This window comes from Haliotis asinina, chromosome 11, assembly GCF_037392515.1.
Source record: "Haliotis asinina isolate JCU_RB_2024 chromosome 11, JCU_Hal_asi_v2, whole genome shotgun sequence".
Classification (NCBI taxonomy): domain Eukaryota; kingdom Metazoa; phylum Mollusca; class Gastropoda; order Lepetellida; family Haliotidae; genus Haliotis; species Haliotis asinina.
In genome coordinates this window covers 5,479,944-5,544,222 of record NC_090290.1, presented here as the reverse complement: position 1 = coordinate 5,544,222, position 64,279 = coordinate 5,479,944, and the positions used below count along the sequence as shown (strand labels likewise).

At 39.4% G+C, this 64,279-nt stretch overlaps 3 protein-coding genes across 3 annotated transcripts; 2 read left to right on the top strand and 1 right to left on the bottom strand.

The window, feature by feature from the left end:
• Window positions 1-8,245: 8,245 nt before the first annotated feature.
• LOC137256639 (fibrinogen alpha chain-like) lies at window positions 8,246-11,856 on the top strand. Its single transcript, XM_067794543.1, has 3 exons — window positions 8,246-8,566; window positions 9,043-9,142; window positions 11,020-11,856. The coding sequence occupies exons 1-3, from the start codon at window positions 8,246-8,248 to the stop codon at window positions 11,673-11,675; spliced, it is 1,077 nt and encodes a 358-aa protein (XP_067650644.1). The 3' UTR covers window positions 11,676-11,856.
• Window positions 11,857-17,163: 5,307 nt separating this feature from the next.
• On the bottom strand, window positions 17,164-40,194 carry LOC137255704 (tubulin gamma-1 chain-like). The gene is made up of 13 exons (XM_067793194.1): window positions 39,917-40,194; window positions 32,643-32,693; window positions 32,262-32,323; window positions 30,698-30,865; window positions 28,930-28,998; window positions 27,999-28,078; window positions 27,104-27,230; window positions 25,004-25,090; window positions 24,301-24,450; window positions 23,445-23,603; window positions 22,691-22,852; window positions 21,957-22,148; window positions 17,164-18,360 (listed from the first exon to the last, which is right to left on the bottom strand). Exons 1-13 carry the CDS (start codon window positions 39,963-39,965, stop codon window positions 18,337-18,339), a joined length of 1,380 nt encoding a protein of 459 aa, XP_067649295.1. The 5' UTR covers window positions 39,966-40,194; the 3' UTR covers window positions 17,164-18,336.
• Window positions 40,195-42,827: 2,633 nt separating this feature from the next.
• On the top strand, window positions 42,828-63,903 carry LOC137256638 (reticulophagy regulator 3-like). The gene is made up of 8 exons (XM_067794542.1): window positions 42,828-43,085; window positions 43,277-43,383; window positions 48,059-48,089; window positions 50,240-50,366; window positions 55,813-55,897; window positions 57,139-57,267; window positions 58,708-58,911; window positions 59,656-63,903. The coding sequence occupies exons 1-8, from the start codon at window positions 42,913-42,915 to the stop codon at window positions 60,216-60,218; spliced, it is 1,419 nt and encodes a 472-aa protein (XP_067650643.1). The 5' UTR covers window positions 42,828-42,912; the 3' UTR covers window positions 60,219-63,903.
• Window positions 63,904-64,279: the final 376 nt, after the last annotated feature.

Here is a 64,279-nt window from a genome sequence, read left to right as displayed (position 1 = left end):
GCAAAAACGAAGGACAACATTACACTCACTATTTGCGTTATTAGAGTGATCGATACCACCTTGCTTACTTACAGCTTAATTGCACGTGCATTTTGCTTTGCATGTTTCCTTGGAGACGTCTTAGCGAACAGTTCTTGGAACGATTTTAAAACAAGGGGAAAAGTTCAAAGTTTTGGTACTGAAGCTGTTTATAATCACATAAAGATGACGATTTGGGAAGATATAGTATTGTTTTTTGCCCAGCTACATGGGTCCAAGATTCTCAAAATCACCTGTGCGTTTCTTTTTCTTTCTTTCTTTTTTGAAGAGTGTACCGGTATGATAGTGTTTGCTTCCAAAACTTGTGAACTGCATGCCTTGGGTTTCTTCTGCTAGCAACACGATGTTGTCATTTTATCATCTCTTGTATATTATGGGCCTGATTATATATGCTAATTTACTGTAGTATAAAATGGATCAAGATTTTCAACCTGTCTACTCACTCACTCATATAATCACGGATGATGTTGAAAATACGAAACGACATACGCACTCGAAATATCCGTTGAAATAACATATATTATGTGAAGAGAAGTAATGAGTGTTACACGGAAGGGCTGACGGGATATGAAAAGAGTTAGTGAGTGAGTTTTAGTTTTACGCCGCTTTTTAGCAATATTTTAGCAATATCACGGCGGGGAACACCAGAAAATGGGCTTCACACATTGTACCCATGTGGGGAATCGAACCCGGGTCTCCGCCGTGACGAGCGAACGCTTTAACCACTAGGCTACCCCACCGCCCCGGATATGAAAAGAAGAAGAAATAGTTTTATGTCGTATGCGAGCTACTAAAGTCTGCGTACAGTTGAAGCACTGACGGGATATGACTAGGAGAAGAAAACTGTGTTGTTACCTGTTCTTCCAGATTAGATATCAGACTCTGAAGGGGAAACAATGTCAAATATCAAGCCTCTTTGTTCCAGACATGAATTCTGGAAGGTTCTGAAGATCAAACCTTATGGTGCAGCCGGATGATGTTGTTTAGATGTTCTTGAGATGACTGGGATAGCAGGGCGTCCAGTAGATGGGCCACAACCTCGATCTCCCCTTCCGTTATGGAAATATCATTTTGCGAAATATCGCGTGGATACAACACTACACCATGCGCACGATTTAAAATTCCGTGCGATGTGATATCATGTTAAATCCGTTCTCTTCATATCGTACGCACGAAATACAATTACATTTCAAATTATGTCCCTCTTACTTCGTGTGCACTCCAAAATATATCGAGTACACACTGTATCACATCATGCACTCACTGAAGTATGTTACGTGCAAGGAATAATTTACTTCAGCAAGACACCGTCATGCCCCTCCAGTCCCTACAGTGGTGATCTACCTCCAATTGTAGCCGATCCTTTTTTATACATTGTTGCGAGTGTGTATTTTCTGTATATTTTGTTATTAATTAAGTAATAATTATTATTGGGACACAACGTTTAGTGTTTTGAATAATAATTATGATGGATCACAATCTGTATAATAGTTGGTCCGCATTTTTAGGATTTTGGCAACAGGTTTTCCGTAAATTATCTGCCCTTGGTTTTCTACTTGCTGACTTCCGGGATTATTCGAGGGCATTCTACGGTGTTTGCGATGCTTTCGGGAAATGACTGAAATTGTATTTCAGATCAGTATTGTGAAATTGACTTAGGACTTTGTAAACCTTGCTCTCTCTGCTTATTAATGATACAATATATGAATGTTTTAGACTTGTCTTTGTTCTGTTTTGCTGGTTCACAGGGGATTTCTTACATCGTTTGTCACGGCAAATTCTTAACCGTAACAAAATGTATTTGTCATGTATTGTGTTGTTATAATCTGAAATCCGATTTCAGAGATATATGCTAGTTATATTTCTTGATATTGTGATATACTGCTTGGTTTTACTGTCCTTCGTCGACATTTTAAAATTTGCGCATTTCCCGTGTATTAACAATTATTCTGAGTTACGATATGACTGAAATATTGCAGCTGTGACTACAAATATTAACTCACTCACTCAATCACTCATGTCCTCTTAGTGCTTCTGTAGTATTATGTATGGGTTTGTGACAAACTATACAATTGAAAACAAATATTTTGAGGCGATGTATAATATTCTAAAGTGATTAATCTTGCTGTGAGAGAAATCGAGATGCGGGAAATAACGGTTATAACAAAAACGGGTTACGTAAATCAATATTTAATGTAAATATTCCGATAATCCAATGCTTCAACAGTTTTTACTTGTGATGTATTTGGTATGATTCACATCATCATCCAACAATTTATTGATCAAAGCGTGTTTAGAGTGAGGTATATTCTTTACCGCCTCAGAACTGGCTATCACTTGTATAGTCTGTCAAACCTCCTTGAGTATTTATACGTCCAGATTTTCAACAAAGCACAAACAACGTTATTTAATGTCAACATGTATTTACGCCAAAGAAGAGAATCAGGCCAACCACAGTTTATTTTCACAACTTGTTTGGAACATATATCAATGTTTTCACAACTTTATGTGTGTATACAAACAAGAGTGTTGGATCGAGGACAATAGATGCCTTAGTCCTTTTCGTGGTAACAAGTGTCGCATTTTCAATAGTGTGACATTTCTCGTCTTTCTGTTGTACGTTTTCTCGGTGTTATTGTCTCTTGTGAATTAGTTTTAGAAATAAACAAAGCATTGTCATACCTTGATGCAAAAACAGACCAAAAAAAACATTGTAACCTCCAAAACACGTAATCGATATTCCGTGGACTAGCAATAAGGAATTAATCCCACATTAAAATCCGGAGTGCCGGTCATCACAACCGAACGTGACCTCATAATAAAGCGCTGTCAGATTTACACTTCCAGATCTGACGATTTCTTAATGGACGGCTAGTGTTCCATGTAGTTAGGGCAAACGGTAAGAATCTTGCTAAATTATCACACATTAACGTTAACACTACCTGAATATGACAGCTTTGATCAATGACAAGCTTATTCAAAGAACACGTTATCTTTAGTAAACTTACAAACACATCAACCACAGCTCTGTAGCTTTAATGGCGTGGAGAGTACATTTCATGTATCTATATTACATACTTTTTGTGTTCGAGAAGAAGTGGCGATGCGCGTGATAGAGTCTGAAAGGTGCCTGATGTCTGGTTTCACGTGGCAGGGCAAAACTTGTGATGTATAATCGATTTTTTCACACGTCACGGGTCTGCAGAACTGGGCGTGTGGATTCGTGTATAATAAATAGTCACTTTAGACATAGCGCTGTAGCATAGGTTCATCCTACAGACATCACGGGGATGTGGCAGGTAAGTTTTCACATTAAGTGAGTGCCTTCGGCATCAGAGTTTTGTGTTCAGAATGCAAATTAAGACGATATTGTGTGTTCAGAATACAAATTAAGACGATATTGTGTGTTCAGAATGCAAATTTAGACTATATTGTGTGTTCACAGTGCAAATTAAGACGATATTGCAAATTAAGATAATATCCTGTGTTCTGAGTGCAAATTAAGATGATATTGTGTTCAAAGTGCAAAATAAGACGATATTGTGTGTTCAGAGTGCATTTTAAGACGATATTGTGTGTTCACAGTGCAAATGAAGACGATATTATGTGTTCGGAATGCCAATTAAGACTATATCGTGTGCTCACAGTGCAAATTAAGACGATATTGCAAATTAAGATAATATCCTGTGTTCTGAGTGCAAATTAAGATGATATTGTGTTCAAAGTGCAAATTAAGACGATATTGTGTGTTCAGAGTGCAAATTAATATGACATTTTCGGCATTCTGAGTGAACATTAGTGTCATGTGCATGTACTGGATTCCGGGTGAAATGTCAGAAAATATGAGATTGTATTCGGGGTGTTCAGATCGAAAAATAACATGGTGTTCGGTGTTTAGAATTGATTAATAACATAAGGATATACCAAGATTCAACCTGAACGGTCTGACGAAATGAACTTACAATCTATCAGTGAGGCTTTCGTGATAATATGTGTGTCAGAGAATGTTAACAATTCTTTCCACATTACCTGTAAATAATGCTCATTTTGAATACGTGTTCACACCTCGGTTGAATTACAATAACTGGCTGATCAGTTAATGAGAACAATTTGATTGTGACGGAATTCACACAACTCGTTCCTGGTAAAAGAGAGATTCAGTTCACTTCGTGGAATCAGTACGTATATATTTTGGTGAAACGTTCTCCGTGTCATCATGCCAATGTTTCATTCCACTAATCATTTTAAAGGATACCAACAAACTCAGAAACTACATCGGGGGCGTTCAAATCCTAGATAATCTATTACTTACTTGGTCGATGGCTGCTGAAAATGCTATTATTTCACATAAATATTACCTGTGTACCGTCGAGCAATGCATAATGCATGTATGTAGGTTAGACCTTTTGCATGTCCCGTTTCACACTATAACGAGGATGACGGGGTTGCCTTGTTATTACGACACACGAAAGACCTGTTTTCGATTCCCTACATGGGCACAATGTGTGAAGGTTTTCCTGGTGTCCCTCGTCGGGATATTGCTGGAATATTGCTAAAAGCGGCGTCAAACTACACCGGTCGCTGACTTGGTTGAAACATGTCTTAGTATCGCAGCTGCATTGATAGATCGATGCTCATGCCGTTGAGCACTGGATTGTCATACAGACAGACGCCATATAGCAATATTGCTGAGTGTGACGTGAAACTAAACTCAACCACCCATTCAGTCATTCCTGAGTACGGCCTAAAACTACTCTCACTCGCTCACCTACTCTCAATAGTCCATGTTGTTGAACACTATTTTGCCTTTCACGGCCAAGTGGATACCTTTCGGCAGAAAGTCGCAATCCAATCAAACAAAGAATTTCCAGAGTGAGAAATAAATGGCGCCTTGTTTTGATGTGAAATACGCACCAGTAAAAGTAAACATTGTAGCTTTTGAATATTAGCCAGGAATATTAGACCAGTCCTTGAAGTATAAACTTGTTAAAGTCGGCATCGATTATGCTGCTGCCGCCATTACTACACTACTCGAGAGAAGATAAAGAGCACCGGAGTCTTCACTATTGGTAACGTCAATCTGTCAAGATGTGACAGAACAAGTCAGTAATATATTTAAAAAATCCGGTGGTTGAAGCTTTTTAGTGGTACGTACAACCTATCAATGGACAAAGTTATTTTCGTTTATTTTTTAAACAGATTTCCATTTCGTACTGAATTTTATAACAAGGTATTTACAGAAACAGCATATATCAAAGCAAAATCATTTACGAAACCGGTCACAGTAGTTTATCGACTTACAGCAAAACCCCGACTTTTGACATTACGGAATGATTACAAAGTTTGAAAAAAAACCCGCATCACTCACGGGTCTCGTATGGTAACATGTGTGTAAGCGACAAGTAAATGTTTCCTGTGTGTTAGAGCGTAGAAGGTAGAGACTGTATCACGAGTAATTTCTAACAATGCTTTTAGCTAATCATTTACTGCATTGTGTTTGTGTATTTTATTTCCCAAAACAACATGTACATCATACGATGATCATTATACAGTTCGATACATGGTACAGGTATTGATGAACATTGAAATGTTGAGTTATAATTTACGTAGTACATCCGATATCGTTACCTAACAGGATATACGGGATATACACGACAGATCATAATAACACGATGTCAGATATATTTTCATATACTCCTAACAAAAAGTACGAGAACTTCATATGTTCATATGTATGGTTCATATGTATGGTGCGTTCATATGTATGTACTTGAAACGTTTGTCAACGTTTACACTTCCTATCCAAATTGAAAGTTGGTTTTAAGAGTATATATACATATTTTGGAGGTCTTTCTTCCTGACCTAACCTACATTATACAACGTCAAAGTAGTCTCAGAGAATATATTACAAAATGGAGTTCAACCTAAGTCTGGAATGGTCTGCAAATCCTACATTAAAGCATTTTTCTGGGTTGCATTTGAATATGACTCTATATGTTTTAGTGAAATATCAGTACCTTTACTTCAAGCACTAAATAAAGCCTCAAAATCAGAGCTGAATAATACTACATAGTGTTTAATTCTGTGAAGATATTTAATGATCAATAACATTTGAGAAGGGTGTATGGATGGAAGACCAGAATTCTTCTGACTTTGCTTTTGCAAATGCTATATATTTTGCAGCTTTATGGTAGTTTGGCATTTGTCCTTGGAAAATGTTCCAACCATGGTGATATTGAGTTTTTGTTTTGTCTTGTTGAGGGCTCTGTATCTCACGTGGTGTCTGTTATTAAAACGTACCTCACGGGTGTCTGGACCTAACGAAACACCATAGGCAAGAAAATTATCCTCAACACCCCATACCTGTTCTTGGTTAGGCTCCGGCCTAAAATTGGTCCTAAGCAGCCGTGCTTGTTCTCGGTAAAGATCCAGAATAAAATTGGTCCTCAGCAACCTCAACGTGTCCTCGGTAAAGATCCCGGATGCAATTCACAACAACAACAACCCATGCTTGTCCTCCAGAAAGATACAAGAGAGAAGTGGTTCTCAGCAACGAGTTTGTTGTCAATGAAGCTCTGTGATAAATACAACCCATACGTGTCCTTGGGAAAGATCCATGATCCATGCATGGCCTCCGTGAATCCCCTTCATAGAAGTGTTCCTCATGAGCCTATGGGTATCCTCAGTAACGATATTGGCTAAACCCATACTTGTCCTTAGGAAATATCCAGGATAGATTCAGTCTCATTGATCATTATCATCATAACCGGAAGCTGGCTGAGGTAATGGAGGCGAAGAACGGTCTGATGTGCCACGAGTTGCGCTTAAAATGTTCAATAAAACATACTTCACGTCAGTAATTATTAAATATAGGGTTGGAAATCTGAGAGCACAACCTAGTGGAGAAATGGGCGTGTGCCTTTGATAGTGGCGATATATTATTTTGACATGAAAAATACCTTTTGAACCGAAGCGAGTAAAGTGCGTTGCCAAACTTTTCTCGCTTCGCTCGCATATATGAAGACTGGTCATATTCTCTACCCTACGCAATCCCATTTGCGCAACAGTTTGCCTGTGGTTTATGATTCTCTGGATTAACTGGTCCAGACTCGATTATTTACAGACCCTCGCCATATAGATGGAATATTGCTGAGTGCTGTGAGTTTAGTTTTACGTCGCATGCAGTGATATTCCAGCTATATGGCGGCGGTCTGTAAATAATCACGTCTGGACCAGGCAATCCAGTGATCAACAACATGAGCAGCGATCTCCGCAGTTGGGATCCGATGACATCTGTCAACCAAGTCAGCGAACCTGACCACCCGATCCCGTTAGTCGCCTCTTACGACAAGCATAGTCGCTCTTTTTTGTGGCAAGCATGGGTTGCTGAAGGCCTATTCTATCCCAGACCTTCACGGGTCGCTTTTACTTTTACATCACTGTTGCTACAGTTACAAAAAGCGTCGCAATATAAAAAACATGAACTTGGAGTGAGTGAGGGTGATTTTACGCGACTTTTAACAACATCACAGCTGGGGAGAGCGGAGATGGGACTCAAACGGTATACATGGGGGACAGGGATAGGTGAGAAAACTTTTCCGTTTGACTACCTAACCGCCCTCTATATCTCATATCCCAATGCCTCGAACTCGGTTGAGACGAATTCTCGGTTGTGTCGAACTCATTTCTCGGTCCCTGTCAGTTTCCTTCTATTCATCATTATTTCTATGCTGACGGATGTGTCGAACGCTCGAATAAGTCTAATCTCCCTCTTGGTCCCCACGAGTTCGACACAGCAGTGTTCGACCGTTTACCTCTATTTATTAAAGAACGGGTACATTTTTGGCTGTTGTGAACTTTGTTCAACTAATTGTAGTGAGTTAGGGGTTTGGCTGGCTTGGGGATCATGCCAAATAGGGATGTACCACACTTGGTTCACCGACATGTATCAGTCGCTCTCAAATAGTGATAAAACCCAATGTTTGTAGAAAAGGTGGGCGTGTCCTGCACCACCAGTTTGTGTCACAAACACACGTAGAGGCAAGCCATCTGTTCACTTGTAGCAAAATCAAAAGGATATGCCCTAGATATGATGTGAGTGCCAAATGAGGAAATTTTGAAAATTAAACGGTATAAATGTTGAGACCCTTTTCCAGCAACTAGAAAGATTATTTCATTTTAAATTGATGTAAAAATTCACTCCAGGATGGTGTGTGTACTGACGACAAAGATTCTTCTCCTTGCCTTCGTCCATGTTGCAAACGCTGCAGACGTCTCCATGAAGCAATTCATCACATACCCAGGATGCACCAGTGGCATGGTCAAAGGAAGTGCCTCCATTGCTACTGTATCGACAAGTTCCGGTTTAGAATGCTCAGCTTTGTGTGCGCACAGAGATGACTGTAAATCTGTGAACATCTGTGAAGGGCCAGGATACAATACGTGTGAGCTCTTGGATGCCAGGAACAGCGGGTGTGTCGGGCTGGTGAAGAAAGCAGGCTGTAGATATATGGAGAAACATGTTCAGGTACAGTGGTTGAGTGGGTGATTCAGTGGGTGGGTGAGAGGGTGGGTAAATGGTTGACCGAGTGAGTGAGTGAGTGAGTGAATGAGTGAGTGAGTGAGTGAGTGAGTGAGTGAGTTGCACATTGCACATTGCACCCATGTACGGATTCGATGCCAGGTCTTTGGCGGAGCAAGCTCACACTTTAACCACTGGGCTATCCCGGAAGAACCAAAACTATCGCCAGGACAAGAAGAGAAAAATTTAGAACTCATCACAAAAATGAGATTTAGCAATAAGACACACACACAAATGCACTAACCTGTAAACCATTAATACACTGAGTGGATAAAACACAGAACACTTATACTCTTTAAATAGTAGTTTTGTTTGTTTGTTTGTTGGTTGGTTGGTTGGTTGGTTGGTTTGCACACACGTGACTTCCAAATAATCCAGCGGACAATAACAAAGAATTAAACTAGACTTGTTCTATTTTACAGGACCACAACCCATGTTATAACGGGGGATCCTGGATCCACGCCCAGCCCTGTGTGTGTGTGCCTGGGTGGGCAGACTACTATTGCCAGAGAATAGTCCGAGGTGACGGGTATACGCTAACTATGCTTATAGCGAACACGCTTATAACGAACTGGTGGATGTATCGATCTGATGGATATACCGAACTGACGTACATAAGGAACTGGCGGATATAAGGAACTGATGGATATAACGAATAGATGGATATGACGAACAGATGGATGTAACTAACTGACGGATGTAACGAACTGACGGATATGACAAACTGACGGATATGTCAAACTGACGGATATGGCAAACTGACGGATATAACGAACTGACGGATATAACTGATGGATATGACGAACGAACTGATGGATATGACGAAGTGACAGATATAACGAACTGAAGTTTTTGAAGTTTTAATATCTGTATATTATAGTTTAGATGCGTGTAACGAACAACGGCCATAGCAATATACAGTTAGTGATGTTCTTGAGAGGCATACATAAGTTATTCAGGTACAAGACAAAATATTATGACTGTCAACTCCCTCCTTATACAAAACGTTTTCGGTCTTTTCCCTGCCCTTCGTCAGTTGAATAGAAGCTGACATCAATAATATGTGTCATACTACAATTAGTCGGACAGTTTCTTAGATCTGTAGTTTACTTTATAAAAGATGAAAAGCACCAATTCCGATAATCTTTGTATGATATGTAAGTGCGGTTATTTTGCAGTAACGGCTTGTATAATCTCCAATTACCGATGCAAGCATGACGATTCTCTTTGATATGTGTTGCGTTATGGATAAAGATTTCGCCCTGATGTTACAGCAAGACGTCATATTGGCGTTAACACAGCAAATAAACATTGAAAATGCCCGAAGCTGATAGATACGTATCCTATCTATTCTTGTAAAAGCTCCCGCCATACTTCCATTTTTGGACCCCCGTCTTACTCTCATCTCTGTGTATAGCTCCGTCTCAGTACCATTTCTAGACCCCCGTCTTACTCTCATCTCTGTGTATAGCTCCATCTCAGTACCATTTCTAGACCCCCGTCTTACTGTCATCTCTGGATATATCTCCATCTCAGTACCATTTCTAGACCCCCGTCTTACTGTCATCTCTGGATATATCTCCGTCTCAGTACCATTTCTAGACCCCCGTCTTACTGTCATCTCTGGATATATCTCCGTCTCAGTACCATTTCTAGACTCCCGTCTTACTCTCATCTCTGGATATATCTCCGTCTCAGTACCATTTCTAGACCACCGTCTTACTGTCATCTCTGGATATATCTCCGTCTTAGTACCATTTCTAGACCCCTGTCCTACTCTTATCTCTGGGTATAGCTCCGTTTTAGTACCATTTCTATACCCCCGTCTTACGCTCATCTCTAGATATAGATCCGTCTCAGTACCATTTTTAGACCCTCGTCATACTGTTATCTCTGGGTATATCTCCGTCTCAGTACCATTTCTAGACTCCCGCCTTTGTGCCATCTCTGAGTATAACTCCATCTGTGTACCATTTCTAGCCCCCTGTCTTACTCTCATCTCTGGGTATAGCTCCTGTCTCAGTACCATTTCTAGACCCCCGCCTTTGTGCCATCTCTGAGTATAACTCCATCTGTGTACCATTTCTAGCCCCCTGTCTTACTCTCATCTCTGGGTATAGCTCCGTCTCAGTACCATTTCTAGACCTCCGTGTTACTGTCATCGCTGAGTCCTGTCCATTTCTAGACATACTACAATATTCCTGCGACGACAAACAAGAAAGCAGTACACAGATAACAGCGAGTTTTACAAACTGATTTTAGCGTAACGGTTTCCGCAATTCCAGGACTCTCACCTACTACACCTAACAATAGTCTGAACCACTTTTCCCTTTGGAATGGGGGCCCTTGTTGAACGACATAGTTTGCAACCACGTCTCTACTTTCGTGTTTGCTTTTAGATTGCAAGGAAGGAAAGATCTCCGGGCAAACGGGATTCACCCTGTCCACAATCCAGCCTATCAAATGTCCGCACGCATTTGAAGCTTTCTGCATCTTCGAATGGGGGCAAATGTACTTCCTGAGAAGAAACCACCCCTTTGAGGACGTCAGCGTGTGTGAGGGAAACATCCTTGACCCAAACATGGACTGGAACGGTTTCAGCTCGCAGTATGGGAACGTCCGATGCGACTATTATCTTGGCCTTCAACAGCTGTGGTACGTCTTACGCCAAGGTACTTACAACCTGCACGTCTATCTCCAATACTATGAAAACCCAACAGACACGAAGCCCACACCAGCTAATATCTATTACTGGAACGTCCGGTTAGGATCTGACTCTGAGGGTTACCCAATCCAGTACAGTTCCTACTCGGCTGTCGACACAGCAGAGGACGGTCTTATGTTGGGGGACGACTCTCCCGCAAGGTTCTGCACTCGTGACCGGGATTGTGGAACGTGTGCTAAGGACAGAGGAGCCGGGTGGTGGTACACGCCCAACTGTACTAACTTCCCTCTGACCTTGAGAAACGGGACAGTTTTATGGCCAATCAACGGAAAGGTCAGGACGCTGAGCTTAGCGGTGATGCAGTTCTCGCCTACAGGGTATCACTGGTAGAACAAAGACGTCGATGTATGACGCCAACAGCGAGCAAATACTTGGAAACACATTACTCATGTTTTGATATTTTAATCAATATTATTTATAATTGATGAAAGACCCGGCAAATGAAATATTAATATATGATAACCTGCTTTAAATAATAAAACGCCAAATCTGACGCAAACATGCACAAAGGCTACTTCTACTTTAGTGGTGCTTTTTCTTCAGAGAGGGAGATAATTATTTCATTCGTTGGTACTCTGGCTTTGAGCGACTGAGTTAGACTTAAGGTCGTTTGAGAAAGATACTGCACTGAAATATTTTACGTCATTATTACACCAGTGTATGACTAGTATAATCACAATGGCATTAGTTCATGGATGACACAGTCATCACACTGTAGTGAGTGAGTGAGTTTAGTTTTACGCCGCTGTTTAGCAATATTCCAGCAACATCACGGCGGAGGACACCAGAAAATGGGCTTCACACATGTACCCATGTGGGGAATCGAACCCGGGTCTTCGACATGACCAGCGAACGTCACACTGTAGGCAGTTTCTATCAAATATGTTAGTGAGTAATAACTAATATTGTAAACCAAAAGTTACTGTGTTCTGTAATGTGATTGGTTGAAAAACATGATTAAATGGTGTTAGATTCCCGGAAACTGAAAGACTATTCACCGCATATTGACACGTAAACAATTGTTTTGTTGTGTCATCGACAGTGGTGACTTCATTCAAATCATATTGTGACGTAAAGTTAGAATGACGTCACAAATGAGCAACTCCAGATGCTACCATGAGAACCAGCTGAAACGGCCAGCTGATGACACTTCACTGCTGTGTCCGTATTCGATGTAAACGAGTGCAGACACTAAAACACCTTTGGTTTACTTTTGTGTTTACAATGTCGATAAACATCATGTGTTGGCCAATTTCCGGGTGTTATTGAGTATTTGAAGCACGGGAATGCATTTGGAACCGACGGCGTCAGCCGGAGGTTTCAAATGAAATATTCCCGTGCTTCAAATACTCAATAACACCCGGAAATTGGCATTTGGAACCGACGGCGTCAGCCGGAGGTTTCAAATGAAATATTCCCGTGCTTCAAATACTCAATAACACCCGGAAATTGGCCAACACATGATGTTTATCTCCTAACTGCACACGCTTCCATGAAATACCGTTTTTATATAACACGTGAAAGAGTTAGTATCAAACTCGCTTTCGCTCTTTTGATACTAAATCATTAAGTGGTTTGATAAAAATGCTATTACACGGAAGGTCGTTAAGTATTTCTACGTCCAAGTCCTGGAAGAACAATGACCGTAATGACACGTCCTCATTCGTCGGGCAAGACACGGTCTCATGCCCCATGCCGAAGAACTGTGCCGGCGATGGAGAGTGTGAGTCCGACTCTTCTATAATGAGGAACACGAGGTTTCAGAGTATAGTCCTACTTCTTAACACAGCACCTAATGAATGGGTAAGATTATTATCCAACACAGTGTTCCTTGTATCAAATAAGCAGACATCATTTTTTCAGTTTTTTTCCACTTTATACGTATAATTTCTAGACACCATGCCATGGCACTAAGCCTGCACCTAACCATTAAATATTCACTTACAAACGATGCGAAACTCTCTGACAACATGGTTGCCGCACGTCATCATTGGTCAGTTCTCACCATGACGGCAACGTCTTCACCGGCACTGCATGAGACGATGAACATCATTTCCATCTTTTAATCTTTTAATGAAAAAGAATAATTAACTTCATTCAATGCAATGAAAGAGTTTAGTTTCACGTCGCTATTAGCAATATTCCGGGGACACCTGAAATAAGGCTTCATACATTGTACCCATATGGGGAAACGAACCCGAGTCAGCGGAGTGACGAGTGTACGCTTTAACCACCAGACTACCCAACCGCCCAGTAATAGTCAAGCAATACTTTACTCATGTTTGGTCAAAAACACCCCCCACCCCCACCCCCACCCCCAAGTACCTAGCTAAACATTAAATGGAACACCGAGAGCAAGAAGGGATGGTCTAAGTTAACGCTTATCACGTACCGCACGTGCATTTGTTTCACTGTTCCAACTACTGGCTTACCCGTTGTAATACAAAGCAATATAAGTGATTTGAAATTATTATCGTTTGTTAGACACCTTTTTTCCTAAGCTGAGTAAAATTCTAAGATTTTAATTTTCAATTAACAAGGTAAAATTATGAGGATTCGAAATATTAATTTCACTTTATTTCATTTACTTTTTTGTTTAAGTGAAATTCATCGGTACGTTTTCACCGAAACAGACAACAGTCACGATATGGCTGAAAAACAGACGATGTTTAAATTTTAAGTGACTCGCACGAAGACTGTGGCGTCCTTGCCGAGTGGTTTAATTGAAGCTTTCGTCTGTGAGCCGAAGACGCTGTTCAATTACCTATGTGGGTACAGTAATACAGGACAAATTTTATGGATTGCAACTTCGGTGCTTATCCTAGGCTCCTCATCAGGTTGAGCTGAACTGAACACTTCTGACATTTACTGACTCCAAGCTGGCCAGTCGTTGTTGCACCCATTTATGCCGAGCGCCAGGCAAGGACCAACAAGTACCATATCTTAACGTCTTTTGATATGACGCTACTGAGGCAATGGTGAGTGCAGGGATGAACTCTTACACGTGTATCGCCAGTTTTCATCTTCATAATTTGACTCGTTTGTTATTTCTTGCTTTATTTTATTTATTTTTTTAATTTATTTATTTTTGGGTGTGTTTGTGTTGTTGTTGTTGTTGTTGTTTTGCGGGGGGGGGGGGTATTTGTTTTGGGTTTTGTAGATGTTGTGGTTTATTTACTCATCCAGTGTCCGGCTATAATAACGAACCTGGTATACCGAGAATATATTCGAACATGAGTTAACAAGTGCCGCATCATTATCATTATTATTGCAATAACACCAAGATGATCTTGAATGACCGGGTTCGAGTCCCCACATGGGTGCAATGTGTGAAGCCCATTTTTAGTGTTCCACGCCGTGATATCGCTGGAATATTGCTAAAAGCGGCGTAAAACCATCCTCATTCACTCACTCTGTTCTGATTCTCTCTCTAATAAAGACGAGACCAGTGCCATGTGGAATGTATGGTTGTCAAACGAAGGAATTTCATCAGACACAATTCCCAGAACATGCGTCAAAGTTCGAATCAGATATTCGTATTGTTTTACAATAAGATTAACCATTTCCCAACTTAGTTGGAGCTAATCCATTGTGGAATACATTGAAATCGTTGTTAGACAGAGGACACATACCTTCACAAGGTCATGCTCCACACCATCACCGAAAATTGGTGTTTTTTTTTCAGCATTCAGTCCATCGGGTTTTTTTGCAGCTGAGTCAACGTGTACACTTTATGGCTGTCCCCAGTAAGTAATAATATGGTAAGACATGCGTGAAAGGTGACAAAGCTAATAGCGCTAATTGGATTGTTTTGTACTCGCGCTCTTTCGATTTCGAAATGGGGATACGTTTCGCGCAAATATGCACATTATCTGAAGCTCTAGTCATCGTTGTCTTGCTCAAACACATGGAGCTATGAAAATATTTGTGATGTATACGGAGAGTACATCATGAATCTTAAATCAAAATGGTGATAAACCAAAGACCGGAGCAATGAAATCTGACATAAGAGATAACACGTGTAGAGTCTGTGGATCATCTTCCAAAAACCAACGTAAACCTTTTTTTTTTTTTTTGTTTTTTTTAAGTAACTTGAAAGTCATAAGCATTTTGTACGCGTTGGTTTAGATATCAACCAGTCCTTCGACGTTTACTGGATAGCATGAGGTTAGTTTGAGAATCAGAAATCAAATTCTGCATTAGTTCCGTTACCGAGTCATGGCCATTGCGTTCACCATTGCGTAAACTGGATCAACGAGGAGTCAGTTTCAAGTGACTTTGAAATGAATACAGCAAAAAATCCAAAGTGATATCATAGATGAAAGTGCTAACAAGACAACCGCTTTTGGTTCCCCTTCCACTGCTTATACACATGGAACTAACCACAGCAGCACATGGCTATTTTAACTCCCATAAACACATTTATGATCATATCACAATGCTTCTCCAACTACAGTTTATCGAAACAATGGCATTTTTAGCCCATGGTGGGGTTGAGGGAGGGGAGGAGTTGTTAATAAATCTCCCAAACACATTGTCAGTATGACGTTGGAACATTTATTTTCTTAATTCAGTAGCAAAATCACTTGTTTATAGCCAAGTTCCTTTGTACACAATTTCACACTGTTTCCACAAAATCAATTAGCCATGCCTATGGCATACAGAGAAGTTTTTGTTTGTTAAAAACTGGTGTTGACATTCCAACAGGCAAAGCGCCGAAATACCAGGAAGTAACATGATGGATCATGGATGATTCCATAACGTTAATAAAAAAAAATAGAAAACAGCTGTGGGAAAAGATTCCAGGTTCTTAAAAGAGACAGTTTACTGAATACAATAACTGATACAATAACTACCAGCGCTGGGCCTCCCAGTTATTTGAAGTCTGGGTAAAACCCAATATACCATGTTGCACCTAACCACTGTCAGTGTGTCCCTGTGTAAACTTTCCCAGCTACGCGCACTGTAGTATATGCAATACAAGGAAGACTTATGAATATAATGCTCCAGAAACAGATAAGAAAATGTTTTTCCTGTCCAAACAATATATAAAGATCATAATTACATGTATGTGTAAGTGAATAACAAACTAGAAGCACCAAACCATGCAATTATGTTTGTATCACATCTCCAAATGACCATTACGCCCCAGTAAATTCTAACAGTATGTACACTACACAGCCATAACATTTATGTGCAAAAGAATGTGATCAAAACTGTTGTTTCAGTTGGTTTGTTTTGTAAGGCTGCACGCTGCAAGCAGCAATATTACAGCTATATGGCGATGGTCTGTAAATAATCAAGCATGGACCAGACTATCCAGTGATCAACATCAAGAGCAACTTTCTATGCAGTTGAGATACAATGACATGTGGCAACAAAGTCAACGAGGGTGACCACCCAATCCCATAACGATCTCTTACAAGCATGGGTAGACCAATTGTCATCCAGATTTTCACAGAAAACATGGACGTCTGAAGAACAATGTTATGTTAGTCATACCACTGCGGGATGTGTGTGGGATGTGTGGGGGATGTGTGTGGGATGTGTGCGGGATGTGTGCGGGATGTGTGCGGGATGTGTGTGTGCTCGATGTGTGGAGATATCAAAGTGTTCATTTCAGTGCTGAAGTTTTAACTCCACGTTGACTGTAATTTCAGTTATATCAAGGGGCATCAGACGACAAAGCAATGCAGGCCTTTACTGCTAGCAGGAACACACGGCTGACATAATCGGGAAACATGATCAGGGAGAACATAGATTCAAACTAGCAATCATGAAACTAGCTTCAGGTGTGCCAACAGAACTCGACTCGGGACACAGTGCAGCATTTTAATTAAACAACTGGCCAGTAGGATGGTTTACTGGTTATGGCTTTTGCTTGTCACTCTGAAGACACATTCAATTATTTACGATATCTTGACTCCATATGTGGATAGAATGTCATTTCAATAAGGGAACATACAAGAGCCAACATCTTTTGGTATGACATATAGAGACAAAACTACAGCCATCTTTTAACATATTTTGGTACGACACAGAGATAATACACAGCAAGGCAAAAAAGGCCTATAGGAACAATAACATAGTCTTCAAAGTACATTAACAATGGCACAAAACAAGAACATCAACATTGTACCAACTGTCAATATGTGACCTTAAATGCGTAACAGTTATGTATCTTGGACAATCATTTAACAAACATACATGTTGACAGGAGTATAACACCAAGACTCACTGTTTGTCATCAGAGCAACTCACTGTCACACTCAACACTTAAGATATCACATAAACATTACCAGGTCAAACATCAACATCACATCCATGTCATCGTAATACACAAAATACACCGAAGAGCACCAACATCACCTGGTATTATGTGGTCCTGCTCAGGTCACAAATCAGTTGAAGTTAAGCAACAAGTCCTTGAATGAGTGATCTTCAGCTTAACTCCTGACAGTTTCAAGGACTAGTCCTGTCATACAATGAAGCACATGTGGTTCACCTTAGACAAGGGAGTTCAAAATTGCCTCTGTTCATCAGCTGATCGCTTTGAAAGACGGGGCCAGGAAGTTATCTGATGCGACTTAAGTTATTCAGGCTACAAACATTTACACTTCTATCTTATCAAAACTCACTACAGATTGATAGTCATTTCTATGATCGCTGCTTGTAGGTCACCGTGACAACCATTCCTCTCACTTCTGTGTAGTGACCAAAGTGACGATCCATTCCTTGGAACTGAGCATATAGATCGCCATAACAACCATTTCTGAGAACTCTTCAGTAAAGAATGTCATGACAACTTTTCTTGGGAATGCTCACATGTATCACATCTCTTTCTGATGAAGACCACAGTGCCAGCAAGCATAACACAATTTTGACAAGGATGTAAAAGTCACATGAGGGCATGATATCTCAGCTCTCCACTGCCTGGACTAGAGCGACGACATCCCAGAGAGACAGCCGGTTCCACATCTCATTCCGGTCATCACATCTGCTCGGCAGCTGCTCCCTGCAATAAAACATGAGGAGGCTGAGAAAATGTCTGGTTTAACTCTGGACAGTGATGTGTCCATCACAGCTTTCATGCCTCTCTAGGCAAACAACCTTTGCGACGTGTCACGCAACTCAGCCAAACTGACTTGCCAAGCCAATAAGTTGCCTCCTACAACAAGCATGGGTTGCTAAAGAACAATTCCAAACCAGACAAGATTAAAAGAAGCAATACTTCAGTCATTGGCACATCCCTACGTTCTATGAGGAGACGTGAAAAGGAGTTTAACATTGTTTGCAAAATAAGTGCACACATGTTTATTTTTATAGCTAAAATGGATAGAATTATCACTAAAATGACCGCACGTTATCAGAAATGAGCGGTCCACTGTAACTTGATAATGCCCGCAAAATGCTTGACGACGGGCCATTATCAAGCCTGTTGCTAAGTGATGTCATAAGTAGCTCTGCTGTTGAAGTTCAATCACCTACGGCTCAAATGAACTTGGGTTCATTAATGACCATATATCTGGCTCACATTCATCACATGTGTTTGTGCCATTATGCACTTTCCTGCCTGTGCCAACCATAACAATTGTACCATAAATGACAACATACAGCAATGAAAATATCAACTTGAAGTCTAACGTTGCTGATGACTGAAAACAATGGCGGCTGGTAGTATGAGTAAAGTTCAAGGTCGAATGTCATCACTCTCAATAGTGACGTCATCTGTGTTGTTCTATGACGTGTCTATATTTGCAAAATGTGTCAGTGACCTCCATCGTTTTGTTGTTGGAAGTAAATGCTTCAAAACCGGTGCCGCTGTTTTTATTCTTATTGTATTAAAAATTCTATTCATTTTAGCTATAATAACGGTAACACTATTTTTCAGGGATTATCATTTGCAGAAGCCCTCGATCTTTTCAACTGCCCTCCTTCGTCGGGCAGTTAATGAAAGACCTCGGGCTTCTGCAAATGATAATGCCCTGAAAAATAGCGTTAACCTTATAATATTACACACATAGATGTCTTTTTCTGATAGGCTTAAAGCTCATTTATTATTTTCAATGTACCCTGCTTACATGCGAGTTACATTGTCCATGTACATCACTGGGTAAGCTGAACTCTTGTGCAATCCTTTACCATGGTAGAAATTCCTAATCTCAAATAATCGATGTTTGCAAATTGATGGAAGGGAGATAACTCTAAATCTGTTTTCTTGTCTGCAAAATCTAGCACTGGCAATACATTTGTACCCATGCTTCAAACAATTCAAAACTAACAATGTGGTGTTCAGTAAAATAAATATGTTGTTGCCTAATCCATGTAGATACCATATCACAAAGATGTCCTAGGTTTATGTGTCTCCTTAATACTGATTGCTTGGAAGGTAATAGTAAGCGAGTGAGTATGGTTTTACACTGCTTTCAAAAGTATTCCAGCAATATCACAGCACAAGACACTTGAAGTGGGCTTCACACATTACAGGCCACCCTAAGTAACTGAAGGAATTACGGCAAATTTGAAGGAACTGAATCTCAAATGTAAAAAAATGCAGCCCACTCGCCACATTGCGGCGATATCGGTAGTTTGGCGGTAATAACATAAACACAACACCCCTATCAGATGCGATGTCGGTAATACTTGAAACACGCTCAGTCATCTTCAGAGATTTCTCGGCTCTGTTCCGTGATTTGTCGGTCATGTCCTGAAACTCACACATCAAAGCATGCTGTCACTAGAAGGAGCATCCATTTCTGTGAGTTTTGTTTTGAGTTTCTACTGTTTTCATTTTTATAATTAGCCATCTTTGACCACCCATGCTGAATGCATTTAGGTATGAGGTGTTGTCGGAGCTATAGATTATTTTTTTCAGGAAAAGATCGTCACTGCAAAAGAGCGTCATAAGTCATGCCCCCTGGAGGTTTCCAATGTTCAGACGTAAACAACCTCCAGGGGAATGACAAATTACGGAACGGAGCCAAGAAATCTCCAAAGATGGCCGAGCGTGTTTCAAGTATTACCGACATTGCATCCGACAGGGGTGTTCTGTTTATGTTATTACCACTAACCTACCGATATCGCAGCAATGGTTTTGCGAATGGGCTGCGTTTGTTTACATTTGAGATGCAATTCCTTCAAATTTGCCATGATTCCTTCAGTTACTTAGGGGGGCCTACGATATATCCTTGTGGAGAATCAACCCCAGGCCTCTGACACTTTAACAAGTAGGCTACCCCATCCATTCTTTTCTACCAGTAAACAACCATTCCACACCATTTGACTAGAGGTGACAAGGAATGAAACTTCTGTTCTCTGGGCAAACACAGTATCCACTTGACAAGGGGTCAGTAACATCTCACATGGAGATATGAGGACATAGCACTAGAGCTGGATATTGCCCTGATTCTCATATTTTGAGATACTGCAATACTTTCTGAGACATTGCAATACACAATGTGATATACTGACAGGGAGTCTTCTGTCCAAGTGCTTACAACATAAATATATAATAGCTCTCTGTGCACATAATCTCCGTCCCCACTGTCAGTGGCTGTATGACAATGGCTTACCGATAAATGAAATGATATGGAGCCTTAATGTAGAATGTTTAATTGAAGTACTGTATTGTAACAAAATTTTACAAACATAATGATAAAGGTAAAAGTATAAAATGATTTGCATGGTCTGTGTTGTTTGCTTCGACAGAATGCACTTTTATGCAGTATGAAATTATTGTGAATGTATGCCAGTGATTCATTCAGATTCAAATCCAATATAAACATGTGTTGACATGAACTCTTGCAAAAAGCAACTAAAACATGATTTAGGTGAAATAATTGAACTTAAACTTTCATATGACCTCCAGTAACTAACATCCTTGACTAGAATGTCATTATACAGTTCCACAAAATTCATAAGACTTTGACCTTTATAATAAATTGATAAAAAGTCTCATTATAAAACAAACAAAATGGTCATTCATCATCTTTAAAGGGCATTTAGAAGTGGAATGCGTAAGAAACACAAGATTTATGGATGTCATGTTCTTATTGTGAACAGCACAACGTTTCAGATTGTATGTTTGCTCCTTCTTGATCTACTGAAGGAGCAAGCATAAACTCCAAAATATCTTGCTATCCATCCAGAAATTGACATCCTGAAATCTTAAAAGATTGGTTCATTTTAAGGCAGCTTAATTCCTCCAAAACTTTACAAAATATTCAAACCAACAAAACTTATTACATTTGTACTTTTGTAAAAAGTATTTGGCACTTTTGAAGCCACTTAGATAGTTCCATCCACTTGAAATGTTACATGAAACCAACTGAAATAATTGTATATTTGGCACTTTTACATCACATTTTGCCACTACGGAAATCAAGGGCAGATAATTCAAAGGGAGCTAACTCTGGATGATCCAATATATTACAGAATCTGTACTATATCGAGATAAAGTGTCAGCTAGACGGCTGACTTTGTGTGCTGGCGATGGGACTCAACCCACCAAAGGTACTAGAATCTGCACTTTACTAAGAAAGTATAATCCAAAAGATACCATGTGTTACATGGGTCACTTAAACCCCAAGATGATGGATGATGTTTGCCTACCTGTCGTGTGCCCCAGTCAAGATAGTCAAGTCTTGTGGCAGCCTGGTACTCGTCAACTAGCTCCTGGAGAACTTCTCGAGAGCTATCAAACTCGTCCAAGTTGTCCTTGAATATCTGCTCTTTCTTATATTGTTCCATGAAAGCCTCTCTTTTCCTGAGTTTGTCAAACTGGCGGAGAGTTCGATCAAACAACTGCAAGAGAAAATAAACAAAATTTTTACTTATCATGTAATTAGCTATGTGTTTAATGTTTACAACATTTCCCATCACTTGACCTACTTCTTGCAGTGAAGACTGAGCAGAGCTGCCTTGAGAAAGCAATAATGAGCTCAATAAAGAAATAAATATCTCCATTGGCAACTTAAGTCCCCTTCTTATCTATTAACCTTGCTAGAGTAATAAAACTGATGCTTGCAAAAGCTAACAATTTCTTTCATTCTTAAATTCTGAATGATTTTACATTCCCTAATTATTTGACATGGATATCAATGAATTTTGCAGTAAGAAGACACGATTGTGTGGGGCTTTACCAACATACATGTTGAACCACTATCTGGGATGAAACCAATATTAATAGAAAACTTGCCTTCAGCTGATATTGGGCAAGCGATTCATGCAAACTAACAAGATTTTGGAAGAATCAAACAAGTTTTTCATCAATATTGGACTAATGAACGAGTGGCCAAGACTGTCACTGTGACTTGTTGGAGACAAGGAGTCCCTGTAAGACCTACATGAGAGATGCTTGTGTGGTTGGCCATCATGAGGCCACTGACACGATGTGCCGTCTGGATGTAGGGAGACTTGCGGGAAAGCGCAACCTGGATACTGGCCGGACCCCAGGGGATAAACTGGGCCAGCTTCCGCTCCCGGATCCTCTGGAGGCTCTTGTGTACCTGCACAAGTCAGACATGGCAGTGTGAGAAAAAACGTATCAATATTGTCAATAAATTGAAAGAACTAAGAACAATACGTGCCTCCATTGTACATGTTGAACCTGCTTGTACATAACTACCCCTGTATTGGGTTTACTCATATGTGCCTCAAATGGGCAAGGTCCATCTGCATGGGACTCACCTGTGGAGGGTCAACCTGTATGAATCTAATCTGTGTTTGGTCTACATGTATGAATGGGATCACCTGTATGTGACTCACCTATGTGGGGCCCACCTCCCCATTTATGTGACTCACCTGTGTGGGGTTCACCTGTATGTGACTCACCTGTGTGGGGATCACCTGTGTGGGGTCCACCTCCCCATTTATGTGACTCACCTGTGTGGGGATCACCTGTATGTGACTCGCCTGTGTGGGGTCCACCTCTCCCTGTATGTAATTCACCTGTGTGGGGTCCACCTCTCCCTGTATGTGACTCACCTGTGTGGGGTCCACCTCCCCCTGTATGTGACTCACCTGTGTTGTGGGGTCCACCTCCCCATGTATGTGACTCACCTGTGTTGTGGGGTCCACCTCCCCATGTATGTGACTCACCTGTGTGGGGTCCACCTCCCCTTGTATGATGTTGAGGATGGAAATATAGCAGTGGCTGGCCTGGCGATGTGCTCCCACCGGTGTCGACACCATCATGTTCTTGGGCTGCAACAACCGTCTCATCACATCCAGCACTGTGGTCTTCCTCACATTTGCCACCTGAAACACAGCCAACTATCAGTCAAGAATGTTTTCACATCACGGAAATTTATAAAAAATACGGGAAAATTTTCTGTACACATCTGGAATATTATCTGTATGCAGCATGTTATAACCTGAAGTAACAGTGAAGTAGAATTTCAACCCTTTTACAGTACCACTGAACTGGTTAACACAGAAAGGAAGGTGGTCCATATGTGTTAGGCGATTGTGAGGGGCATTTACCCGGTCATCAGGAAAGGAAATCTTAGGGTGGGGATAAGGGTGGAGAGACTCACCTGTCAGTCAGTTGTGAGGGGTGAGTACCCGGTCATCAGGAAGTGAAATCTTGGGGTTCGGATAAGGGTGGAGAGACTCACCTGTGAGTTAGTTGTGAGGACTGAGTACCGGTCATCAGGAAGTGAAGTCTGGAGATGGGGATGAGAGGGGAGAGACTCACCTGTGAGTCAGTTGTGAGAGGTGCGTACCCAGTCATCAGGAAGTGAAGTCTGGGGGTGGGGATGAGAGGGGAAGAGACTCACCTGTGAGTCAGTTGTGAGGGGTGAGTACCGGTCATCAGGAAGTGAAGTCTGGGGTGGGGATGAGAGGTGTGAGGATTAGAGGGGACAGACTCACCTTTGAGTCAGTTGTGAGGGGTGTCTACCCGGTCATCAGGAAGTGGAGTCTTTGAAGTGGGGATGAGAGGGGAGAGACTCACCTGTGAGTCAGTTGTGAGGGGCGTGTATCCAGTCATCAGGAAGTGTAGCCTGGGTGTGGGGATGAGAGAGGCTATCAGGCCAATCAGATCATTGTTCATGTAACCAGGGTAACGCAGTGTCGCTGTACTTGTTGACATCACAGTTGACACCTGTTGTAAATGAGATCATAAAACAATTACAAGAACTGATGTGTAAAAACAATGAATAATTTTTCTGAACAATCATCTGAATGATTACCCCCAAAAAATACGACCAAAAAAATCAAGAAATGTTTCGTCATTAAAAAAATGATACTTTCAACATGAAGAACATCTCAGTGATTACTTAGAGTGGTATTTCCAGAGCCAGCAGTCAGATAAGGACAAACTATGTGGATGAACAACTTCATTATACATGTGATGCAACGTTTCAATAGATTCTTGTACAGATACCTGCTAAACAAATACCTGCTTGACAATGGCACAAGAATCACCTAAATAGACACATTTGTCCTTATTTTAGAGGATGCTTGCCTGATTTTCTTGATGTTCTGCTTCTTGGGTGATCCACAAATGACTTAATGCCAAACATGATGTCTTGTTTGTTGGTGATCCAAATTTGTTCTCTCTTTGTAAAAACTTTTAAACAATTCTCTTTAGCGTTGGACACTGAATATGTTGCGAATAATAAACCAAGTTATACAAATGCAAAATGTTTCCTCACCAGCTGGTTGATCTGTGCCAGGGAGGGTGTGTCTATGTGAAGTCTGTCAGCAGCGATACGGTTGAGAGCTGTGTTGTCCAGCACCACCTGGTGTCAAAACAAGACTGTACTGATTGGAACTGTTTCTACATTTTCACAAATTTTAACACACAGGCCACAAGTAAGCAGCACATGTGAAACAATAATTACAAAATATGGGCGAAAAAATATTTGACTCTTTAAAAATTTGAACTTTGTTTCCATCTAGGACTGAACTAGGACATGCTGTACCATGTTATATTTCTGATTGCACACCCTCAGAAATGTACAGTTGCTATTCCTTTTTAAGGGTTCAGTGAGTGAGTGAGTTTTAAGCCACATCCAGCAATGCTCAAGATATACAGTGACGGTCTGCAAGCAATCGAGTCTGGTCCAGACAATCCAGTGATCAACAGCATGAACATCAATCTGCGCAACTGGGAAGCGATGATGTGTCAACAAAGTCAGCAAGACTGACTACCAGATCCCAACAGTCACCTCTTACGACAAGCACAGTCACCTTTTATGGCAAGCATGGGTTGCTGAAGGCCCATTCTACCCCAGACCTTCACAGGCTCATAACAGATTTGAATTTACACTTTCAGAATGAGGAACCTAATCACCATCACACTGAAAAAGTGTAATCCCCCCAAAAATGTTAAATTTGAACACTGTCTCTATGGCATTCTGTATTCATAGTTTTTGGTCATCGGAGCTATGCCAATTTTGTCACATGTTTTAAAGACTTCATTATCTAAAGTATACAATTAAAGTATACAATTAGCTGTTTCATTTAGTTTTATCGATCAGCTATAACACAGGGTATCTGGACATCTGTGTAACATACTTCTCCCCCACTTGTCTTACTTCGGGACGTACGTTTTGCTGCACAAAGTCAAGATTAGGTCTTTTTCGGTTCGGTATATCAGATATAAAATAGTGACCATCTAGCAAAGAAATTTGCCATTTTCTATTGATTTTGAACGACATAATATAGTTTAAACGCACATGTTTTACATTAACGTATGCACTGATGACATTTATTGAGTATTTTCACAAGTTCAAGCATACTTGTACACATCCGACTTGATAGGAACTGAGTTTTCACATAAAATATTTACATAATTTACACAGATACAAAGCTTATCTGAAATGATGGTATGAAGACTGAATTTTGGGATTGCATTACAATATACTGAACCGAAGACAAAATGCTATATTTTACCATGGTTATATGAATCCTGTGGTAAAGCATTTTGCCACTATCTACAAGCCACGTTATAACACCTATTGATAAACTGTACATTTTTTTACTCCACATTTCTGAGCACAACATAAGTGCTGAGCATGGAGTACAGTCTTCATATTAAGAGAAAAAACTGCATGTTTCATGCAAATAAATCTACAATTTATCCATGATATTTTCTGTGTGTTCCGCACACAAAGCATTTTGTGTTCTGGGAGCAAGTACACAAGAAACAAATTTTCTACAGTTCTTGCAGCCACTAGGCTATTGAGGCTTCCTCATTCAAATCTATTCACAGCTATCCAACTTTGTCCAAGTTTACTGCACATTGCTGTACCCGTAACTAGGTGTTTGCACGTAGTCATGTAGCCACCACCTGGTCATAACCCAACGGATTCATGGGTTCTTTTAAGCGTACAATGTTGTGTACTGTACACTACTGGTGGTGAAACCACTGAAAGAGTCTGCACCCCCGGCACCTCCAAGTTTGCTAAATTACTAGCCTGGCGCCTAAGACAGCTCACCCAGCACATAAAACATGCTATGGATTACTGGATCATCACACCTCTTTGAAAAACTTTTATACAATATCATGCCACAGGACACCAGAAATGGTCTTCAAACACAATACCCATGATGGGAATCGAACCCATATCTTCAGTGTGGCAAGCCAACGTTTTAACCATTAGACTACCCCACCGCCCCTTGACCACATAAAGGCATGGAGTATTCTCCTACACATGGGACACACTCAGCAATGGAATTGCCATGTTTCTCCAAGCTGTGATAACCAAGACCAATAGGTCTGTATAGACAAGCAGAAGTAGTCAGCATACCACACAGTCTGCATTCTGTGTCAGCCTCTTCAGAGTCAGTATGGAGTTGTATGGCTGCACCACAACATCAGAGATCTCATCCACATTCGGGAACACGGAGTACGTCTGGATAAGTTTCTTTGGAAATCTGAAATGAAAATCTTTCATTTTTTTATAACACTTTTTTTTTATAACTTTTTTCAATTACCAGTTTATGTCAAATGAACAGTTAATACTGAAGAAATATTTGGACTAGCCAATTCTTCCTTTCTACCACAGTTAACTGGCTGGTCTGCAATGCAACAGAGCCATTTCATTGTTACCATTTCTGTTTCTGAACTTCATAAAGGCGTTCATGTCCTGAAAACACTTATCAAATATGGTTTCAACATCCATAACAGATTTAAAGAAAATATGTCCCCACCACTTCGGAGAGACAAACAGTACTCAAAACTATATCCCACTCTAAATTCATCACAAGGGATAATAATGTTAAACAATAAAGTTACTACTTCTACAGCACTAGGTAAATCAAATTGCTCAGATGCACTCTGGTAAAGGCACTGTAAAGCAGCTGTTTTTTTGGCATGTGCTTGAACATCGCATGTTCACGGACGTCCTTTGCTTTAGAAATTCTCTCTCTCTCTCTCTCCGACTTTGTGTGTCTGTGTCTGTCTGTCTGTGTCTGTCTGCGTGTGGCTGTGCCAGCCTCACTTCTTTTGATAAGCATGGGGAGCAGAAGATCAATTATAACCCACTTTTAATGAGTTTTAAGTAGTACAAGACTAAAGGCAGCATGTATTCCATTTTGCAACATGTATGCTTAACAAGAAAATATGAAAATGCAATTTAACATCTGTGTTCAATACTAAAGCGATTGAAACTGTCAGTTCCAAAGTGGTATCTCTGTACACACCTGTCGTTAAGTCTCTCCAACAGGTAGGATCCCATCCCAGACCCTGTTCCACCAGCAATGGAGTGACTGAGGACAAAGCCCTGGAACAAACACACAACCTGTGTCATAACATCTGTAACACTGCCCTATTTCAGAGAATGAACGAGTTTACTTTTATGCCGCTTTTAGCAATATTCCTGCATTACCAAGGCTGGAGACACCAAAAATAGGCTTCACACACTGGGCCCTTGTCCAGCCTAACCACTAGGCTACACCACCACCCACTCCCTACTTGACGCTTTGGAGAAATCACTTCCTTCAAAGAGAATAAATTCATGTGCAAAAGAGTAACAAGAAAGGTATGACGCTTTATGGATGACAGAAACTATTCCATTACAATGAACACTTTTAGTGGATAGACAACTTTATCATTGCAACAGATGTGACATTTCGGTGTAGATCCTAGCAATGAAGAAGTTATCTAGCCATAGTAAGTGTTCCTCTCTATCATACCACCTTCTATATGCTACTAGATGCGATGTTTCAGCATAGTTTCGTATACCGTTGTCTTGCAATAGTGAAGTACTACAGCAAAGAACAGACTAATATAAATCTAAACAGGATTAGGTAAGACAAGACATTTTCTCTTTGTTAAAAGTTTCAGCATAGTTTCGTATACCGTTGTCTTGCAATAGTGAAGTACTACAGCAAAGAACAGACTAATATAAATCTAAACAGGATTAGGTAAGACAAGACATTTTCTCTTTGTTAAAAGTTAAGCACCTCCCATTGACATGATTGAGGGTCTCTTGTAAATGGCAAGATTACTCGATCTGTAGCTTTGATTAGTATTTAGTGAAAACTGTGCTGATTTCCAGAACCAGTTGAAACGGAGTAATCTTGCAGGACAGGGCATTTCTAAAACTAATCGATAAAAAAACATTTTCCCTACCTCCAAACTGTCACTTCCATCAGCCTCTCTGTCTATGATGTCAAACACATCCTCATACAGCCCTTCTGCCTTAAAACATAATCACAGACACTTAAAGCTATGCTGTATCTATTATTTGATTGGTTGATTGTTGTTTAATGCCACACATAGAAATTCATGCCATATAGCAGTGGTCTGTACATAGATGAGTCTGCACCAGACAATCTAGTGATAAAAAGCATGAAAATCTATCTATGCAACTCTGACACGATGACGTATGTCAACCAAGTCTGTGAGCCTGTCACCCCAAGAGTCGCCTCTTACAACAAGCACTGACAATTGAAGACCAATTCTGACTTGGATCTTCAAGGGTTTGCATCTGTGAAATGATTGTCCGGAGTGTAAGAATGTATTGATACCATTAAAATATACTGACAGTATTTTGCTACATTTCAAGATATAAATAGGGAATTAGACAAGGTTTCAATACACTTAAATTATATGAAACGTGTGTCCTTCACAGAGAATATTACACTTGGCCTCATTACATACAAATTACATGAAACAAGTGTCCTTCCTATGGCCTCTGACCAAGTGAATCAAGGTCAGAGACCACAGGAAGGTCACGAGCTTCGTATAATTTGTATGTAATTAGACCGAGTGTGGTATTTTATTTACTATTCACATCTTACATGCATTAAATTGACAAAATAGCATATTTTCATAATTCTTATGGTTTCAAACCGAAAATGGTTTCATAAAGAGTTTGCACAAGAATTTTGTACTATCGAACACTTGTGCTGGACATCACACTGTACTGACGTCATTACGCCATCTGGCCCCTGTGTAACAGATGTCACGATGCATGTCACTTATCATCGACTCACACAAGCTCCTACAGTAAACTACTCTGAAGCACACCGTGTCTTGGTTTGCAGTTGCTTTGCTCGGCTAGAATCACTGATGGAAACATTACATTAATGCTTACGGCAGATATAATGTCTCCCTTCGACTCACACAGCTACATGTTAATATCCCACAATGCATAGAATTTGTAGAATGAATGAATTCATGTGTTTGCTCTGAATGAAAATGTAGTTTCGCCACAACGTGACGGATCAATTATCCAATGAAATATTTGGAATCTCAGGTCAAGTCGTTACAACAGAGGTCAACACAATACCACACTCATGTGACATACAAGATTTATAAGCAATTACTTATTCGCTGACCATGTGGGTAATAAATTCTTATACAATACCAGAGTTCAAAATGTTTGCACACATGGTGTGTGTGCGAGTGTTGTGTGGATGTGTGCGTGCATGTCAACTTCAAAACTATCAAACTTTTTAGGAGTGAGTGGGTATGATTTTACACCACTTTTAGCAACATTCCAGCAATATCACAGTGGGGGACAGTGGGGCTTCACACATTATGCTCATGTAGGGAATCAAACTCAGGTCTTCAAGTGACGAGTGAAAACCTTAAACACTATGCTACCCCACAGGCCCTAAAATTCTGGAAAGTAAAATCAGTGGAGTTTATTGTAGCAAATCACATCTTGCTGTTTGTACTACAACAACAAACTAAATCAGCATAGGTCATCTCGCTGATGAGAATATAGTTGGGCACCCTCAAAGTGGAAGGGCTCAATTTGGGCTTCCTGGGACAGCAGTATGTTGTATTTGGACAGAAATAATTGTACTAATGTTTTACATGTGGACTGTTACTCGAAATGCTTACAAAAGGGAAGTTTACAAACAGGATGAGTTTTCAGGGTTGAGCTTACCTGTGTGTAGCCACTGGCCCAGTTGTTTCCTGCACCACCCCCGTGTTTTGACAGGTACACATTCTCAGGGTTGTAGAGCTTAGCATATGGCGAGCTGAGGATTGAGTTGATCACCCTGGGCTCGGTGTCCAGTAACACTGATCGTGGAATGTAGTGTTCATCATCAGCCTAAACAGAAACGATACTGGACTCTACACATGTGACACATGTGGTCTAACTTGAAGCAGAGTGAGTCTGTTCAAAATCGCATCTGTTCACCCAGCATAAAGTATGTACCCAGTGGGATGAGTCACATGACAATTTACCTTCTAGTGCCTCACAGGCAGCTTGGTTTCATGGAGTTTAAGTGGCCTTTTTATTACACAAGAAGTGGTATTTTTTCTTGTTTCTCTTTGTAAATGTAGCCAAATGTAACTAAACAAAGTGTACCTGATTTCAACATGCAAAGATGGCATTTGTCAATATCCAAAGTAAATTTTACGGACCAAAGAAACAGTTTGATGGGATGTAAAAACAGATCTGGAATCATTTTGAATTGGTCAAATTTATCATATTTCAAATGAAATGCATCATAATTGAAATAATGTTACCTGTGCCACCAGGGCACACATTCAATATTCACCATGTCATTAAGCACTATTTCAGCATTTACCATGCAGTGGCACACAAATTAAGCACTGTTTCTATATTTACCATGCCATGGCACACAAATTAAGTACACTTTCGATATTTACCACACCATGGTGCACAAATTCAGCACTGTTTCAGCATTTGCCATGCCATGGCAGATAAATTATTCACTATTTCAATGTTTACCATGCCAGGGAACAGAACAAAAAAAACCCCACATTTTCGATATTTAGCATGCCTTGGCAAACAAATTAAGCACTGTTTCTATATTTAGCATGCCATGGCAAACAAATTAAGCACCGTTTCTATATTTACCATGCCATGGCACACAAATTAAGCACCGTTTCTATATTTACCATGCAGTGGCACACAAATTAAGCACTGTTTCTATATTTACCATGCCATGGCAAACAAATTAAGCACTGTTTCTATATTTACCATGCCATGGCACACAAATTAAGCACTGTTTCTATATTTACCATGCCATGGCACACAAATTAAGCACTGTTTCTATATTTACCATGCCTTGGCAAACAAATTAAGCACTGTTTCTATATTTACCATGCCATGGCACACAAATTAAGCACTGTTTCTACATTTACCATGCAGTGGCACACAAATTAAGTACACTTTCGATATTTACCACACCATGGCGCACAAATTCAGCACTGTTTCAGCATTTGCCATGCCATGGCAGATAAATTATTCACTATTTCAATGTTTACCATGCCAGGGAACAGAAAAAAAAAAACCCACATTTTCGATATTTAGCATGCCATAGCACACAAATGGTTATGCACTATTTCAACCCCTATACTTTTAGGGCAAGAATCACAAAACTAGCCCTTAATCAACTGTGATGAAATCTGCACAGAAACTTCTGCTAGCATCACAGGAGTCAGGGAGTTCCTTGTCTGGAAAACACTGATTCTACCTGGTAAAAGAACACATCCTTTCGGTCTGTTCCTTCTGTGGCATACTCCTCTAGAATTCCCTCTGAAACATGTAGTAGAATTGACTTCAGTTTTATGAAATATTATGGGGAAGAACACCAGAAATTAGTTCGTCTAGTTTACTGGCATCTTTAGTTTTTAGCAGTGAGAGACAATAATCGTGCATGTCAATCCTGTTGTAAGTCCTTAAACATATACGCTATGGTTCTGAAAGGGGAGAAGAGATACCAGAAATGGGATTCATACACTGAACTCATGTAGGGAATCAGACTTGGGCCTTTAGCATGATGAGTGAACAACTTAACCACTGGGCTACCCCATCGCCCCTCTATCAACAAGAAATAAAAAAAATTTTCCATTACCTGGACTTATCCCATGCTCTGCACACAGCTGCTTCCAGAACTCAAGTCCAACTGGAAAGACAGAAAAACATAGATGGCAACAATCTCAACGGCTACAAGAGGACAAAGTCATCAATATCCTCTGCAACAGCAAAATACTCCTCATGAGTCTACTAGTTATGAATACAGTATGTCAATGTTCTGGATGACTGAGTGCTCCAGAAAAGAACACTACCACCAAATTCAGTAGAGGTTGAACTTGTTGACATAGAAATGCAAAAAATATTTTATTCTGATATCCACACCTACAAAAAGGCATAACTATACCACCAGACCTATCTATGCCACGTTTGGTGAAGAAATACTGAACGGTTTTAGAGTTCTGCTCCAGAAAAGAGCACAACCACTAATTTCAGTCCATGTCAAACTTGTTGTCATGGGCAGTAAAAGGTGACTCAGCTTGTCGTAAGAGGCAACCAACAGGATCGGGTGGTCAGACTCACCGACTTAGCTGACATATGTCATCGGTTCCCAATTGTGCAGATCATGCTCATGTTGTTGATCACTGGATTGTCTGGTCCAGACTCGATTTATTACAGACCGCCGCCATGTAGCTGGAATATTGCTGAGTGTGGCGAAGAACTAAACTCACTCATCCACTCACTGTTGTCATGGAAACCCTCAAAAAAGAGTTCACACTCTTGTGTAACCCCCAAAAGGCACACCTAAGGATCATGGTGAACATGGCAAACATGTGTAGCAAGTTTGATATAGATAAGGTTTGGGAGATCTGCTCTCAACAAGATAAAATCCTCAAAGCCAAAGCTTAAGACATATTTCCATGGAAAGCGCGAAAATAAAATTGATATCTGGGTCTAATCCCCAAAAGGCACATCTAGGGATCATGCTTGACATATGTACCAAGTTCAGTGAAGCTAGCATGTATAGCTTGGAAGATCTGCTCCAGACAAGATGACATCCTCATCATCAGTCAAATGCACAGCTTAAATGATGTTTCCATGGAAACCGCAAAAATTATAAATTCACATCTGGGTTGAAACCCCAAAAGGCACATCTAGGGATCATGTTTGATATGCTTACGAAGTCTAATGAAGCTAGCATGTATAATTTGGAAGATGTGCTCCAGACACGATGACACCCTCATAGTCAAAGCCTATGTCATGTTTCCATGAAAACCGCAAAAACATAATTGATATCTGTATGTAATCCCCAAAAGGCACATCTTGGGATCATGCTTGATATGTGTACCAAGTTTGATGAAGCTAGCATGACTAGTTGAGGAGATCGGCTCTAGACAAGGTGACATCCTCATAGTGACAGCCTCTCATGTTTCCATAGAAACTGCTAAAATTATAATTCATATCTGAGTCTAACCCTCAAAAGGAACATCTAGGTATCATGCTTGATATGTGTACCAAGTTTAGATAAATTATCACAAACAGTTTAGGAGATATGCGTCGGACAAAGTATCACTAACGCACAGACAGACAGAACTCGTCTCTATATCCCATGCAACTTCGTTGTTTTGGGGGATAAATAGGCATGGATGGCTGATGAGATCAATAAATTTGAAACATTGTAGCTGGAAACATTAATGATAATACATTGTTATGAAAAAAGCTTTTATACACACACACAATGAAAAAAACTTCAGTCTTAATTATGTTCAGAATGTGGTTATAGTTAGTTTGCAGAGTTAGTTGAGACTGACAACCTATGACTGAAGAAAGAAAAATATATGAGCGCCTTGTGTGGATATGTGCACTGCATAATTATCCTATAATCATAATAAATAAGACCATGATGAAAATGTGCATTTCCTATTTGCCTGTACTGGCTTGTTTTCATGGATTGCAAAAGACCGGGGCCTAGTGCCATTTTGCACATTAGCATAAAAACTGGCCCATTAGAATTTTGAAGTTTACTATTGATACAATTTTTCTAAATTCAGAAAATAACTGATGATCCCAAAAATGGCCCATTGTCAAAGTTTTTCCAATTCCCGTATTTTGTATCAAACCCTAGACTACAACCTGCTTTCTAATTTTCTGCATATGAAGAAAACTTCCACCTCAACTTTGAAACCAATGTCCATGTATCTGTGAACACCCTATTCTCAAACAATTAGGATCACATTGTTGCTCTACTGAAGGTTGACAAAATATAAATTTGTATTCATAGTGATGACTTTATCAATAGAATTCAGCTTTACACTAACAGTAAACGAGAGTCAATGAAGGGCATGACTTCCGTTGCCTAAATGTCAGTCTTTACTTGGTAATTAAATGGCCACAGGTCTATAGTGCATTTATATACTCAATATTCACAACTGAGGAGCAGAAATGTAATATGAAGCAATATTTACAGATAATGAATTTAAAGATCTTTTTATGTATAAAAGCAATACAGATATACATTGACAGGTTCTGTAATTCAATAGCATTTTCATTCACTAACTTGAATGGTCATTTTTATTTCATTCGGATGGATATAATAGTAGGATTGTAAGCGTTTCTTCCTCAAGTTTCATAAGCGATCAGTCAATTTTTACAACGCCTGATCAGCTGGCATTAATTAAATTAAAACAAGATGTATCTAAGGTCTGTAACAGGTTGTCAGCAAAAAAATCTATTGATAATTTTTTTTTCACATCTGCCGTATTATTTTCAGCCTCGACATCTCCAGGGTATGCATCTATGGATCAGCCCAATGAATTTATTACCTCTCTTGGTTGGCTTTTTATCCAATCAAGTGCATACACTGGGAAGTTGAGTGAACCAGTCACAACTCACTTTCACTTTTTAATTTATCTAACCGATGGAACTTGGCAACACAAACCATGCACAGGTTCCCTGAAAGAGGTAGGAGTTCTTGCACATATTTTTTAAAGTTTCAGACCTATAACACATCCACAAGATTTTCCCCAAATCTGAGTCGCTCTGCTAACAAACCTGTGTGACTGATACCTTTGGTGACACTAGCAAGCTCGGTTGTAACAGCGGCTAAGCTGACCAGCTAATGTGAGAATGCGGAGCAAGCAAAGGGAGGTAATAAATATATGCATCCAGGAGACTTAGCGGAATGTATACCATGGCCATATCGAGGATGTATTTTTTTTAAAAGTAAGCAATTTGTGGGATGCTTAACCAAGTGGTTAAGGTAGTTAAGGTAGTTGCGGATCACCTGAATATAGGGAATAGAAACTATTTTGTTTCTCAGCAGAAATGACAGTCATATGAAGATACACTCACACAAACAGTTCCAACCACTCTTAAATAACATGCATTAGTATTAGTATTTTATCATCAGTCTTCGCATTAAAGAAGAGACCTTCATTTTTCACGCCAATCATCGACCCGTGAAGGTCCCGGGGTAGAATAGGCCTTCAGCAACCCATGCTTGCCATAAAAGGCGACTCAGCTTGTCGTAAGAGGCGACTAACGGGATCGGGTGGTCAGGCTCGCTGACTTGGTTGACACATGTCATCGGTTCCCAATTGTGCAGATCGATGCTCATGTTGTTGATCACTGGATTGTCTGGTCCAGACTCGATTATTTACAGACCGCCGCCATATAGCTGTAATATTGCTGAGTGCGGTGTAAAACTAAACTCACTCACTCACTCACGCCAATCATGATAAAATCACCAAAAAAAATTTTCGTGCATGTTTTGCATGCAGAAATTCTGATTTCATTGAAATTCACACGAAGCTGTTAGACTGCTCACAGACAAAAATGAATCGAAGCTTGTAAATTACATACATTGGTTAAAAATAGAACCTTGCCTGCCATTAGATGGCACATTGAAACATGGAACCTTGCCTGCCATTAGATGGCACATTGAAACATGGAACCTTGCCTGCCATTAGATGGCACATTGAAACATGGAACCTTGCCTGCCATTAGATGGCACATTGAAACATGGAACCTTGCCTGCCATTAGATGGCACATTGAAACATGGAACCTTGCCTGCCATTAGATGGCACATTGAAACATGGACTATGACTAGCTAACACATTCTTTTAACTTTAAAAACACTGTCTGCAATTTATGAAAACAGATAGGAAAGAGTTCCGCTCGTAACCCCCTCTTTTTTCAGTAAGATATGCGGTCCCGGGGATTTATTACCCGATGTAATATTCTAAAAAGGGGCGTTGGTATAAATTTAGGGAGGGGGGGGGGGGGGTTAGTGTTTAATGGGGGGTTAGAAGTTTGGGGGTAATATTCAAAAAGTGGGGGGAGGGCAGTGATAAAAAATAAAACGCCTTTTTGTCCTTCTACTTTGTGTTCATGTTTCTTCCTCCGACTTTGCTCCATCCGTCTCTTCTCATCACCTGCAACTTCCTGTGAATTAACATACTACTTTCGTGCATCTAATGTTAATGGTGTAAGCATTCAAGTGAACTACATAAATAACGATTTTCACTATGAATCTAAGAAAGTCTGAAAGAAATGACGTCGCTTCTGGGAACCAAACCCGGGTCATCTGGTCGAGAGTCCTCCGTCTTACCTCAGTGCTACTGAGATCGGTGACCAACAGAGCTTATTGTATTTAGACGCTGGTTTGTAGGCTTATGCATGGGTTGTATTGTATTAATTGACAACCCTCATTTCAGAAGTCTTGGTGGCTGTGAGGATTAGTGGAGATACACTAAGAGATGAGGGTGGTGAGTTCATGAGATAGGACCCCCGTTCCCCTTGAATTTTTTTTTCTGTTACCATGTTGACACATGGAGGTAATACTGGCATAAGAACTAATTGTAGTAAAGGAATTGTGATGTCGTACTCTGTTGGTGGGTGCAAAATTTGAATGAGACATCACCTGATGTGCTTTTCCTATGATGATTTTGGTACGAGTTGCTTGTATGTAATGACGTCCCGTGATTTAATGCTTTTTGAGTAAAATATACATGTTGTCGTCATTCCCATGCGAGTCCCTAGCTGAGTGTGGTACACATTCCCGGTGTAAGAGAAAGACAAAAGTTAGAAGCCATGTCGTCATCATCTAGTTAAGATATTCCCCCTAACGTAGTACGAGATCGTCAGCCCTCTTCTTCACCAGACCCACTGTTGGACTTCTTTCTTCCCTTATCAGATGGTGACATCGACCCAGGTCAGAGAGCGATCGACGACTTGAACGAGGACTCCCCGAGTTCATCAAGCGTTAGTGACCCATCAACTGAGCAACGAACAAGTGACAGTCAGCCCGGCAATTGTTCAGTGTCCAGCACAGGTGTATCTTTTTTACTTACTCAAAATATTAACACCAACAGTAATAGTACGAACACTGACCCCGTATCTCCTCCCATTCAAGCACGCCCTAAACGCATTATTGAATGCAACATCACCTGGTGTGCTTTCCCATTCGCTACACCATCTGAAATGCGCCGCCCCCGTAAGTGCAGTGTAACTCCTGCAGACCCCTTCCAGTCCGTCTCACCTCCACGCTCTCCCATACCTTCACCTGTGGATGCAGTGTCTCACCCCACACCCCTTCGTAACATCTCCATAGCACCTCATCCCGCCCCTAGGTGTGTTACACGTTCTGGACAATGCTAAACACCCCCCTCCCACGACTCTTTTCTGTCTACTTTCACATTTAGGTGGCACCGAGAGCACTGGTTTTTTTTTTGAGGGGGGGCGGGTTTGCCAGCAGTTAGGGGTGTTAGCAACCAAAGCAAATTGTCCTGTCAGAAAGTACTAACTCGCACTTACGCAGTTAATCGCAAGGGCAAGGTTCCTGACTATCCTTTCTAGTGTAATCGCAAAGTATGTTAAAAAAGTAACAAAAATCAAGTTCCAGCACGGAGGGGTACGTGGTTCTCTGGGTCGAATTTGTCACTGAGAAGAACCGTTTTGCTGACCTACTGCTTTGCTCATAAAATGTCACATGCAGACACAATCAGAGAAATGAGTATTGATTGTGATGGTGATGGTGATGGTGATGGATGGGAAAGTCTTAGAAACCTCAAGAGAAACACATATCAGACTATTTCATGTATTGTAGAGAGGTATGCTCTGCGATGGTTGAAAAAAATGATTCGGACAGAATTGGTTGGGCTGGCTTGACGGTGGAAACTGACGAAAGTAAATTTGGGAAACGTAAGTATCATAGAGGTAGGATGGTAGAGGGTCAGTGGGTTTTGGGTGGTATTTGTAGGAAGACTAGGCAGTTCTTTCTTGTCCCTGGAGAGACGCGCGACCGACGGACATTACTTGATATTATTTGTAGGAAAGTGGTGGGTGGTAGTCATGTTGTTAGGGACTGGAAGGCTTACGACGGACTGTCTGATCTGGGTTATACCCCTACTACAGTGAACCATTCAGATAACTTTTAAGGTAAGTGTATGCAGTAAAGTCTATGCGCGCGAATATTTTGCAAATGATCCGCCATTTCCAGTAATAATTGTTTGTATTTAGTACCAAATCCCACCACCGGTACTTGTACAAACCTGATGGAAAACCAGTGGTGGTGCATCAAATGGCAACTACCGACAACACACACTCGGCAACACTACTTTGTTCTACATCTAGCTGATTATATGTATCACTGTAGAGTCGAGAGAGACATTTTTATGCAAATCCTAGAGGGCATTGGCTCCATTTACTATGGAGGACAGTACAGATATGTTGTATTGATCAACTGTGTGGAATATAGCTTACAAATGGCGATGTTGATCTCAACCTATGTGGACACCCGTTTGATTCCCGAGGCTGAATACGGGAACGGCAATTATTGCAGGTCATATATTATTTTTCATGCCTTATACACATTATTGACGGTATAACTAGTGATTAATTTGAGTGACAGTTTGTAAGTTAATTTTTTGGTATGAGCGGAACTCTTACTAATAGATTTACGTGACACCACATGGATAAATAACTTTGTTGGCACTTGTACACATGCCTCTCGAACCCCTGCCTTGTCCCAGTCAAATTTTTTACAGCATCTCCTTTAGCAGCTCCATGTAGGCACATACTGTCGTTTAGTGATCATGGTGATAGGGGCTAACATATGCATAGTATGTCTTGGCTGACAGCTTAATCCATCTTCGCTTTGTCTGTGAAACCCAGAGGCTCAGACATGCTCATAACAAATCAAGAATGATTATCGGGGTGAAACTCGAATTCGAACCCACTGGCACCACATCTTGGCACTACAAAGGGATGCAACTCTGCCCAGCGAAGCGCTGTGCAAAGATCATATAATTCACATGTACGAGTTATGCCACGAAATGGCAGCTAGCACACTAATACACACATGGTAAACATACCTTGATTTCCACACTGTCCCAGCTGTAGAGTTATAATTTCTCGAGGCATTACTACTTTCCACGGCTTTCGCGAAGTTGAAAATGGCGGGAGTTTGAACGGATTTTATAAAATATGAAATGTAAATGATACGAAAAACAAATAATGTTTAGTAACAACTATGGGACTGTTTACAATTTATGGCAGGGAGGAGGATTATAATTGTATGGGGAAGCATGTACTATATGAATTCCCCCTAATGTTTATGAACAAAGTGTAAGGGAAAGATTTTGACCGCAACCCTCTAATTCAACTCGTTTTACTGTACGCTGGGTTTTCTTTCGCGATATTCGTCGCCAATCGCGATGCCATTACATTTGTGACTTTGTAACCACCGGTATACGTCCCCAAGCCGTCAAACACAGTACAGATCTGTTTGACTGGCATTTTAGAGGCTGATGAATAATAAGAAAAACATACTTTGCGGATAACAACTTCTTTATTTATTGTGATGTGACTCTTGCTTGACAACGGTATAAGAGGCTATACAAACCTCGTATCATAATAATTAAAGAAGTTGCTATCCATAACGTATTATATTTTTCTTAAAACACAGTGCAGTTATCCTTTAAGTATCTTCCTGTTCGACGTGATGTCATCGTGAATTATAGCAGGTAACACACGATTATATCATAAAAACAGTACACCATTTGATAGTGAAAAATTGTTAAAATTGATAAAAATATTTTCTGAACAAGAGGTTAAGTTTGTTTTAAAAGGAATGTTTACGTTTAATCATTTTACAAAGCACCCTACGGAGTAATGATAGGTTGTGAGTTTGTTTTTCTCAATAAAAGTTTGAATAAAAAAATATATTACATTTAAATCTATGCTTCTTAACACTTGAAACAATGGACATGAACGTAAGACGTGAACGAGATTTCCATACGTAAACAGTTGTAAACGATATGGAGAAATAATATTTTCATAGTGAGTGAGTGGAAATGGTTTTACGCCACTTCGTCGATATGTACGACCGAGGACACCAGAAATATTCTTCACAGAAACCGCATGATAAACCATGCTTTCACCACGTGGATTCTACATCCCCCACCCGAATTGAACTAATTCTTTATGTATTAATTATATACAGAGTATCTTCAGATACCAGAGTGTTCCCCACTGTTTCGCATGTTATATCTGTTTCGGTAAAGTACAGATTCTGATAAAGTCAGGAACCAAACCAACAGCACACAAAGTCGATTCAACCCACTCAGCCACCGCGGCTTTCGCAAAAGACGTTTAGATTACGTACTTTGTTTACCCCTCTGATAAGCGCAAATTGTCACTGCTCCCAAGGCCGAAAGCTGTGAATCACATTGTTTACTTTACACTATCAAAATCTATCTGCATGGTCTGTAATCCACCCAACATGGACTGGTAATCCGATCATCGCTGGTAACCGTCAGTGTATGCTTCACGATAACAGTCGCGGTATACCTCTCTATCATATACATATTGCGTCATTGTTAGACTAATCGCAAGTCTCAGAAATGAAAATATTTTACAGAAAATAACAGTTTTTTAATTACAATTATACATACAACAAAAAGGAGTCCAGAGACTGTCTTCATTATCAACCTAAAGCGGTAGAAATCTAGACTTGCAACATTTTCTCGACTTCCGTGGGTTTTCTTGAACATATTTGTTTCAGGATCTGTATGACAGACTACGTCATTGAGCGTTGGACTAGTATTAAGTCAGATAATCACAAAATCAATGCTAACTGGTAAAGGGCGGTGGGGTAGTCTAGTAGTGAAAGCGTTCGCTCGTCACGCTGAAGCCCCATGTTCTATTCCCCTCATGGATACAATCTGTGAAGTCTATTTCTGGTATTATTGCTGAAATAATGGCGACACCGGCGTAAAACCTAACTCACTCACTGGCTGATCAAAATTAAAAACAACTTTATACACAGCCGCTAGTCTAACATACACAACCTGGTATAAATATCCGAATACTCTAAATTATTTTGATAAGTCCAGATTCCATGAGTGAGAGACGTTTTTCTTTTTGTGATTTCATCTGCATTTCAAAAGAATTTGGCAACTTTTGTTCTCCTAGAAGTAAGTCATTGTAAAAGACTAAGTTCTGCAGTTACTGACGTAGATGAGATATTTTATTGCGTAGCATTCCAATGGCAATATTCTAGACACAACAAATATAAACATAAAAGATACAAAGACATAGAAATGCACATGTATGATCTTTATCATTACAATTAGAAGCTAAATACTACATAAGCAAGGTATATAATGACTCACAGTAACAAGACATGATGTAATGTGTATAATAATGACCTAGGATAATATTCTATTTTTGCTATACGTATGTTGTAATAAATTATTTCTATACTATTTGGTTGATTATTTCTAAACTTGAGGTTACAATTTTCTGTTGTAGTAAGACTTTGAAATTTATTGTTTTGAAATGGAAGTGAGAAAGTAGCACCTTTCTTTTGAATATTTACAGGGCGCCTATATGTTGTAGAGTATCCCCGATATTTAGTACAATACATGAAATGGTGCTCTGAGCATCTGAAGCTGGTTTACCCAAATGACTCAAAACGATCTAATTAACAATGTTAGATTATACTATTCAACAGTAACATAAGTATATCTTCTGATACCCGTTATCAAAAAAGTCTATTTAGGGTTTGACGATAATAAGAAATCCGCTTTCGGTACTGAGTTTAACTTTTATATTTAGAGTTGGTCCCGCGGTGACGTGACTGTAATATCTTTACATTCATATAAAAGCCTTCATATATAGTAACTTGCATATTTTTCCTTTTTATGATGGATAATAAGGGACAGTTGCTTTCTAAAACGAAAAAAGTATGCATGACTTCCACGAAATCCCTATATTCTCATGACGTCATACCAAAACAAAAATACTACGAGCACTTGCTGAACGAATGTTTCTGACAGACGCATAATTTGAATATTTGCGCCTCAAAATGGACAGTAGAAGTTATTCGGGAGGCTATGGAGGCGTTCAAGGACTCGAGGAAGACATCATAAGTCTTCTAAGCCCGATCGAACCGATCGTTATGCGAATACAAAGCCTCTTGGTTTGGGAGTACCCCCGAAGAAGTGCAGTCATGTTCATCTGCGTACATATCTTGTTTTGGTCGGTATTTATTCATGCACACTTTTCTGGATTTATGCAGTTTTAAAATCGCTAGTATTCCCATACCATAATATCGCCAGTGTCAGTAGATGCTCAACAAAGGTCAATGTTTATTGTTTTGATTATGACGGAGTTCAGTCAGAAGTAGGCCAAGTCAGACACTAAGTAAGATTCACCTCGTTTGTTTTCAGGTATTTGGCAGCAACATCCATGAGTTCATATTTTCTTATATCAAGTGCAACTTTAATTCTTTTCTTTGTGGATACATGGAAGAAGAAAATTTGGCCTGAAATAAGAGGTAAGGTACTTTATTTTGATAAACGTGATAAAAGTGTCAGGTGAATCTGATTACTTGGTGCGTGACCTCTCAGCTGTGACAGTTCTGTGTCAGCTGGGAGAAGATGGCCTCTATTTGCTTTCCTCAGATAACACTGTTTATTCTGTGAAACGGTTGCATTGTCTCAGTGTTATATGTAAACAATAATGTTATCAATGAAAGTTATTTCCAATGCAAGTTGACATACAAGTTTAGGCAGAAAGAAATATGGGGTGATTGTGCCACATATGAAATTTTTAACTGGCTGTGGTCAGTTGCTGGGCTGATGGGAGATTGTGAATTCATAAATTAATGCATGCTGAAGAAAGGTCAATCCCAAATATGACTTGCAACATTCCACAACTTTCTAAATGGCATTGTGTAATTATTCTGAACGGGGTAAAGAGTTTGGGGAGATGTATAAACCGCAACTGATCATAGCGAATTGGGACGGTGGTATATGAATATTTGACTTGTTCCAAACACTTTACGTTTCAAGTTACATTTCAAAATTTCAGTAATACCATGCAATTTCAAAAAGCAGTTCTGATACAAATGCAACATTTCTCAATGAATGCGATAAAAATATGGCTTTGATTACCCTTCATTTCAAAATACAGTAGGTAGGCATTTTTCAAAGACTGCAATTATTTAGCAGAACTACCAGTGTTTGGTACATACATGCATGTGTGAACTTTGTTTGTTAAAGTGAGTACCATTTGAAATTGTAAAAAGTTGAGATCAGATTAGCGTCACCTTGTTTACACCTCAGCTCAGATGTCTTTAGTACTCACCATGCTAGAAGCATGTCGGTCAACAATACAAAGAAACACTGTAGGTTTTATAAAATGTATGTCGTCAAGGAAGCTGATCTGGATGATATATAGAGAATCTTACCTAAGTGTCTACTGATATCAAATATGTCAATACAAGCTGATAGAGTAACATACTTTTTACCTTTATCAACGAGTGTTGATATAACTGATATCAGTAGACATGAGGATGAGATTCTATTTATCATCCAAAATCATTCTTTGTTAGTTTTCAATGAAAAATGTACAGCTCTGAAGACAGTACTGGCATTAGATTTGCAGTGCAATGATGTCATAGCATTGTGACATCATAAAGTTCAGGACGTCATAGCATTGGCAGGGCACTGTGCAAAGTCTACTGCTAAAGCGATATTTCCTAGGAGGAACACAGTTTTGAATGATAAATGTCATCATGTCCCAGTTACTAAGATCAATGCTCATGCTATCAAATAACTAAACTTAACAAAACTAAACATTTCCAACAAGATGCTGCTTTTCAACTGATCATTTTCCAATTCAGTAGAAGCTTCATATACTAACTAAGGATATAGGTACAGATTAACAACATGAAGAGTCCTGTGGATATTCAACTTCTTTATAAGTATATTATTAATATGAGCAATGTTTCACTGTATCTATTAACACCATTACCAAGCAAGTGATGTACAATACAGCAGGCAAGACTATATATACATTCTGCTTGACAAGTATTAGATGAGCCAGCGCAGTGAACGTGTTTGTGAGACAAGTAACCTGGACGAATATACTTGGTTGCTACGAGTAGATTGGCAATTACGCATGTGCAATGCATGCCAACTGTGGTGTGAAATCAATACTGCTACTGTTTAACACATGTCTCTTAGAGCGATTTAGTTCAGCAAAACACCATCACGACATGATTCACATGTGGAAATTCAACTTTTCAGTATTTAGACGACAACCTGGTTCCCTATTGTTTCAAATGGAATATTCTGGAGGGCATTTCCATTTATGCAAACTGGGGTCATTTGTCAGGTCGTGGCTCATCTTATACTTGTCAAGCAGTAGTAAAGTTGGAACAGTTAGTTGGTTCATGTTTACACAATTAATAAGTTTGATGTGCAAAGTTGGAGCATGTTTTCACAATTTTTAATTTTGATGTGTAAGGATGGAGTATGTTTACACAATCAATAAGGCTGATGTGTAAGATGGTGTATGTTTACACAATCAATAAGGTTGATGAGTAAGGATGGAGTATGTTTACACAATTAATAAGGTTGATGTGTAAGGATGGAGTATGTTTACACAATTAATAAGGTTGATGTGTAAGGATGGAGTATGTTTACACAATTAATAAGGTTGATGTGTAAGGATGGAGTATGTTTACACAATTAATAAGGTTGATGTGTAAGGATGGAGTATGTTTACACAATTAATAAGGTTGATGTGTAAGGATGGAGTATGTTTAAACCAGGAGGTGCATTGTTGCACATACAGAATCAACTAGACAGTTATATGGTAGATGGGAGAATAATAGGATTAAAATTTGCTTGGTGATGAGTTGCTTGCAGGCAGTAGGGATCTAATATCCTTGGCCTCTGTTTATGGCCCCTTGGAACCTCTTGATGTGAATGGCTTCTAATAATTTCGTGATCTTTAGTGGGTCTGATTGCTGAGGAGTCTATAAATCCACAGACCTCTCCCCATTGTTTAGTGTGTCGTTTGGACCCTGCCCATGCAAGTCTAGATTATGTGACAAGTCTAGATTTCCACAGTTGCAGGTTCTGAAAATGAAGAAAAAAGTGTCATGGCTCCTTTTCATTATATTTTTTTTGTTTTAGTTGTGAACTGTGTTTTTTCTGTAAAATATGTTCATTTCAGAGTCTAGTTGTGAGTCTACCTGTTATTCAGCCCTCAAATTTCTAAATGCACTTCTGTGAAGGTACAGTCTGTTTATTAACTATGTTTGAATGTATTACAAGACAGAGGAATCTCTTCACTTAGTGTTTGCTTATCAACTTATGTCACTAACCACGCGATAACAGACACTGGGACAGAATTTATATTTAAAGGAGCATTGTCACATAAAGACCTCTATCATGTTTATGTTGTTAATCTTGTCAATCAACAGCTTTAAGGGGATTATGAATGGTTCACTGATCAGTGTATTTAGCTATAGGAAGGGCTAACTAATCTCATCAGAGAGGTAATGATTATCCAAGAGGTAATGATTCTCAGCACAAGACAACCGTCTGATACGTAATTTGCCCAGGATGTTATTAAATGAAATAACGACAACTGTAACTGGCATTCAAGATTATAGCGTGTATACAGCAAAGTGCATGTACATATGATAATAATTAATATTATTACCTATGAGGGTGAAAATATCTGTATTCATATTTTTTATTTGATGCCGTAGGGTCAAATATCTCTTTGGCATGATGATGTGGCATCATGAACAATGCTATGATATCTTGTTCCTTCTGTGACGTTTCATTGTGCATGTATCAATGGTAGGTAACCAGTGTATGTTTGAAAGTAGATTTGTGTTTATTTATCTTTTAACAAGCTTTGGTGTTTGTGACAGGGGGATTAAAAACAGGTGCTTGTGTCATTGCGAGGATTAAAGACGTTTTGTTAAAGAACAACAATAGCAAGTGTCTACCAATGAGAGGGCTTGGTTTGACCACACCCCCTTTATGCAGCCTTACATCCTTGCTATCGTCCACCATTTGTGTCTAGATCGTTTAGTTTAGGGTCAAAATCGACTTTCAGTCGACTTGTAGAAATAATACTAAGGGACTGATAGGTGTCATGAGTGGTGATTGATAGGCCAATCGCCCATGATTATGTTTAGATGAAGTTTTAATCGATTACATGCGATGGTAACAAAGTGATCGGCAGAGCAGGCAGGTGGCATACACCAAAGTGTCCGGCCTTGTCTAGACATATTGTACTGTGGAGCGTTTCAAATCAGAGGTTATCTCAAAATTTTCACTTTGAAAATAATCTTTGCAATGACATGAGCACCTGTGGGATTAAACCAGCAACTTGTCTGAGGCCAGGCAGGTTCTGTTTCCATTAGGCCATGGAGGCAGTTCCGGTAATTGAATTGTATATGGTGTTGATGCGCAACCATAAAAATGTTTGATGGAGAGCCCATGACATACATACAATTCTGATTTGTTTGAATACTGCATACACTTGATGAGCATTGGGTAGCAGCAAACAACTTTGAAACAAATTTCAATAAACCTAAAACTTTTCCAATAGTAGATACAAGGCAGTTATGTATCGATTCCATACTTCTATTTTTTGTGCAGACTGTTAAAATATAGACAGTAATATGGAGTTTCGGTGTCTTTCTGGGACTAACATGGAGTTTAGTTACTGATTAGCCTATCATGAACATATTATCTTACTGGAGTCTTCAAGAAATATTCACCCATGACTTTTCAGTTAGTAAAGTAAGTTTTCTAAGAAATAAACATGTTTTCAGGCCCTGACAACTTTGAAGATTTGTCCTATCGTCAAGTGTTTCAAAGACTATAACAATAGTTCCAAAATCGTTTGTTTTTGATTATGAGAAAGTGCTCTTCAATTGTTTCAGTTAACCAGAACACCTTTAGTTAATAGAATAGCCCAAGTATGGACTCATGCTGCATATTTGTCTTAAGAGTGGACAGAAACAATCTGAGTGAAGTGTTTGCCAGTGTTATATGTGACCCAGCAGAACATACTCCTGAGGTACTGCTTACAGTTATTGTAATCACGTTGCATAATTATTTGGGTAAAGCGGTGCATATGACAACAACAAAATGCAAGTTGTATACTGCATTACATGTGTGATTGTTATCTTTCAGTTCCTCCTCCTGTGCCTGATGATATAGATGGGTGAGTAAACTGAAGGGGACTTCAGGTTTCTTGTATTTAGCACATTTCTTTACCTTTGGGAAGGTTTTGATTGTGTTAAACTATGGTGAAATGCCCACAAGTAAACTGGCCAAACACATGGCAGTGTGCAACAAAAGAATCCATAACAGAATTTCAACCTGTGAATATCTGGGTTAAAATTTAGCTGCAGCACCGCATGACTTAGTGGAAGATCGTGGATTCCATCCCCGTCCAGGTCATACCAAGAGTTAAAATTGGTAATTGTTTGTCCCTGCCTGGCACTCAGCATTAATGAGCGAGTTGGGTATTACTCCACTTTTAGCAATGTTCCATTGAAATCACAGCTGGAGACACCAGAAATGGGCCTCAGACCTTGTATCCAAGTGGAGAATTAAACCCAGGTCTTCAGCATGATGAACGAACACTTTCTCCTTCAGGCTACCACATAACCCCTGGTATTCATGGGTACAACAAGGACTGATCAGTTCAAAGTCAGTGTAATGTGTCTGAGTGGGGTATTCATGTTACCTGCAGCATGGTGTCTCCGAGAGCTAGCACCAAAAAAACATTTAATGAACAAATAAACTCACATTTTTTATACTCTTTTGACCATTAAATATGAAAGACTTATGGTTAGTCTTAAGATGAACACGAGAGTCATAAACATGTGGTTGATTAATAACAAGCGATTTAAAGTTGCCAAAAATTCATCTGCTTTACTTTTGCCCGCCAACAAAACCACAGACAGGTTACGTAACTCTGTCACCAGAGCCCTGCATTGATGTTATGTGAGGAAGGATTTTCAGTTAGTTGTATATGAAATATGTAGCAAGCTCATCAATTTGCTGATTTCTCAATGACAGCAAAGGCATGCCATATGGTTAGGTTGCCGTCAGATCTCCTAGGTTTCGGGTCATGGTGTCACCATACATAGATTACCTTTCAGTTTCAATTCGTGCTAAACATGTTGTTTATGAGTGTGAAGCGAGCGTTGAGGAAGCCTGTACATATTAAATCGGGTGGTTCAACACCTACCTCGCTTCCATGACAGGAGATGCTATTTAGGCTTGTCTGAGAATCAATTTGATTATGGTTTCATCAAGAAAGAATGATCAAAACTACTTTTTACTCGTAGTTAAATATGTTTTTGAAACATGACTGAAAAACATGGCACTGCTTTTAACAGAACAATAAAAAACTATTATGACAACAAGCAAATTTGACAGAATAGTCTGTGAAAATATATCGTATCTTAGAAATTAAACAAAGCAGGTGACAAAACTAAATGGTAGTAGATTGTGAAAACGTATAGCTTTCATTTTTCAAAACAATTGTCACAATTGCATTTTTAGACAAACCTGTAAACAAGATAATATACCCATGAAAAATATACATATATCCTAGTACCTATACCACATAGGTATACCCCACATTACATCAAGGGGCGGTGGGGTAGCCTAGTGGTTAAAGCGTTCACTCATCACGCCAAAGACCCGGGTTCGATTCCCCACATGGGTACAATGTGTGAAGCCCATTTTCTGGTGCACCCTGCTGTGATATTGCTGGAATATTGCTAAAAGTGGCGTAAAACTGAACTCACTCACTCACTCACATTACATCACAGAGGTTCAAATTTTGTCCGCAGGACAGAATTGTGCATTGTTGTCAGAAAGTGTGATATAAGGCAATAACATGTCGAAATGAGTAGTTTTAATGACAGGCTTTCATTTATTATGATGTCAAAAAATGATTTATGCATTCATACCCCTCTCGAGTATATGTGATCTTTAAGTCTGGGCTACTACAGCAGCCACACATCCACATGCATAAGAGTGAAATCTTCTCAAGTACGATGTTAAACTGCACCCCACTTCACCTCATAGGAAGCAACCAACATGATCAGGCGCCCCAGGACTCTGATTTGGGGGATGCTTTTCATTGTATCTCATTTGCTGAGATGGTACTTATGATGTCAATCACTAGTTCATTTAACTCTTTATCTTTTAAGAATATTGATCTTTATTAATATCAAAGCTGTCCCTGAGGTTAATCAAATCTTCCATTGAAGCTTCAGAAGAATGTACGTAATTGTTGACGTTTCAATGTATTGAAACTAATCTGTTTGTGACTTTGTGAACATTTTCTTTCAGCTGGACCCCTGTCCATCCCCGTCTGTTAAATGTGCTCGAGATTTCCCATCATGCAGCTGAAGTTCTTCACAACATTCTCAACACACTCCATGAATTACGCTTGTTTCGTAGGAACAACCCAAGAATTGTAAGTTTGATAAAAGCTGAAGTTGTATATTTGGTAGAAACTCTTACAACATTTAGTATGGAGGCTGTGAAAGTATTGGAATACTTAGGAAGTAGCTGACATTCTAAGTGGCAAAATGATTGTATTCAGACACAATTTTTCAGATGTTGGCAGTGATTACAACACATGGGGACAGTTAGTGACAACAAAGAGAGAATCTTACCCAAGTGTCTTCTGATATTAACTATATCAACACAAGTTGATAAAGTTACGAATACTTGATCATTGCCGAGCATATTTTTACGTTAATCAATGAGTGTTGATATATTTGATATCAGACGACATGAGGGTGAGAATCTTTTTATCATCAAAATGTCACTCATCATTAGCTTTGAAGAAGGAATGAACATCTCAGAGACTTTTAGACTTGCAGTGCAGCAATGTCATAGCATTGTGATGTCATCAAGTTTTTCATGTCATAGCATTGTGTGTCACTGTCATGTAATCGATGAGATGAGGGCATTGTTCAGAATCTACTGCCCTGCGAGATATCGTTTGATCTCTCACAAGCAATATCTCCAGTGGAACACAGTTTAGATGATAAAGTGGAGTCTGTTTTTTTCAAGTGAAGTCACTAACTACTGCATGGTCCTGTCTCCCTGCATGTCATGTGATGGTGTCAGGATACTGTCTAGATTTATTGTAGTTATTCGACATTTTTCAAAGCAATGACATAAAGACAACCACTTCTGTTTCATCAGTAGGTCAGAATGGTTGTATATACTGAGAGAACGAAAGAAAGGAAAGCAGAAAAGTTCAAACATTCCTTTGATATTTGTCACCAGCTTTGAGTAGCAGGTTGTAGGAAAAACGTCATGGGGGAAAAAAATCATCGACTAGAGTAAGTGAGTGAATATGTTTCATACAATGTAATTGAACCTGGGTCTTGGGCACGACTATCGTAAGCTAGAAAAATTCAGTATTGCTTATATATTCCTTCAACAAGTCATAACAATATTTTCATCAATAGCATTCCATAAGTTTCTGTGAACCACATTTGATAAAATTAATGTAATTATTCAGGTATAACACATGACATAGAATAAACAGATCACAACATTATCATCTGCAATAGCACAAGATAAATCCCATAATCCTCTAAGAACTAAATAGCTAATAACATGTTCATCTCACCCATTTTGATAAGATGCTTGCAACATCGCACTGAAAGTAATAATTAACTTGAATGTGAATGGCATGAACAAAGTAAATTGGGAACAGGAGGTTTTATGACTTCTTACTGATGATGAAAGTGGAATAGCATGTATAAAATGCAGTATAAACGGATGTTATTATTTCTGACAATGAAGTGAAATAGTTTACATAAAATACAGTATAAACAAAGTAAATAACTGGAGAACAGGATGCTTAATAATAGTGATGTTTCTGATGACCTCCTTTCCCCTGACTTTTTTTTTCCCAAGACATTTTTTCCTGTGACTTTTTTCTGATTACCAAGTAGCTCTGTGGGAGGAAATCTGAGTATAAATGAAACAACAATTCACATAGTTTATTTATGTTCCCTCAGTATAAATTGATCCAGTTTGTCCTGTGAAGGGAGTTCATTCATTGACAGTTGGTTTTGTTTTTCTTTTATGAAGGTTGGGGTGTGTTTTTGTCAGTGGTTGACATAAGATGTTAAACAAAAGCGTATCTGATTCTGTTTGAATAGATGATTTTTTCAGTATCTGAAAGCTTGTGCCAGACTACAGCACATTCATTTGTTAATTCTTAATTGAATGTACACACAATTTCTTCGATGTACACTGTTTTGTTCAAATACACACTGCATAAACCAGTTAGTTGCAGCCAAATGCACATTTATATTCACAATGGTTCATATTTTTATGCAGACATGTTGCAATGGTTTACTGGTAAGGACCGGATCCGTTAATCATTAGCTTTTCACAGTCTAAGTAAACTTAGCCTCAGTACTTTTTGTTACACTCCACTACTGAGTCTAACAACCTTATGGGAGGTCGCTTCAGGTAACCTTTGAGATTGATCAATCAGAACACAGCTTACCATTCACACATGCCTTTTGAACTTTTTACCTCGAAAACATTATACCCGAACGATTCCCTTATGGGTGATGCACATGGCCCACATTGCAACCATGACAACGGTGAGTAAACAGTCGCTGAAACTTGTGTTTTGTCAATATTCAAGGATGTCATTTTGCAGAAATATTAGATAATGGTAACCATGTCAACAGAAACCCCAAAGCATATATACTGCAGGTAAAATACTGTGTTATATGTGGAATTTTGTTTGTGGACAGATCCGTGTCAGAATATTATGTAAGTCTCCTATCCCTAAGTAGTAGCCGTTGTCTGATTGGTTAAATCTGTTTGTCTCACTATTCATTGGACAGTCATAGTTCGCTCTAAGGTTACCTGACGCGACCTTCTACTAGGGTTTGTTAGACTCATTGGAGGAGTGTAATGAATAACACTGAGACTACGTTAACTTAATCTGCAGATTTTCATTGCTGCACATCTCTCTCCCAGCGTCCCTCTCATTCCACTATTGAACTAAAGTCTGCATTATCTGTCGTTCTGCTGATAAATAGACTGTTATGTGTGCTCTTTTCTTTCTGTGACATTGTTTACTAGATGAAATGACAAGTGCAGTTAGCCACTAGTAGTTCATCCAAACTTGAGTGCAGCAAATTCTTACTTGGGCTTTAGACAATATCTGGCACTGAGTCCCTGACTATATGTTCAGATTACAGCTTATTCAGACCAACACAATGTGTATAGCCTCTCTGAGCCTTAAATGCTTTTGCATGGATTACAGCTTTGTAATATTGGACTATTTCTATCACCATCATCTTCTTCATCGTTATCATTGTTATCATCATCATCATCATCATCATCATCATCATGGTTGAATAGACCTTCAGCAATTCATGCTTTCCATAAGGTGACTATGCTTGTCGTAAGAGGCGACTAAGGGGATCGGGTGGTCAGACTCACTGACTTAATTGACACTTTCCAGTTGTGCAGATCAATGTGCATGCTGTTGATCACTGGATTGTCTGGTCCAGACTTGTAATGCGAAATCCCAACTTGGGTACTATGTCTGAAGCTCATTTCTGGTGTCCACTGCCACATTGCTGGATTATTATTAAAAACGGCATGAGCCATACTCACTCACATGCCAGAAATGTAAGGTTGCCAAGTGTTGTAAGAGTTAGAGGTGGGTCAGTTGACCTAGTGAAGATTGTAACCCTGGTATGTGTTGTACATCAGTATTCAGGATGTTTTAAGTCAGCAAGGGAAGAATGTAAGGTTGCCAAGTGCTGTGAGAGAGTTGACACAGTTTCATTGTAAAGCCAGTGTCATATGTGAAAAGCTGTTGCAAATTAAGGAATGTGATTGTCCTTAGTTGGTTCGACATAAATTGGTCCTTGATTCCTTGATATTTGTCCAAGATATAGGAGTACAGGTTTCACTTGCCTGAGTCTGATGACAACAGTCAGACACACTGCCTTGGTTGATGGATGTCACTTCTTATGTTCTTATTCATGTACAGACTCCATCATGTGTGTTCCCATGAAGATCCAGCTTCGGCTTCGGCAACCCATGCCTTTTGTATTAGTATGTCGAAATGAGGGATACCTTCATAATTATGAAAAATGTTTTTTTGATGGTGTACAATTGAAAACAGCCACATATATTATAATTATCTTGGTATGATATTTTCTACTAGGCTGTCTTGGACTGTTTGTACTAAGACGCTTGTGGCAAAAGCCAGTAAAGCCTTATTACTTATATAACAATTACAGCATAATTTTAGAAATATTCCTGTTCATATGTTATTTAAATTATGTTACCGCAAAGCAAAACAAATACTGCTGTACAGGGCAGAGGTGTGAGGATTTTAGGAAAGAAGTGTTGTTGATAAATTCATAACAACTTTTGTCAATTTGTTATTAGGGTAATTAAACATACATGAGGTAATGCTGCATTAGCTGAAAGCGGAACGTACAGTATGAATGTAGATTATCATCTTAGAGAAATCATCTAGAGAAGTTAGATGTGTTACATGTTGCTGTAAACTGTTATGAATGTGTAATGATCATTATCCCAAGCTATGCTATTATTATATACTTAGAGTATATTCTGTGGGTAGGATTACTTGTGTTTCTGGGGCGGTGGGGTAGCCTAGTGGTTAAAGCGTTCGCTCGTCACGCCGAAGACCCGGGTTCGATTCCCCATATGGGTACAGTGTGTGAAACCCATTTTCTGGTGTCCCCCGCCGTGATATTGCTGGAATATTGCTAAAAGCGGCGTAAAACTAAACTCACTCACTCACTCACTTGTGTTTCTCAAAGACAAAAGCTCTTAGATGAGTCTTGATTTTGTTATGTTTGGTTTTCCCAAGGTATTGGAAATGTGCCTTTACTTTTATCATTATTTAAGCAGAGGTTAATTGATTGTTCAAAGCAAAATATCAGTAGCTATATCATGGAATCATCCAGTCTTGTATATTTTTAAAGTATTCTATCATCATTGCCGCTTGATAGTCACATTTAAAGAATTAATTGAAGAGACTTAAGAAGATACTTATGTTTGTTAAATTCACTGCAATACCATTACGATGTAATATTATGTGGAAGGAAACTATGAACACAGACGTAATTTGTAAGATGTGTAATAGAAATGAAGATGAGGTCCACTTCCTGTTTGAAAGTGGTAAATATGCAACGCCACGAAAAACATATTTACCTCTGTGGAATAATTTAAGAAATTATTGTAAACTCATAAAGTTAATAACTTCTAATGACAGGTTACTTTTATTGAATTGTGCCAAATTTATTAAATCAGCACTTAAATGTCGATCTTCTATATAATGGCAACACAAATGTCTGCCTATTGTCACTGTGCAAAGTATCATTTATATTGCTTTTTGTACATGGACCGATGGCCTACAAACTGAAATAAGCTTCTGTCATGTCGTAAGAGGCAACTAATGTGATTGTGTGGTCAGACTCACTTACCTAGTTGACACATGGCCATAGGCAGATCTAGGGGGTTTGCAAGGGTGTGCATCTCCGCTCTTGTCCTGAAAGTACAATAGATGACCATAGGAGTATGGTTGGAATACTGCTGAGTGTTTTATTTAGATCTCAGCTCAGAAATGGTCAAAGTTACCAAAGAGCCTTCAGGACTATAATTATAGTTTTGTACAAAGATTTAAATTATTCAGGGTCTGAAATGGACAGTTTCTTAAGTGTGTAGTTTACTGGATCCTATACAATAACTTCACGTCTTTTATTGGTGGCAAACTGTAGATTAACATGTTTTAGAACTAATGATGTGATAGTAGAGTCTCTGATTATGTCAACAATGTGCTAATTGATTGCCTCTTTGTGATATTTGGATGTTTTTTGTCATTTCAGTTTTCGATAGCGTGTATGATAATTTGCTTCATCCTAATGGTGATTGGCCGCTACATCCCAGGAATAATGCTTTCATATATCCTAGGTAAGTACAATCTCAACAATAGTATGTGTGTGGGTGCATCAACAGGGTGATACACTTTGAGGGGGGGTTTCTCCATAAAATGTACAAGGGGCTACCTGGCCCCTTATGCCAAGGACTTACCTGTAAAATGACAAAATAGTTGTTTTGTTCTAAATTCGGGTTTTCTTCAGAGGTCTCATTTTCTTTACTGACATTTTAACTTTGAAGTTTAACTGTTCATGAATTCAATGTTACTAGTATCTGTAGTTTGTCACAGAGACCCTGAAGCAACTATATCCAAGAATACCCATTGCAAGCCTAGAAAATTTGTTGAGTATACATTTGTTCCAGCGATGTGATAAAGGAGGTGGGGTTTGTTCAAGTAATGTGATAAAGGAGGTGTGGTTTGTTCCAGTGATGTGATAAATGAGGTGTGGTTTGTTCAATTAATGTGATAAAGGAGGTGTGGTTTGTTTCAGTGACGTGATAAAGGAGGTGTGGTTTGTTGAGTGTACATTTGTTCCAGTGATGTGATAAAGGAGGTGGGGTTTGTTCAATTAATGTGATAAAGGAGGTGTGGTTTGTTCCAGTGATGCGATAAAGGAAGTGTAGTTTGTTTCAGTGGTGTGATAAAGGAGGTGTGGTTTGTTCCAGGGATGTGATAAAGGAGGTGTGGTTTGTTTCAGTGGTGTGATAAAGGAGGTGTGGTTTGTTTCAGTGACGTGATAAAGGAGGTGGGGTTTGTTCAATTAATGTGATAAAGGAGGTGTGGTTTGTTTCAGTGATGTGATAAAGGAGGTGTGGTTTGTTCAAGAAATGTGATAAAGGAGGTGTGGTTTGTTTCAGTGATGTGATAAAGGAGGTGTGGTTTGTTTCAGTGGTGTGATAAAGGAGGTGTGGTTTGTTCCAGGGATGTGATAAAGGAGGTGTGGTTTGTTCAAGTAATGTGATAAAGGAGATGTGGTTTGTTTCAGTGATGTGATAAAGGAGGTGTGGTTTGTTTCAGTGATGTGATAAAGCAGGTGGGGTTTGTTTCAGTGATGTGATAAAGGAGGTGTGGTTTGTTTCAGTGATGTGATAAAGGAGGTGGGGTTTGTTGAAGTAATGTGATAAAGGAGGTGTGGTTTGTTTCAGTGGTGTGATAAAGGAGGTGTGGTTTGTTTCAGTGGTGTGATAAAGGAGGTGTGGTTTGTTTCAGTGATGTGATAAAGGAGGTGGGGTTTGTTGAAGTAATGTGATAAAGGAGATGTGGTTTGTTCCAGTGATGAGTTTGATGCTGTGGCCCTGCATCGTCTACCACAACGTGTTGAAGAAGGTGTACCTGAAACTGGAGCCAGCGTTCATGTGGCTGGAATATAATCTCAAAATCAAGATGTCAAGGTCGCCCAAAGGTATGCTCAATCAAAATGATGTTAGGGGAAAAAAATGAATTTTTTTTTTTAATTACAAATTTTTGGTCGGAAACAAGATTATACCTGATAGTGTTATCAAATAATGATACGGTTGTGCAAGTTGCATTCATTTGGTTGGTGTTCAAGCTGCTCTAAGCAATGTCTCAGCTACGTCATGGCTGATGTAAATAACTGAATCTGGACTAGACAGTCTAGAGATTGACCTCATGAACATTGATGATCTATGCAGTCAGGATATAATGGCTGTGAGAACCATAAGCAAGCCTGACAGCTGTAGCTCATCAGTCACCTCTTGTGGCAAACATGGATTGCTGCAAACCAAATCAGAACAGTCTTCATCAAGCAGATTCATCAGTAATACACACACTGCTGGACAAGTATTAGATGGGATGACATCAGTAACACACACACTGCTGGACAAGTATTAGATGGGATGACATCAGTGACACACACACTGCTGGAGAAGTATTAGATGAGATGACATCAGTGACACACACACAGCTTGACAAGTATTAGATGAGATGACATCAGTAACACACACACTGCTGGATAAGTATTAGATGGGATGACATCAGTGACACACACACTGCTGGATAAGTATTAGATGAGATGACATCAGTAACACACACACTGCTGGACAAGTATTAGATGAGATGACATCAGTAACACACACACTGCTGGATAAGTATTAGATGGGATGACATCAGTTACACACACACTGCTGGAGAAGTATTAGATGAGATGACATCAGTGACACACACACTGCTGGACAAGTATTAGATGAGATGACATCAGTAACACACACACTGCTGGAGTAGTATTAGATGAGATGACATCAGTGACACACACACTGCTGGACAAGTATTAGATGGGATGACATCAGTGACACACACACTGCTGGACAAGTATTAGATGAGATGACATCAGTAACACACACACTGCTGGATAAGTATTAGATGGCATGACATCAGTGACACACACACTGCTGGAGAAGTATTAGATGAGATGACATGACATAGAAAAGCATTAGTCTCAAGCCAAATGCTTGACAGTTGACAGGTATGGATCAAACTTCAACACTTCACTTATTTCTGCCCTCAGAAAAGAGTGAGTTAATGTGGGTATGGTGTTACACTGTTTTTAGCTGTACTCCTACAATATCATGGTTAGGGTCACCAGAATTGGTTCCACATATTGTACCCATGTGGGGAATCGAACCCAGTAATGCTTTAACCACTAGGCTAGCCCCCAGCTCCATGAATGTTTCTTGCAATGTTTCATGAAAGAGATGGAGCTCAAAATATGAATCACTTCGAACATTTACTGGCTGCCATGAAGTAGCTGGAATACATGCAACAAACAGATTTAGTGAATTAAATGTAACTGTTGTGCTAACATGAACTAACCATTGCTCCCCAGTGACGAGTGGAGCATCTGTTTCTGGTGCTGGCTCCCTGAATGCAACAGTTGAGGATGATTACGATGAGTTCTGTCCACCGACGGACCCAACAACCACGGCGCTGCTGGCTCGCGCCATCACAGACAGTGAAGATGAAGGAGGACCCTCAGCCATACCAACCCCCCAGTTGTCTAAAGAACCTTCCATGGACAACAGTGAAAATGGTAGGTCCTGTATAGGGGCAGTATGTGCAAAAATATTGATGGGGTTGGGGTGGGGTGTTTGTCATTCACATTGTACAAACTTCTCCGTGGGGGTGGGGGTGGAGTGCTTGTCATTCACTTTGTAGATTCTTCTCTGTGGTGATGGGGGTGGGGTGCTTGTCATTCACTTTGTACATTCTTCTCCGTGGGGGTGGGGTGCTTGTCATTCACTTTGTAGATTCTTCTCTGTGGTGATGAGGGTGGGGTGCTTGTCATTCACTTTGTACATTCTTCTCCGTGGGGGTGGGGTGCTTGTCATTCACACTGTACATTCTTCTCCGTGGGGGTTGGGAGGGGGTGCTTGTCATTCATGTTGTACATTCTTCTCTGTGGGGGTGGGGGTGGGGTGCTTGTCATTCACATTTTACATTCTTCTCCGTGGGGGTGGGGGTAGGGTGCTTGTCATTCACTTTGTACATTCTTCTCCGTGGGGGTGGGGGTGGGGTGCTCGTCATTCACTTTGTACATTCTTCTCCGTGGGGGTGGGGTGCTCATCATTCACGTTGTACATTTTTCTCCGTAACAGTCATCATCATTCCCTCTAGTCTGAACCAGATTAGATATTAGTCCTAATCAAGTAATCAAACCAGACAGTGCACATAATAGTTTTCTTCACTTGACAATGAAGTGAATTTTTGGCTATGAAGCAGACAGGTATCAAAATCAAATCAAAACACAGTCTGACGATAATTGTTTACATTTCAGAAGAGGAAGACTTTGAGCCAGGCCTAGAACGCATGCCATCATTTGATGACCTTGATCAAACCGATGATGAGTTCATGCCCAACAATGACCAGGAAAGCAGCATGCCCTTCAACCCCTCCCACTTCGGCGACAACTCCGATTCCGACGAGGACATCAATTTTCCAGACATCTCAGAAGTTGACTCTTCCGAACTGGAACGCACACCAACATCAGAAGGCCTTCTCAATGCTCCCTTCAGTGCACTCGCCAGCTCTGTCGTCAGCCAAACCCTGTCTTCCATGGTAGAAAATGCTCTCCACAGTGTGTCCAGAAGGGGAGACGACTCCAGCACTTCCTCCTATGGCCGTCTGCCTGGCACGGATGCCCAGATCACGTATAGACGAACAGACATTGGGGAGTCAGTGGACGTGTTACCACAGGATACAACACTTGAGGAGGAAGATGAGGAAGAGGAAGAAGATGAAGATGAGGAAGAAGAATCAGGAAGACAGATTGAAGCAGACATTGAAAAAGAATTTGATTTTTTGGACGATTTTGAACCAGGGAACAAGCCCAAGAAATGAGACTACTTAGGGGGTTGTGAATTTGTACAGGTTTCCTTTTGATACTAAAAGCTTGATATGAATTTAAAGGTTATATTTTTGTATCTAAACAGTGAAGACATTTTTTCTAAGTGTTCATGTCCAGGGGAATTGTTACGTGATTAATGAGAAGAAATTGTGTTCTGTAGGCGTGAGGTCATCTGAATCGGGAAGAAGCAAGGTGTTGAGTTTTTTAAATAGTTTGGTGTAGAGATTTTACTAATTATTTATTTCATTACTAAAGAATTATACTGTGTCATTGCATGTTTCATCATTTTTGTGTCAGTGGATATTGTCACACTACTTTGTCATACGGTTTTGGAAAGGTTACCATGGCAATGAGCTGATGACAGTGACCATTTGTGGCAGAATTATCCTGATGTTTGCATCTTGATTTCAACATAATATTACACTTATAATGATGTTCAAAAAGAAACTGCATTCAAAAGTATTATACTTATGTGTAAATCTAATTAGTAAATATAATAATTATTATTCACCAGTGATGGTTACTATAGCAACATGTTACGCATATCCAGTATGACATCAAGCATAGCTGGAATTACCTGACAAGGCAACAGAAAAACTAGAAAATATTCTTTTTCTCGTTATGGAGTTTGATAAAACTTTATGTACTATCGACAGAAATTCAGAACCCATGACCTATGTTTGCATTTGGTTTGTGATAAAAAAATCTGATTATGACTGATTAATTGCTATATACACTGGAAGGATCTGCATTTTTGTTATTTGGCTGAATTATGCCATGAGTTTCCTGTTGATATCATCCAGATATTTATTTGAATAACACGTTCTTTCCAAATTATGATGATGGATGTGTAGATACTGCTGTTGATGCTAACTTATCAAGAGGATTTTAGTGCTTGTTGGATTTGATGTTTAGCCTCTTGATTAGATCTCAAGGTCACTCATACAGCTACCACTGGTGCATTCTGGGATGTAAATAAGTTTACTTTGGATTGACACCCGGATGAGAGATGGTTTCCTCTTTTTCTGACATTTTATCTCTAAATTAAATAACAAGACATAACGTTTTGTTTGGGGGTTTGTCAATAATGTTTGATGCAAGCTAGTAACAAGGGATTGTGTGTCATGTTTTACACCATAACTGTTCATAAGAATCCTGAAGGACATTATCCCCAATTTTGGGTTCATACATCCTTTCACAGAATAACTCACTGTTTTACTTAAAAAATATTCCGCCTCTAACCCTAACACATCCTTCCACTGTTATCTGATTTTCAGGGTTCAGTTTAAACATGCCTCAACCTGCCACCTGGAACGTGTCAGTCTTGAGATGACATGCCGTGATAAACCTGAGTAATGTCCAAAGAAAACTGCTTTCCCCAGTTGTTGGTTGGATCATCTGTTGTCATCTTTGATGGTAACTAAATCCATATCAGATCATTACTAAGTGCTATGTATATTTCCTACATGTATATAGAAGTTCATTCATGATGTACCTATACATTTCCTCTAATGTATGACTAACATTATCAGATTATAAGTACTTTAATTTCTGAATTATTCGTTTAACATATATTACATTTATCAAGTTTGAATTATTAGTATTTGCAGTTTGTTTTCCCTGTAGTGATTGACGTTTGTTTATTTAGAGGGATATCTTCAGTTGAAATGTTTTGTTGAATGTAAATACAGGGGAAGCTGTCTAAACCGGCACCCAGTGGGACTGAAGAAATAATCCAGTTTAGACAATGTGCCAGATTGTAGAGCTGATGATAAATGTACATGCCTCAGATGAGACTGACATTTTACATTGGTGTTGACAGCTTGCCAGATTGGACAGATGCCGGTTTTGACAGTTTCCACTGTATGTGTGAAACTTTGTACTCAAAATTGTGTTTTGTATGTTCTGTGGTGTAATTCAGGATAATTATTGTTTTTGTTACTTTTGTTGACCACATTTCATTTACATCAAGTTATTGTGTTGTTATGCATAACAAAATATTGAGTTAATACGTAGAGAAAAGATAATTTTTCATTTAAGAAAGTATTTAAACATGGACGAATGCTATCATATCTAAAACTTAAGTATAGATCTGCTCAGTGTAAGTATATTTAGGCTCAGTATTATTGGTTACACTGCCAACAAACCCAAGTGAAAGGTTGTATCAGCTACCCTTTGAGTGACCTATGACCATCCAATCAAATGCAAGATGGCCAAACAGATTTAACCAATTAGATGACTATTGTTTACTGTTTAGGGTTCAGAAGGACGTACAAAATCCCAGGTCACTGACACTGATCTATCAACAAACAAAAATCTGCATAAAACTCGGATATTTGACCTGCAGTATATACGCTTAGGGCTTTCTGATGACAAGGTTAAAATTTGCTAATATTTCCACAAGCTATCATCCTTGAATGTTGACAAAACTACTACTTTCAGAGTTATGTGTCAGGTGCATCACTCGGAAGCAATCGTACAGAAACTAGCATTTAAAATTATTCGGGTACAAACTTTTTCGAGGTGAAATTTCATGTATGTGTGAATGTCACCTTTTACAATTTGGTAAGCTGTGTTCTCATTGGTCAGCTGAAAAGGTTACCTGATGCCACGTTCTACAAGGGTTTGTTAGTCTCAGCAGTGTAACAAATAATACTGTGTCTAAGTTTACTTATACTCGGGTAATTGTAAGGGGTGGTCAAACACGAATCAGACGGCACATTCCATAACACAATCTTAGTACTACAGTGATTGTAAGTGATATACTTTAACTCGAGCCATTATGTTAATATCCAGTTTTGGACTGTGACCCATTCTTTGGCTCCACAATCCCATCTCATTTTTATGACTGTTGCAAGTTCATGTTGAAAGTATGGAAACATCATAGTGCCAAGATCAGTTTTTGGATTGTGACCTTCATGTTTTTATGCCGTTTGGTGCACAAGAGTCACTCACTCTCGAGATTGTACACTTAGTTAACTTATGACCATACATACAAATTGCTGGGTCGTTAATCAATACGGATGCCGTCCACAGAATTGGCCAAACTGTAAGATTGGTACCACAAGGCATTAGGAAAGAATATGTGATCGCTCTCAAAGTTGTGAATTCATAGGTTGTATCTTAAAGAATCTAATTGGGTGATGTTATTTTTGATGGTTTGAAGTTTCTTGGGTTAGATTTGAAGGTAAACCACAAAGCTGCTGCTGTCCATGGACTATCAAACAAATTTGTCTTTCGTAGAAGGTTTGCATACAGAACATTTCATTTCATTTCAGTTTTCAAGTGGTGTGGTAAGGTAGTCTAGTGGTTACAGTGTTCACTCGTCACGCCGAAGACCTGGGATCAATTCCCCACATGGGTACAGTGTGTGAAGCCCATTTCTGGTGTCCCCCACCGCGATATTGCTGGAATATTACTGAAAGTGGCGTAAAACCAGACTCACTCACTCACTCACCAATTTTCAAATGAATCGAATAGATTAAGAGTAATCAATGGATACATATCCATATCTATATATTATAAATTTTCTGTCACAATTTGGCTGAATATTTTTGGTGTAAAATGTTACTTCTCTCATTCACTATCATTTTTTAAATTTTTTTTTCTGTAGGAATACTTAGGGTGTGGTCAAATTGAGAACTATAAGAAATGAGTGCAAAGGCATCAATCTGAACATTAGAAAAATATAATACACAACTTATCATAGCCAATAATTACAATTTTGTTTTATTTCTTAATTTTAATGAGATATTGGAATTTTTCATTTCAAATAAATTTGAGACATAATGGCAAAAGTTGTAAATCACCTCATTACAGAAATGTTAGGACATTAGGCTGAAATAATAAAACAAGGGAAAATGTGAAGATAATATTTGGGGTGAAAATTAATGTAAATATTTCATCCCTATGAAGAGTTTTAATACACAGTTTGCACTTCACTGTAGGAAAGATTAGAATCACGTGACTAGTTTTTCTTGTCAAAACTTTTAACATGTTACGTTTTCATTTGGTTTGTAGAAATATTTGGAATGTATAGTTATATCGGCACAGT

Excerpts from the sequence above, each read along its gene's own strand:
- LOC137256639 (XM_067794543.1), top strand. The coding sequence starts at position 8,246 with ATGGTGTGTGTACTGACGACAAAGATTCTTCTCCTTGCCTTCGTCCAT. Across the intron at positions 8,567-9,042 it reads ATATGGAGAAACATGTTCAG|GACCACAACCCATGTTATAA; the intron begins GTACAGTGGTTG and ends TCTATTTTACAG. Across the intron at positions 9,143-11,019 it reads TTGCCAGAGAATAGTCCGAG|ATTGCAAGGAAGGAAAGATC; the intron begins GTGACGGGTATA and ends GTTTGCTTTTAG.
- LOC137255704 (XM_067793194.1), bottom strand. The coding sequence starts at position 39,965 with ATGCCTCGAGAAATTATAACTCTACAGCTGGGACAGTGTGGAAATCAA. Across the intron at positions 30,866-32,261 it reads AGGATGTGTTCTTTTACCAG|GCTGATGATGAACACTACAT; the intron begins GTAGAATCAGTG and ends GTTTCTGTTTAG. Across the intron at positions 22,149-22,690 it reads ACCACACAAGCATCTCTCAT|TTGTTTGATCGAACTCTCCG; the intron begins GTAGGTCTTACA and ends TTTCTCTTGCAG.
- LOC137256638 (XM_067794542.1), top strand. The coding sequence starts at position 42,913 with ATGGACAGTAGAAGTTATTCGGGAGGCTATGGAGGCGTTCAAGGACTC. Across the intron at positions 48,090-50,239 it reads GTGCCTGATGATATAGATGG|CTGGACCCCTGTCCATCCCC; the intron begins GTGAGTAAACTG and ends ATTTTCTTTCAG. Across the intron at positions 57,268-58,707 it reads GATGTCAAGGTCGCCCAAAG|TGACGAGTGGAGCATCTGTT; the intron begins GTATGCTCAATC and ends ATTGCTCCCCAG.